General features: G+C 51.5%; 2 protein-coding genes across 2 annotated transcripts; one reads left to right on the top strand and one right to left on the bottom strand.

Moving 5' to 3' along the window:
* Positions 1-12,571: 12,571 nt before the first annotated feature.
* Positions 12,572-24,213, bottom strand: LOC123346664 (serine/threonine-protein phosphatase 1 regulatory subunit 10-like). The gene is made up of 16 exons (XM_044984138.1): positions 24,049-24,213; positions 21,304-21,394; positions 20,340-20,384; positions 20,079-20,135; positions 18,553-18,652; positions 17,978-18,087; positions 17,625-17,725; positions 17,231-17,378; positions 16,707-16,862; positions 16,188-16,434; positions 15,637-15,712; positions 15,098-15,295; positions 14,501-14,612; positions 13,982-14,083; positions 13,550-13,642; positions 12,572-13,026 (listed from the first exon to the last, which is right to left on the bottom strand). Exons 1-16 carry the CDS (start codon positions 24,211-24,213, stop codon positions 12,620-12,622), a joined length of 2,208 nt encoding a protein of 735 aa, XP_044840073.1. The 3' UTR covers positions 12,572-12,619.
* Positions 24,214-59,019: 34,806 nt separating this feature from the next.
* Positions 59,020-69,825, top strand: LOC123346110 (zinc finger protein RFP-like). The gene is made up of 7 exons (XM_044983331.1): positions 59,020-59,475; positions 63,445-63,540; positions 64,579-64,809; positions 65,123-65,145; positions 65,848-65,963; positions 67,993-68,052; positions 68,808-69,825. Exons 1-7 carry the CDS (start codon positions 59,059-59,061, stop codon positions 69,323-69,325), a joined length of 1,461 nt encoding a protein of 486 aa, XP_044839266.1. The 5' UTR covers positions 59,020-59,058; the 3' UTR covers positions 69,326-69,825.
* The last annotated feature ends 264 nt before the right edge of the window (positions 69,826-70,089 follow it).

Raw genomic sequence — 70,089 nt, 5'->3', positions numbered from 1 at the left:
TCTAGTTTTCAAGATATGCTATTGGGTCAGTATATACGACCCTTGACTTGGGAATGGCAGAGGATAAGTGAGTTATAAAGGGAAGGGATCTCAATTTAAACCAGAAATGACTAAAATACATCTTTGACTGGATCTATGAATAAATCTATGACTGGGTTTGGACAGTACTTGCTTTTTAGGCAAAACAATGAATGATGCAATCTGAAGCTGGTATTGCATCATGCATGATATGAATTGCATCATGTTATTCCTAGAAGTCATGGATGATGCAATCATAACGAAGCTTACATCACTCTGCTGAACAAATTGCCCTATATCAGCTCTAGAAATCATACAGTGTCGTGCTCTCTTATTTGTGAGTGTTTGATTTTGCAAAGGGACACATTTCTGTTTAGCCAAAGTGAGCAGAGATGCCTCGTACTTGTGTGAACAGTGCAGAGAACTTCTGCTATGTTTGTGGTGAAGTGACTTTTGCATCACAAAAGCACAGTATAACCACTATGGTTAAGAAAGCCTATCATCTTTATTTTGGCTGCAAAATTGGAGATCAGGACAAGAGGTGGGCCCCACACATATGCTGCAACACTTGTGCAACAAATCTTCGCCAGTGGTTGAACAGGAAAAGGAAATCTATGCCTTTTGCAGTGCCAATGATTTGGAGACAGCCAACAGATCATACCAGCAATTGTTACTTCTGCATGGTGCCTCCAGTTGGGAAAGGTGTGTCAAAGAAGAAAAAGTGGACTGTGCATTATCCAAACATTCCATCAGCTATACACCCAGTACCCCATGGAGAAGGACTGCCGGTTCCTGATGCACCAGAATCATTCTCACTTGAGTCAGACGAGGAAGAGGAAGAGGATGAAACTTCTGGTCCTGAACCATCAATGTCACAGGACCCACATTTTCTCCCATCCTCCTCCTCTGAACCACACCTCATAACACAAGATGAACTGAATGACCTTGTCAGGGATTTGGAACTACCCAAGAGTAAGGCAGAGCTGTTGGGCTCCAGACTACAGCAGTGGAATCTCCTGGCAGGTGATGTTAGGGTTTCCATGTTCCGTGACCGTCAAAAGGATCTTGTCCCATTCTTCTTCATGGAAGGTGATCTTGAAGCCTGCAACAACATCGATGGTGTGATGGCAGCCCTCAACATTGTTCACAATCCAGATGAGTGGAGACTGTTCATTGATTCATCAAAGACGAGTCTTAAAGCTGTTTTGCTGCATAATGGCAATGTTTTGCCATCAATTCCAGTTGGTCATGCAGTCCATATGAAGGAAACCTATGACAACATGAAACAACTTTTGAGGTGCATAAACTATGACCAACATCAGTGGCAGATTTGTGGCGATTTGAAGGTTGTTGCTCTCTTGCTTGGTCTGCAGACTGGATACACAAAGTACTGCTGTTTTCTCTGCAAATGGGATAGTCGTGCAAGAGATTCCCACAACATCAAGAAAGATTGGCCACTCCAACAGTCATTGGAGCCTGGGAGGAAAAGTGTTCAGCATCCACCACTTGTTGAATCAAGGAAGATTTTGTTACCACCCTTACACATCAAGCTGGGTCTGATGAAGAACTTTGTAAGGGCCATTAACAAAACACAAACAGCTTTCAAGTACCTCCGTGGAAAATTTCCAAGGTTAAGTGAAGCTAAGTGTTGGTCTTCAGATTCGTGAACTTCTTCGAGATGATGCATTTGACCATGCATTGCGAGGCAAGGAAAAGACGGCATGGAAAGCCTTCCAGTTAGTGGCAATAAATTTTCTCGGAAACAACAAGGCAGACAACTACAGGTTGTTGGTGGAAAACCTCCTCAAGGCATACAAAAGCCTTGGTTGCAACATGTCACTAAAGATACATTTTTTGCACTCTCATCTAGATTTTTTTACACCGAACTGCGGAGCAGTGAGCGACGAACACGGCGAGCGATTTCACCAGAACATTGAAACAATGGATAAACGCTATCAGGGCAAATGGAGCCCATCAATGCTTGCAGACTATTGCTGGACAGTGACAAGAGATGCTCCATTTAATGAATACAAGAGACAAGCCAAAAAGCGCCGAGTAGACACTGAATAGGACTAAACTGGACTAAACTATGTACATAATAGTTTTTTGCCTTTTGTTTCATAATAAATTTTAGTTAGATAACCCTTTTGCTGATTTTTTAAAGTGTTACATAAACAGGACAGGTGAAATATTATCATGTAAAGCAACCATAAACACATGAAAAGACCTAGGTTTACAATTTATGATTAAAACTCTACTAGCTACACAGTATACATAGACATAAAATGTAAAAACTTAAATATCTTAGAAACAGTAGCCAATCAGTTGTTTTAATTGTCATATTTGAATTCAGCACATCAAAATACATAATAAATAGCACATTTTATCTCTAAAGCAGACGCCTTCTTAAAAATTGTAGACCAGTGTATTTTGTGCCCTAGGCAAAACTTCCACCTTGCCCTCCCCTGCAAGTAAATCACATACATTATACATGTATACATTTAAATCATCCCAGGGCTCTCAGCTGTAGAGGTGGCTGGGAGCCCCCGGGGCTCATGGGCAAATTAAAGGGCCCGGGACAGCGGCCGCTGCGGAGCTCCGGGCCCTTTAAATCCCTACTGCAGTTCCAGCTGGGATTTAAAGGGCTCGAGCTGGGATTTAAAGGGCCTGCCCCAGCCCGGCCGCCAAAGCTGCGGGCAGTATTTAAAGGGCTCTGGGCTCCCCGCAGCGGCAGGGAGCTCCGAGCCCTTTAAATCCCGGCCCCAGCCCAGCCACTGAAGCTGCGGGCAGTATTTAAAGGGCTGGGATTTCACTGCAGCAAGCTGAGGCGGTCTCTGGGTCCCTCTTTGACCCACCCTGCTCAGGCCGTCTCTGTCCATTTGGCTGAGGGTGGGCCCGGGGTCCCAGAAGCCACCGGGGAAGGCTGCCAGACAGTAGCCAATTCCACTCCAGTTGCCAATTTTTCTTCCTTGAGTCTCTTTAAGAACCCTCACAAGGAATGTGGGGGGAGGGGGAGGCTAGCCCAGCCCCTTCATTTTGTACTCCCTTGGGCCTAGTTTCTGACACACTGTTATGGGGTATTGGAGCTCTGGCTTGATGCTGTTTCTAACCTGGCCTGAGCTTAGCCCAGGCCTCCTACTGGAATTCCAGGCCTGTGTGTTTGGGCTAAGCCAGGGGAGTTCTCACCCTTTCAGACCTTTTCCAGTCCACAGGGTTGGTATGGTGTCAACTAATGAACTTGTTACTCACAGGGGGCTCTGTCATAACTATAAAGGGAAGGGTAACAACCTTCCTGTATACAGTACAATAAAATCTCTCCTGGCCAGAGGCACAAAATCCTTTTACCTGGAAAGGGTTAAGAAGCTCAGGTAACTTGGCTGGCACCTGACCAAAAGGACCAATAAGGGGACAAGATACTTTCAAATCAGGGTGCAGGGGAGGCTTTGTTTTTGGTCTGTTCTCTCTGTGTTCTGTTTGCTTGCAGGAGACTGATCAAGAAAGCAAGCAATCCGACTGCATTAGAATTAGTAAGTACTAGCAAGGGAATGTGTTAGCTTACTTTTATTTTGGCTTGTGATTCTCTCTGTGCTGAGAGGGAGGTGTATTCCTGGTTTTCTTTTTGTAACTTTTAAGTTTTGCCCAGAGAGAAATCCTCTGTGTTTTGAATCTGATTGCCCTGTGAGATTATCTTCCATTCAAATTTCACAGAGGTGCTTCTTTTACCTTTTTTCTTTCTAATAAAGTTCTGGGTATTTTTTAAGTGTCCTAAAAAACCCCAAGGTTGGTCTGCGCTCATCTTGTTTATTCTCAAGGAAAGGGGGTGTAGGGCTTGGGGGGATATTAGGGAGGTGTAGGAACTCCAAGTGGTCCTTTCCCTGAGTTTTGTCTAATCACTTGGTGGTGGCAGCATTACCTAATCCAAGGTACAAGGGAGAATTTGTGCCTTGGGGAGTTTTTAACCAAAGCTGGTAGAAATAAGCTTAGGGGGTCTTTCATGCAGGTCCCCACATCTGTACCCCAGAGTTCAGAGTGGGGAGGGAACCCTGAGGGGCTTCAATTAGGGTAAAGTTGTAGGCCCAATTCTCACAACTGGCTGGAGCAGAGCCCAGTCCCCCAGCGTGGAAAGGCCCTTGTGTCTTGCCTCCTAAATCAGTGGCTCTCCCTTTCCAGGCCCCTGTACCCCTTGCAGGAGGCTGATTTGTTGTGTGTACCCCTAAGTTTCATCTCACTTAAAAATGACTTGCTCAAAAATCCGTCTCACAGCCCTAGTACTGAAAAATTGCTCTCTCATTTTTACCATATAATTATACACTGACTGGAATATAACTATTGTTCTTACATGTCCGTGTATAGAGCAGTCTAAACAAGTCATTGTATTAAATGTTAGTTTGTACTGACTTGGCTGGTGCATTTCGATGTAGCCTGTTGTAAAACGAGGCCAACGTCTCAATGAGTTGACGTACCCCCTGGAAGACGTGTGTGTACTCACAGGGGTGTGTCCCCCCTTGGTTGAGAACCACTGCCTTAAGTGAACCAGTCCCTAGGAGCTGAACCCAGGCTGGGCAAGTGTAGACACCCCCTTGTCCCCTATCTGCTTCCACCTGTCAGCACATTAGCCTGGTGCCCTCGGCGCTGTAGCCCCCATGTTCAGCTCTGCCAGGCCGATTCAGCCCTCCCTTGTTGCATCCTGCATCTGTTGGGAGCGTGTCTGTTCCTTCAGCCTCTCTCCTTTAGCACAGGCTGGGCTGTGGCCCTTGGCGGCTGTGGTGGGTACTTGATTCTAATACACCCCATTGAGCTGATGCTGCATGAGGTGGGGCTCATCATAGCTGTTAAATGCTTCATGGGTCAACAACGCCAACAGGGGTGGGAAAAAAACTGAGCTGAAGGTGACTGCAACAGTCCCTCTAGGTGCTAGATAAGGCAAGGGTGAGTCAAGGCTGGAAGTGACCTTGTATTTGGGTCTGTTTCCCCCCTGACACCATCCAGGCTGTGTCAATGAACATGATTCAGTATGAGGTAGTTAATGATGGCCAAGTCATTGTTGGTCAGTTTCAGACTCACCCCCCCACCCACCATGATGTAAACAAGGTGAGGAGATTGAGCTGTTCATCTTACCACTCCCTGCAGCCCAAGTCCTATTTACCAGTTGCACTGTCAACAGTAGGTTTCAGAGTTAATGGCTGGAAAGTTGACTGGCCAGTAGAGTACATTGGCTCATTGAGCACTGTGCAGCTGTCCTCCTTGGACCACCTGTGAATGCCCAACAGCCATCAGTAGGTTTCAAAGTTAACATATCACTGAGGTGATTGGAGAGGGGGACACCACAGTGTCAGGCTGTTGGCCATTGTACAAATTGTTGTGGGCCAAGGCACCTGGGGAAGCTTCTCTTCAGCCATAAAAGGGCTGGCAGGGGACAATCAGGGGCACTATTTCACCAGCATGGTGTGGTGCTGGTTCTGGTCACTTCATATCAGCCTCTCTACCCTGGCCTCTAAGTTGGTGCAGGGAAGGAGCCACAGAGAATCCTGCTGCCCAGGCAGGAGGGGATTAAACCTCAGACTCTGACACCTCCCTCCCCCATTTCTTAGAGCAACCAGTGCGGCAGGAGGTGCTCACCACCTGTCCCCTCAGACCAATTGCTGCACAGGGCCCCTTTTTAAAAAGCAAACTGAAAAAACAAATTCAATGCTGTGGCATCATACTAACACCCAGGAAGGTTGGAGCCTTTAGCTCCACCACCCAGCCCTCTGCCACTTGAACTTACCAGAGTAACTAATAGCAGTAGCTAGCAGGGCCAGGAGATGCGTTGCAGGTGGGTTTCAGAGCTAGTTGCTGATAGTATAGCAGGACTCAGGATCTTGGCTCCATTCCAGGCCTGGAGGGGAGTGTCTTAGCAGGCACAGACTCCTCTGCATATTCTCACCCTCCCCTCCCCCACCCCAAACCCTCAGCATGAAAAAACATGCAGTGTATATTGTAAAAAAGGAAAGTAAATACACAGTGCTACTTAATTAAACTCCTATTAGGCTCTAAGGGAATACAAGAGGTGGTGTTTTCCTTTTCAGATCACTGTGCGTTTTGAAAGCGGAAGTTAAAAGTAAAAGGCAATCAGAACTCTGGTAAAGGTTGTGTCCCTTTAAGTAAGAGTTTTAAGTTGTGAATGGCTTTGGATCCAAAAGCAAGCCAGAAACATTTGTGTTAATGCAAATTACTGAACTGATAAAGGTAAAAGCCACTAAAATCTGACCTGCCTATAAAACAAACAGAGGATATGGGGGTAATTCTTCTGTTGTGACTGCAATCAGCAAGAGTATTTGTATACAAAAAAGTTAAGCAATGACTGGTCGCCCCCAAAGGGGTAGACATATGTTCTTTTTGTCTTTAAAAAAATAATAAAAAAAAAAATCAGAGAAAGCTGATGCCAGAGCAATCTAACACACCATGAATTTACTGGCACAACAGAAATTATGTCTTGTGTTCTTTGTCTTGTGGCTAAAACTGTTGTGTTTAATTTTTCTACAGGACAGCCTAGTTCAAAATCAAATGAAAGGGTTAAACCAAAATGCAAATACTTGTTTTATCCAACTTGGAACAGTGTTTTGGATAGTATCAGGGAACATGACACACCAAAGTTCTAATACACTTGCTAAAGTAAAAAAAAAAGAAATTAACTGGCCAGACCTTTTAATTGAAAAAAAATGTTGTTAAAATTGCATCTCAACAGACTTTGGAAGCAACGACATAAAAAGTTAGCCCACTCCCCGTATTACACTTGGAATCCTTCTGGATACCCTGGATCAAGCCAGAGGGTTGGGAAGAAAGAAAAGCTATTAAAAACACCAGAGGTTGTACCGAGTGGACTCCTCAAAAGTGGGTGTGCTTGTCCTGGCTTGTTGCTCCAAAGTTCTGTAATAAAGACATTTCACTAGAAGGGTGTATGTGGTGTAAATTAAATAAGACTAAAGTACTGTATAATGGGCAATGTGTATGTGTTAATTCTTAAATTAAAAAAAAGTGTGTAAGTGAAAAGTGAAAGTTTCCTTTGTAGGTTACAAGAAGCCAAAAAAATCAGAATGAGTTAACTCAACACTGAAGCTAGCAAGCTCAGTCTGAAGATAAGACGCTCAAGGACACTGCTCACAGCCAAGGCTTGGCTAACAGGCAAGGAAGAGGGGGGCTTGAATGTGCCCGAACAGCCATAAAAAAAGAGAAATCCAGCTGCACAAGTCTGCAAAACAGCAAGGCCAGCAGAAAAAAACAAAACAAAAAGTTTAGGGGCTGCAAAAATACAAAACAGATAAAATAGTGAAAAGGGGAGCTGAGCTTCGTGTCCCTGAAACCGCATTGTTTTGGAAACCTTAAAAACACCACAGAAAGCTGGTTTAGACTGTCACAGAGGGGCCCCGGCAAAATACCTGGACAGGCAGTAATGGCGAGAGCCCAGGGACACACTGAACAGGAGCGGTGGGGCCGCTCTTGCTGCTTTAAGCCTGCAAAATCCTTCACTGTGATATAATAATTACTGCCAGCCATTAATACAATGGGTTAGGCCTCTTTAGTCACAGGTGAAAGAAGCACCATCCAAGGATCCAAAGCAACCCTGCCATTCGTTAAAACCAGGAGACTGGGTCTACATAAAGGTCCATCAGCGAAAGACTGCTCTGGCCCCAGGCTGGAAAGACCCTTACCAAGTCCTGCTGACTACCAACACCGCTGTGAAGTGCCAGGGAGTGACTGCCTGGACCCATGCTTCTCACTGCAAAAAGGCCCCTCCACCTCGAGATAATACCACTCTGACTACGGATCAGTCTCTCTTCTGCTGGTACTTTTCCTTCTTCTGGACAGCAGGAGACAAGAACAAGGTAAAGTGCTAGTAACCTCTCCCTTGTCCACTGACAAAACCACCATACATCCAACATCTGCTAAAAAACCCCAAAATACCACAGGACAAGGTGCTGGTAACCTCTCTCCTGCATGGTACTAAACCACAACTGCTCCAGGAAAGGAGGAATGCTCGTGCCACTGAAACCACCAAAATCCAGGGACTCCTGACTACAAAAGCAGCAAAGAGTCTAGTGGCACCTTATAGACTAACAGACGTTTGGGAGCATGAGCTTTCGTGGGTGAATACCCACTTCGTCGGATGCATGTAGTGGAAATTACACTACATGCATCCGACGAAGTGGGTATTCACCCACGAAAGCTCATGCTCCCAAACGTCTGTTAGTCTATAAGGTGCCACTAGACTCTTTGCTGCTTTTACAGATTCAGACTAACACGGCTACCCCTCTGATACCTGACTACAAAAGACATTAAAAACTGGCCCTGATGAAAAAACCAAAAAAATTATACACTAGCAGAGAGAAACTTGTGGGACCCATGCTTAGAAATGTGGTATTAATTGAACTTTGGGGTTTATTCCACAAGCTGCACCCTATGTTTTTGGCCAAGTACGTTCAGCATGTATTGCTCTCCCTAATTGGCTTTCAGATAACAAATACCAAAGGCGCCTTGCTGCCACTACCTCCACATTTTCTCCACTACCACTCCTGTAACATACCCAAATACAGACAATACCATATATTCTAATTAAACCCAATGGCCAAGGCCTTCACACCTTAGTAATCTATTTAAATATTGTTTGAAAAAATTATTTAAGGTTCAGAATATCCCATATGAGTGAACAATTAAGTGAAAAACAGATGAGTCAGTAAAGTATATAATATCACTTCATTGCCTTAAGAATCCAAAATTGAGATTAGTGGGTTTCATAGCAGGGTTATTATTCCCGATAAAAGGGGTCCTTATTGTTATTTGGTTACCCAATTACATGATAAAAACCTTGAGCAGCCAAAAAAAAGCCACAGGTCTTATTACTGGAGCCTAGTTAACATGTAATTTACCAATTTCAGCCTTCACCTGGGTTTATCTCCGCCCTTAGTTCGATGACCCAGGAACTGCTAACAGTGATATTCAATACCATCTGAGGCAGAAAAGAAACTGAAGTGGGATTAGGCCTGTTCAGAGATTCGGAATTTCCTAAATGACCAGTTCATGGCCATTCAGAGTAATCTTAAGCATCAGACTTGGCCCACTGCCCTTGCTAATGCTTCAGGAGTGCCATCTAATTTGTGGCCATGAAGACATACTTGGAGGTTTTCAGGGTAAAAGTGCAGACACTCACAGTGCTCCTTCCAAGCATACGGGCCACATGAAGGGGCGTGGGCTCCCACATACCAAATCCTGCCGGGTCCGAGAAAAAAATGCATGTGAAATTAAATAATTCACTGTAATATTTAAAAAATTAAACCACCTGGTATGCCTAGCCAATTTATACTCAGCGCTCCTAAAATAACACCCAATGTTTAAATAAAAATAAAAAACCAATAAACACTTTGGCCTTTAAAACCCCCACAGCTTCAGTGAGTATAAAAGCTAAAGCATGAAAAAGTTGTCACGGTCCATAACAATGTTTGTTGGAAGGGTATGGAACAAAAAACTACCCTAACAAAATACCTGCTCTTTCAAGCTAATAACAGCTGTGTAAATGTTCAGGCCACCACTTTGCAAGACATACATTTTAATCTCAACACTGCTGCGGAAAAATCATATTGTCTATTGGCCTGTGGATAGAGTCCTACAATTAGCTCTTAGGTTTCAAATACCTTTTAATTGAACCATCTTAATACCCGACCAATTCCAAAACCTACTTTTACTCCTACCAAAGGTTCAAAAATAATCTCTAAATTACAAGGTCAAATCCATGTGCTTCAAAATATATATCAAATTAAAAAACACGCTTTTCAAACAGCCTATAAAGATGACTTGCATCCGAAGAAGTGGGTATTCACCCACGAAAGCTCATGCTGCAAAACGTCTGTTAGTCTATAAGGTGCCACAGGATTCTTTGCTGCTTTTACAGAACCAGACTAACACAGCTACCCCTCTGATACTTGAGCCTATAAAGTATCTACCTTATGTACTAATTATAATGTACCGTATTGTTCCGAGTATAGGCCGCTCCTGATTATAAGCCGCACCCTTAAAGTTTGGTGCTATTTTAAAAAAAATAAATTTTTAATTTTTTTAACTTAAAGAAAATCTCAGCCGCGGCCGGGACTCAGAGGGCTCTGGGCTGTCTGCCGCGGCGGGGAGCCCAGAGCCCTTTAAATCCCAGCCGCGGCCGGGACTCAGAGGGCTCTAGGCTGCCCGCGGCGGCGGGGAGCCCAGAGCTCTTTAAATCCCAGCCGCGGTGGGGAATCAGAGCGCTCTGGGCTGCCCGCGGCGGCGGGGAGCCCAGAGCTCTTTAAATCCCAGCCGCGGCGGGGAATCAGAGCGCTCTGGGCTGCCCGCCACGGCGGGGAGCCCAGAGCCCTTTAAATCCCAGCCGCGGCCGGGACTCAGAGGGCTCTAGGCTGCCCGCTGCGGTGGGGAGCCCAGAGCTCTTTAAATCCCAGCCGCGGCTGGGATTGAAAGTATTTTTATTGGGTTTTTTTTAGCAAGATCCCGCTTATAGGCCACACCCCTAGTTTAAAAACTTAAATTAGGGGAAAAAAGTGCGGCCTATACTCGGGACAATACGGTATTGTGTTATGTAACTAAGGCTCCAAAACAACCCCATCATATTATTACAATAAAAATGTTAATACTTATTGCTTTTGGTTAGTTTAGAAATGTTGTTATTGCTGTAAAAAATGTAACAACAAAAATACCTTATTGCTTACAAACGCAGAGCAAGGGCTTGTTTTCTTCCACAGATCTGATACAAAGTTCTTATATCAAAGGACTTGAGACAAAGAGGTTATAAGTGGATAGGCTTAATACAAGGTTATATGAAGAGACGTAGTACAAAGTCATATGAAGATACTGAATGCAGAGATTTATCTACAACAACCCCATGAAGGGGGTGGAGTTAACAAGCACCCCCTTTGCTCAGTGGGTGGGGGGCAGTGGTTAAGGGACCCCTCTCCTCCCCAACTGAAGGATCGGGTATCCTGCTGCGGCCAGATGGAGGGAGAAGTCTCCTGACCACGTGCCCGGGGAGGGCAGTATTTCTGGGGGAGCCAGAGGTGAAAGTAAGCCGGTACGGGCCGGTACGGAGGACTGGTAAGAAAAGGAGACTGGCTGAGGGCGGGAGAAGCCTGCCCCCTGCATAAGAATAGTTTAAACTCAGCTGTTCTCTGAGTGGTTCAGCCCTGGGGGTTAGGAGTGGCTCCTGGCATCCTTGTTAATTTCACTCACAGTAGCTGGGGGGAGCAGGGAAGGGTGTGTTTGACCATGGCAGGGGCAGTCCTTATCTGCCCCGGGATGTGGGGATCTTGTCTCCAATACTAATATACACAACAAATACAAGCATTTGGCTCCACCGCTTAAATCCAGAGCTAATCAAAGCAGGTGGAAGGGGAAAACTCACTGTCACATTGGTTTCTCATCTCCTCCCTCCCCCTCCTCCAGCCAGGCTGCAGACAAGGCTCTGCATTCCTCCTGCCCCACCCCCAGCAGGGGTTCTCCTCTAGGCTCTAGCTTGCAGTAGGGAGACTGGCTGAGATGCCTGCTGCTGCTGCCTGCATAAGAACAGTGTGTGACCATGGCAGGGGCAGTTCTTTTCTGCTCCCGGGGATCTCCTATACACAAAAAACACAATCAAAATCAGGAACCATTTCCAAGTTCAAATCTATCCCATTCCCTCCCCAGCAGAGGATCATGGTTGTGATGTCCAAACTGCTTGCAGATCCTCTTTGAAATGTTACTGAAGCGCGCAGGGAACAGCAGAGTTTAAACTGTTCTTATGCAGGAGGCAGGCTTCTCCCTCCCTCAGCCAGTCTCCCTGCTCCCTGCTGCAAGCTAGAGGGAAGCCCCTGCAGCTGCTACTCAGTGCCAGGCAGGGAGAAAGCACGGAGCCTAGTGTCAGCAGCCTGGCTGGAGGAGGAGGGAAGACACGGAGAAAAATGTGACAGTGAGTTTTCACTTTTTCAGGCTTATTCCAATAGTAAAGTTTTATTACAGACAGTACTGGTAGTAGTATAGACAGAGAAAATAAAGCCACTATGTCACGCAATGGGAGGGATCCATGAAGTACATAGGAGAGGTGGGTTGCTTGTGATTGGACCATATGGGTCAGAAATGTAAATTACTTTCACCCCTGCCCAAACCCCAGGGCTCCCAGCCGCCTCTGCAACTGGTAGCTCCGAGGGTGATTTAAAGGGCCCAGCTCCTAGCTTTAGCTGAATCACTAAGCCCTTTAAATCCTGATTTAAAAGCCCTGGGATTTAAAGGCCCCACCTCTTTTGATAGAGGCCACGCCTCTTCTGGTTGAGGCCCCTCCCCCTCCGCAGGACTCTGGCGTACCCGCAAGTCCTTTAAGTTACTTTCACCCCTGGGGGGAGCCAAGCAGTGTGGCCAGCTGCTCCTCAGGGTCAAGTCTCCCCAGGCAAAATGTCTTCAGATTAGGTCTGCAGCAAGCGAACCTGTGGACAGATCACAGCCCGGAGCCGGGTAGGGCAGCCATGCAACACCCCCTTTTACACCTTTGCTAATTCCACAGAGATGTACACAGTGGTAACAACCCACAGGCGGCAGCTCTAGTGCTTACAAAAAGTCACTGGGGGGGTGCAAAGTCATGTCTCATCAGCGCCACCATCATGTTAAAATACAGGAGGGAGTTGAGTTGTGGGGGGAATTCCCCCCGCAGTGGTTCCTCAGTAGCAGCAGCCATCAGGGGGGGTTGCTTCTTCTTCTTCTTCTTCCTCTTCCGGGCATTACAAGGCCTCACAGAAGCCATAAGTGGTGGATGCAGCCCAAGTCTGACAGCGGGCACCCCAGAGTCCATGAAGCGGGGGCGGCTGTGTTGGGCGGTTTCACAGGGCGTCGGCAGACTGGGGGGAGGACCCTGGGCGCTGCAAAGGGGCGGCCCATTCACTCCGGGATGGTAGAAGGCACAGTTGTTCTCGTACCTGCAGCTGCCTTTCAACTTGAAGTGGCGACACACAGGGCGGTGCGACATGTCTGCGTGAGAGAAAACGGGGTGCAGGTCAGCCATGGCGGCAGGGCACGGCCAGAGGGTGGTGGCAGAGCAGGGCGGGGGAAAAGACTACAGCTCCCAGGATGCAATGCTGCAGCTGAAACTGTCTCCCTTGTTCTCACAGGCCTATAGGGGGCTCTCTGTCACTCTCGGCCCCGCCCCCAAAGGAACAGGGCCTGTAGGATCGAATGGGTGCAATGCATGCTGGGTCTCCCCCATCAGCCCTTGCCACCTGCTGGATAAAAATGGGGGAGGGGAGACTCACAGGCCCCTTCCACAAAGGGGCAAGGCCATTCCAAAGCCATGGCCCTCTGATCCCCCTAGAGGGTAAGCCAAGCCCCCTGCAATTACCTCTTCCATGGCCTCCACCATGATCCTGGAAGCGGGGCTCCCCACCTCGCCCTCGGTGGAAAGGGCCTGGTCCGGGCACTGGGCCGGGGCCACCCCCTTGCATACCCCCATGGAGGTTTCCTCGCATTTCACTGTCAGGGGGATCCCAGAACTTGCCTTGCTGGGGAGGGCGAGGGCCCATCATCCTGGGCCCACCAAGCATGCTGGTACCTGGGAGCATGTTAGGACCCCCAGGGCCACCATGGGGACCTAGGAACAGGGAAGAGAGGCACAAAGCTTAGAGACCCCCCTGTCTGAGTACCAAGGGCAAAAAGACACCTGCTGCCAAACCCCTACTCTACTCCATGCCACACAGCACCTCTTACTGAGCCCCGCATTAGCACCGCACTGGGGCATTGGTGCCAGCACTGACTGCCAGGGCAGTGTCCCCTACTGAGCCTCTACCCTGCTCCTTGCAGCACAACCCCCCTTAGCACCACACTGGGGTCAGCAGGCCCTACTGACTCTGGCACACCCCAGCTGAAGGTTGACAGTCCCGTCCCCCCCGCGTTTCCTCCCTCCCACAGAAGATAGTAGCTCCCTGCTTACCAGGCATGGGTCCTGGTCCCCCGGGAGGGAAATGCTGCACGTTCTTTGGTCCAGGTGGGAATCCATTGGCGAGAGGCCCTTGGCCCAGCAGCCCGTGGGGCACTGGAAGACGAGAGCAGAGGGGTCAAATACAGCCAATGGGGTTACACTTCCCATCCCTTCACAGCAACCTCCCATTCTAACCCAGGACATGTTTACATGGCCACCTCTCCCGGAACCCCCAGAGCAGGAAATCACACAGACATGCACTCGCACACCCATGATGTCATCAGGATGCTGGGTGCACCAGCTCTCCCCTGGCCCCAGCCACTCGAACGAGCAAGGTCACATCCTTCGGATTACCCACCTGCCAGAGCCCCTAGAACTGTAGGAACTGATGGGTTATAAGTCCCAGGCGCCCCATCGAGACAGACAGAAGGCAAAGAAACAGAAGCCAGAAGGCGACCGGCAGGACAGGATTTCCTCCTAGCAGCGGGAGGTGAGAACAGGGTCAGTGCCCCCTCCCTACAGGTCTCTTACCTCCTGAGGGCCCCGGGGGCTGTGTCTGGAGGTTGCCAAGCAAGTGTTTGATGTTGTCCGAGTAATCCGGCTGTTTCATTAGCTCCTCCGTCTTGTGGCTGTTGGGCCCGCCCTGTGCAGGGAAGGGAGACAGGAGGGGCAGGGTTAGACAGAGAGTCCCTCCTCCCCCCCGCCCCACACCACCCTCTGAGCTCTCTCTGACCTTTAACTCCAGGGCACTGTGCTAGTCCATTAACCCCTCTAGCTGGGGCCAGGGGCTGGCTTGACCCAACTGCTTTGGGAGAAGGGAGTGATAGGAAAGAGTCCCACCGCCCCACGCATCCCCCGACCCCAACGATTGTTCAGCTGGTGCATTGCCCGAGTTTCCCCTTCCCCCTAAGTGATGGACCTTCACCCAAGCTGGAGGCAGGGAGACCAGGCCAATGGTCCGCTCCAGCAGTGGTGAAGTAGCAGGGGGAAGCACTGGTCCGCTCTGGGGGAAGATGGGCCAGGGAGGCCCCACCCATAGAGCAGCGCAGAGTTTACCCTTTTGGTGCCAGACCCTCCCACTATGGGGAGCCTATAGGGTCAGTCAGGCTACGCAGCAGCTCCAATTACCGTGATGGAGGGGCGGATCTCCTGCACGTTCATGGAGGAGCTGGGGTTGGGGTCCAGAGGGCTCTTGGGGAACATGGGGCCTGGCATCAGGTTGGCCAGCACTGGAGGCAGCTTGGAGGCCCGGGATCCGCCAAGAGACTGTGAGGCGGCGGCTGAGTCAAGTCCATCCTGGTAGGCGGCCTCGTCCATGGTGCATTCCTGAGAGAGGGGACAGAGGAGACACTGGAGTCAGGATGGGCTGAGGGTGGGGAGGACGCCCCAGCCTCAGGGGCTGGGGGTCATGGCTGGGCGCTCGGGTTCCTGGGCCTTTGCCCTTCCCTAGCCCATCCCCGTTTATACAGGGAAGACAGAGACACAGAGTGAGGAAGGGCCCCCAGGGAGCAGGGAAATGAACCCCCTGCTCTAACCCCTAGACCCCTTCCACAGTGAGGAGCGAACCCAGGAGTCCTGACTACCAATCCCCCTGCTCTACCCCACAGGCCCCCTCCTTCTGGCCCCCAAAGCAGGGCAGAGAACCCGGGGCCCTGGGCCAGACGTACCTCGTCGAGTGGGATGAGTTTGGGCGGCAGGGGTTCGTATGACTCCGGGTCGGGTTCGTGGAGACTGTCTGGAACACTGTGGAGAGGAGAAATTCTGGTCAGATCTCAGCACCAAGAGATCTGGTGGTCATAGCCCCCCACTGTGGGGCTCTCGGCACAGCCTGATGCCCCCCCACCCCCATGCTACCAGCACAGCCTCACAGGCCAGGTCCACCCACCCGCCATAGGAAGCAAAGACAGCAGGGTCAGAGCTGGATCCTGGTGCCCAGCAACCTACAGAGGCCCCTGGTGGGTTCATCTGCTGGGACGTCTGGAGCTGAAATCAGGGTCTGTGGTCCCTGAGTCAAACCACCAAGTCGACAGGCTAAGAGGCAGCAGCCGGCTCATATGCCGCTAGAGAGGGACAGAGACACGCTGGATTCAGGTGGGTGGCCCTAAATTTGACATATTGGCCGTTAAAGAGCCTACATTGTGCAACTGGGAAATGGTGCCTCGGCCTCACCTCCAGTATCCTTCCAACTCCTCGCCCTGCCCGTCAGGGCCACACCCACCTCTCCTTAGAGAGGAAGATCTCCTGCAGGATGCCCTTCTCCCTTTCGGCCTGGGTGAACTTCTCGCGGCTGCCGCTGCCCGGCTGCACCAAGGGGCTAGGCAGGTCGATGAGCTTGGGGTAAACCCAGGGCACCTTCTTCCCCATGGCGTTGTGGCTGAGCCGGCGCGCCGTCTTGAAGGCGTGCTGGTCCTTCAGCATCTCCCGCTTGGCTGCCTCGCCAAAGTCCTTGATCTTGTTCACATTGACTGCCAGGGGAGGAGAAGAAACGGGGAGAGGTTTAGTCAGGGGACAGAAAGGCCTCTGCTGATGGGAAGGGTGACACTCTCCCTCCCCCCACTCCACAACAGGAGTTCAAAGGCCTTGTATCCCTTTGCCCACCTGCAGAAGCCAGGTAGTCCCCTGGTGCTGGCGCAGAGCTGGCACCACCTAGAGGGAAAGGCCTCCCATGTCCCATAACCCAACTGCTGGATGGGAGCTAGTGCCCCCTAGAGGGAAAGGCCCATGCCCCACTACTCACCTAGCTCAGTCTCATCCAGCTCGAAGTAGAAGTACTCCCGCAGCTTGCTCTCCTCAGGCCAAGTCACTGTCTTCTTCTTCTTGCCCTTCTTGGTAAGCCGCGTGGAGTCAGCGGCGCTCTCGGAGGGCTTGGCATCCGAGTTCTGCTCAGACGAGGCTGCGGGGATGGGACACAGAGCAGTTCAGTGATCAGACACAAACAATCACACACCCCCACGGAGCCTGGATCTAACAACCGGTGCCAATGCCTCCTGAGCCCAACCCAGGACCCCCAGGTGAAGACAGCCCTGCCAGCCCCACAGTTACGCTAACACAGGGGCTGCCCCCCCGCCAAGGCAGCTGTATCCCAGCTAGCATGGCCCACCCGGCCACATGCATTATGGGTTTTATGGCCTCCTGGGTGGCAACATCAGGTCTGATCCAACACCAGTTCTAGGAGATTGGTATATCTCCAATTATTACCTATTACCCGCCCAGGGTTAGCACAACAGAACCCATCGGCTCCAACGCCTTCCCCATCCTTACCGGTCTCCATCAGCTCTGGGACCTCTACTGCCAGCACAGGAGTGCCGGGCTGATCCACCTCCACGGGCTTGGATGCAGTACCAGGTTCTGGAGAGGATGGTTTAACAGCGCTCACTTCTGGGACTGGCTTCCCTTCAAACAGGCTCGCCTGGGACACAGAGAAGTGTGGGATCAGTGTAATGGAAAGTGAACCAGTGACTCTCAGTCCCTGCACCAGACCCCACTCCCCTCTCATTGCTGAAGTCAGAACCCAGGGGTCCTGCCTCCCAGCCCCCTGCTCTAACCCACCAGATCCCCCCCACTCCCCAAGCTGGGGACAGAACCAAGGGGTCCTGCCTCTCAGCCCTCCCTGCCCTATTCTAACCCACCAGCCCCCACCCAGAGGTGTTTGTACCTTGACTGCAGTAGGAGACAAGACTTTCTTTTTCTTTTTGATCTTGATCCCCGGGAAGGGGGCAGAGTTCTGGGCATCCAGGAAGCCCAAGCCCTCCATTGCTGCAGAGAGGGGGGGAAACGAAAGTGGTTATACAAACTGAAGCTCCACGCACTTGCAACTTCATGTGTTATCCCGCTCCTCCCCCATGCTACGCCCCAGTCACCTCCCAGAACCAGGGATAGAACCCAGGAGTCCTGACTCTCAGCCCCACCCCTGCAACTCCGTTACTCTCACCAACTAGATCCCACTCCCTGCCCAGTGCTGAGGACTGAACCCAGGCATCCTGACTACCGGGACCTCAATGTACTCACGTTGCGCAGGGATGATCTTAACTTTGATTTCCTTGGTGCTGTTGGGGGTGGTGTTCAGAGGCTTGCATTTCTTCTCTACTGGTGGGTTGTCTCCAGAGGAGGCGGACGTGCTGTGAGAGGGAAAAGCAGACATGGTACTGAGATGCTGAGGTCATGGCCCAGGAAAGGGATCAGACACTGCCCTGAGCAAGGAGCAGGCAAGCCCAGATCACGTGATGATCTAGCATGCAGAGCACAGGAAGCACACACAACCCTAGAGCTGCTTTGCAGGGGGCTGAAGGGGCAAGCAGGGGTGGCTTGGGGAAGGTTACCAATGCTGGGCCTGTACCACACACAGGGCCTCGGGCAAATCCCCTCAGCACTCAGTCCAGCCTCCCAGCCCGCACCGCTCTAACCACTAGACCCCACTCCCCTCCCAAGAGCCAGGGATAGAACCCAGGAGTCCTGCCTCCCAGTTCCACACAGAGTGATTCTCAGGAATGAGGGACAGAGTGTAAAGGTGAGGAAGACAGAGGAAGCCACAGGTGCAAGGTCGGGACGCTTTCCCCAGAGCAGGGCAGGATGCTCAGACCAACCTCTGTCTCTTCATCGGCATCAGGTTGTATTTTTCAGACACCACTACAACGTTGGGGTTCTTCTTTAGAGGAACCAGTGAGGGAGTCTCCAATTCCAACCCTACAGCAAAGCAGAGCTCAGGTTAGCAGAATACAGCAAGGGGATAAGCCCAACACATTTCCATAGTACCTCATCGGCAAGAATCCCGAAGGATTTTTATGTTGGGATTGGTCACCCAGTGGAGAAATGCAGCCACCAATTGGCCATGTGTTCTGTCCAGGTGGCAAGCCTCATGGGAAATAACTCATAGATTATCAGGGTTGGAAGGGACCTCAGGAAATCATCTAGTCCAACCCCCTGCTCAAAGCAGGACCAATCCCCAGACAGATTTTTGCCCCAGATCCCTAAATGGCCCCCTCAAGGATTGAACTCACAACGCTGGGTTTAGCAGGCCAATGCTCAAACCACTGAGCTCTCTCTCCCCGCAAGGTAACCCTTGTAAGCAAAAATGTTTTAAAAAAACAGAAGAGGTGGGGCCTAGTTAAATAGCCCACCCTCCTTGCTAAATTGGTAGTGGAACAAGGCTTGTGCCCATAAAAAGGAACAGTTCAGCAAAAAAACCCAAAACCCACACACAGAATTGGGTCCAGGCAAAAAGTCAGGCAGCCATAATAAAAAAAAATGGTTCAGCAAAAAGAAATAAACAAAATCGGGCCCAGGTAAGCAATCAAGCAACAAATAAAAAAAAATATGGCAAAAATAAAAAAAAGCAGCAGTTACAGGCATGGGACATTTACATCCCTAAAACAATAATGAAAATGGTAACATCTAAGTTAATTAAAATATTGTTCTAAAAAATAAGCACTTTAAAAAAAAAGTTAAAAATTAACTCTGCAAAGGCTAAAAAAATTTAGCAATTAAAATTTATAAAAATATTTTAAAAAAAATCTTGGTTTCTTTGCAGCAATTCTATCAACAAAAAAAAACCAAAACAAAACACCACTTATGGGGTCTCTCTCCTGTGTGGATGCCCTGATGTTTAACAAGATCGGACCTCCACATGAAAAACTTTTCCCACAGACGAAACACTTATGGGGTCTCTTGTGTGTGGAATCTCTGATGTGTAATTAGTTCTGACTTCCAAATGAAATGTTTCCCGCACTCGAGGCACTGAGAGGGTTTCTCTTCTGTGTGGCATCTCCCGTGGTTATCAAGGTCTAAGCTGTTATTGAAGCTTTCCCCATGGTTCAAGCATTGGGAGGATTTCTCTCCAGTATGGATTGTCTGATGTGTTACAAGCTGTGAGCTCAGAATGAATCTTTTCCCACATGCAGGCAGCGCCAGGGTGTCTCTTCCTTGTCTGCTGAGCTCTGGGATCCTGGTCTCCTCTCCCACCATTAATAGATTCAATCCACTTTCTGCCCTGGGTGGTTTCCCAGCAGCCTCTTTGACCTGTGCCAATTTCCCCAGGCTTCTCCCTCTTCCAAGCAGTGGGAAAAATTCCATGCAGCACTTCCCATAAAGGTCTCCTGTGATTCCACTTTACCAGGAACTTCTGCATTATGATTCTCCTCTTCATTCTCACTCACTCTCTCATGATGTGCTGGGAGAGAGACAATCCAGACAGGAGTAATTGTGCTGGGGAGAAAGAGGAATAGCACAGAGGGAAAACCCAACACAAAGACTGAGCAATTGGATTCTGCCTCCATTTCTCACCCAAAACACACTCACAGGGAAGGAAACCTGGAAAGGAAACTCCTGCAACTTTTTCCTTCATTCCCCAGATGGTTTCTGTGTCAGTCCTCACCTGTGTGGGTGCCTCTCAGGATCTCTCTTTCCTCGCAGGCCTGGAGATCGGGCACCCACGGCTCTTCCCCTCGTTCCAGCCGTGCGATCAGCTCAGGTTTGGGAATGGGAAATCCTACGCAGGAGTGAAATCAGACCAGATCAGGGTGTTACGGGGTGCTCCATACACTGAAAATATGCTTAATCAATATGAATATGACACAATTGGAACATTCTTTATGCAAAAGGTCCCATTTAAGGTATCATTAGAAAAGCTGTAAGCTACTGAATATGGTTTTCCTCTTTGCATGTATGTATCATTCTTAGATTTAAAATTAGGTGAGGAGACCCCTGTTTATCACCCAAGAGGTCTGCTGCAACTAACAGATACTGAACAGGGAAAAGGTTTGGGCCCAGATTAGAAAGAAGTCTAGTCTGTGAAAGAAGCTTATGTGAAGGTAAGAAACTATTATTTGTAACCAGTTTCTTAGTGTATTAAGCTTAGCCTTGTGTGTTTGTTTTATTTTGCTTAGTGACTTTCTTTGTTCTGTCTGTTATTACTTAAAACCACCACTTTTTATACTTAATACATTTTGCTTATTAATAAACCCAGTGCAAGTGTTACTGGTGGGGAGAGAGCAAACAGTTTGTGCATCTCTCTCGTAGTGATGAAGAGGGCGAACACTTAGGAAGTTCCCCTGTATAATGTGTATACAGAGTAAGACGGATTTATCTGGGGTTTAGATCCTATTGGGGATGGGTATCTCAGTGCTGGAGACAGGTATCTTGCTGTGCTGTTTTCAGTTAAGATGTGCAGCTTGGGGGCATGGGCCGGACCCTGAATCTTTGCTGCAGCAGGTTAGCGTGTCTGGTTCAACAAGAGAGGGTACTGGGGGCCCAAGCTGGCAGGGAAAACAGGCTCAGTGACTATTTCAGCACATCAGGTTACAATCCCAAGGGGGTCTCTGTGACTGAACTCTTCGCACAGGGCGCATGGAGCACTGGGGGAGTGTCTGTCACAAAGGGCGCTGTGTGAACGGAACCTGTCCCCGTGCTGTGCTGGTGGGAATATGGAAACTAAGAGGACAGGAACATGGTCACTGAGCCACTTTGGGGGAGGCAGGCGTCTGGGGAGGTGACGGGAATTTTTATACTCTCACTAGGAGTTCCCAGGATCTGTGCTCTCTGGGGGACTGGCTGACGCACACCCAGCTCTGGCGTTAAACCTCTGCCTATTTCTAAACCTGCAGAGCCCAGAGCCCTCCCCATGGCTGGAGCTATTTCCAGGAAGGGAGGTGAACAGGGATTCTGTATGTGACTAGGAATCAACACAGACAGGACAATGAACAAATTCTGTCCCTTTGAAACCTGGAGGGATGAGGATTTGCTAGCATGTCCATTAGCTTTTGACACCTGTATCCCACTCGAGAAGGCATGGAGATGCAAGTCTCTCTCACGGCAGCTGTGCATTATGGAACCCATTCACCTCTGATCTAACCAACCAGGGAAGAACCTGACCAGAGTCCGACACGCAGACCCCACGGCTTCTAGTATCTTAGGGGATGGGAATCCCTTACCGAGCGAGGTCACCGTCTCATAATTCTCCTGCATGACGTCCCTGTAGAGGGCTCTCTGAGCGGGGTCCAGCAGAGCCCCCTGCTCCTGGGTGAAATACACAGCCACCTCCTCGAAGGTCACCGGCATCTGAAACAACAAGAGTCCCCCACTCAGCACCTGCTGCCCCAGCCACAAACCCGCTAGTCACAGGGAAAGGAAATAAAAACTCGAAGCTCTGGGAGGGCCAGAGTAGCAAAATCTGACCCCTACTGTTCAGAGCAGCCAGGAGGCTTCAGGGGGTGGGAGAAGATGAGAGCTCCTTGTCCCCCCAGCACACGGAGCAGGGCAGGGTTGTCTCATTTCCCACACGCCTGCCAGCCACAGGCTGATCCGGGAAGCAGAGCTCTGAGCCGGGGACAGGAATCCTAACAGCTTCCCTTTGTATTTCACAGCAGCCTTTGGCCAGTGGGGTCAGGCTCCAGCCCTGTGCAGGGAGGGTTTGTCCTGTTTTTGAAATGGGCTGTCACAGGGTCCACACAGGTTTCCACCCTCTGGTGCCTGCACTCTGTGTTTGGCCTGGTGTAATGAAGAGTCCCCCGCGCCTTCTTTTGCTGGTTCACCCAAGTGTCTTTATTTACAGTGCTCGGGCAGTTCCCAGATCCCCCGACAGATAGTGACCCCCAGGCCCTCCTGGCCTTTGAGGCATCCTTGCTTGGTAAGGAGACAGCGAAAGTGCCCTCCTGTCTCCTCCCAGTCGAGCCTCCTGACTGAGCTTTGCCCAGGGCTTTTATAGCCCTCCTGGTGCCTCAGCCCCACTGTCAGCCCTCAGCTCAGCATGTCCCTCAGAGCCAGCCCTCCATTAGGGCTTGAAGCTGGGCTCCCTGCTGAATACCTGCGACTCTGCTCCTGGTCTCCTGGCCAGAAAGCAGGCCACAGCCAGCATTTTGGCAGGGCTCTAAAAGGGTTTACCCCACCCCTGCCTCACCCCTCCCCCTTTTAAGGAGCTGCCAGGCTCACCCTGTCCCTGCCCCTCCTCAGGCGGACAACTCCGCCCCTCAGTGGGAGTGCCAGTAACCCCCGCGGGCCCTCCTCGGGGTGTCCAGGCCCTCCTCCGCATCCACGGTAGGGACAGGCCTCCCTTGTATGCCCCCTGGCGCGGCAGAGACCACAGACCTGGTCTGGCGGCGCCTGCTGGCCCGGGTACCCCCCCACCCTCTGGTTTCAGTTCCCCGGCCCCCTGGTCTTTATCTCCCTCGGGCCCCTGAGAGCCACACTCCTGCCCGGAGGGTCCTTTGGTGCCACCTTGAGGTGCTCGGCTTCTTTTCTAGGAGTTTTCTTTCCCTTCTCCCCCCCCTTCCCCAAGCACCACAGGAGGGGGGGGTCCTTGCACTTGTTGGGGTTCAACCCTCTCTTCACCTCCCCTCTGCTCCCTCTATTGGGTGCCCCCTGCCTCCCTCCCCCAGTCCACCCACAAAAGTCCGCCAGCCCATGCTCCATTTGTGAACATTCCTGTTTCTTATGGCCCAGGTGTCCGCACTGCCAACAAGTCAGTTCTCGACTGCGGGTGGGCCCTGGGTCTGACCCCTTCTTGGGAGCAGTGTCCGGCAGGCTTCTTCCTGGTCCTGCCCCCTTACTGGGCTTCACCACCCGCCTGGGCCCCTCTGCTTCTAAATATTCTTCTGTTACTGGACAGCATCCGCCACCTGGGCCAGCTGATGTCTTCCAACCTGCACCAGGTCTGGGACCCCCAGGAGGAATTGTTCCAAGATTATTTGATCCATTACCTCCTCCCTGATTTGGGCTGTGGGCCTCAGCGAGCGGGTGGCCCAATCGGTCAATCTCTGGGCAAATGCCCTGGGCCGCAGGCCCTCCGTCTAGCGGGGCTCCCGGAACCACTGGCGATATCTCTCAGTTGAGAGTCCTACCCGATCCAGCATTGTGGCCTTTACCGCATCGTAGTCGCTAGCCTGGGTTTCGCCCAAGGCCATGAATGTAGCTTGGGCCTCTCCCCCCAGGTACGGCGCTAGCCACAGGGCCCAGGTTTCCCATTCCCAACCGGCCGCCGTAGCCACCCGTTCGAATGTCCCCAGGAAGGCATCGGGGTCATCCGTGGGGCCCATCTTGCAAAGCCCCTACCCTGGCGGCCTGGATCCATCCCCGGGTGCTGGACTCACCACCCTCTGTAGCATCTGCTGCTGGGCTGCCGACTGCTCCCTGATGAACTCCTGAAGGGCCCGTTGTTGGTCCGCCTGCCACGTCATCAGCGCCTGTCTGTCCGCCTGCTGGGCCTGCTGCATCTCCCGCACGGTGTGCACCAGCCACTTCAAGGTCTCTCCCATGGCAGCCACAAATAGCCGTGACTAGGAAGATCCCAGACATGTCCCCAGTGTCACAGGGTCCACGCAGGTTTCCACCCTCTGGTGCCCGCACCCTGTGTTTGGCCTGGTGTAATGAAGAGTCCTCCACGCCTTCTTTTGCTGGTTCACCCAAGTATCTTTATTTACAGTGCTCGGGCAGTTCCCAGATCCCCTGACAGATAATGACCCCCAGATCCCCCTGGCCTTTGAGGCGTCCTTACTTGGTAAGGAGACAGCGAAACTGCCCTCCTGTTGCCTCTCAGGCTAACCTCCTGATTGAGGTTTGCCCAGGGCATTAATAGCCCTCCTGGTACCTCAGCCCAGCTGTCAGCACTCAGCTCAGCATGTTCCTCTGAGTCAGCCCTCATTAGGGCTTGAAGCTGGGCTCCCTGCTGAATACCTGCGACTCTGCCCCTGGTCTCCTGGCCAGAAAGCAGGCCACAGCCAGCATTTTGGCAGAGTTCAAAAGGGGTTTACCCCTGCCCTGCCACACGGGTGAATGTCCCTCTCCCCCACTGCCAATGGTCCTACTCAGAAAATCAGCAGGTTTATCACACCCTGTCTCCTCCCTGCTTCTCTCTCCCCCTTCCCAGCAGCTCCCTGAAAATCCCTAACCTGAGCTGGATCCATCACAGTCATTTCCCTTCCCTTTCTCCTGGCAGACGGGACGATCTGGAGTGAAATGTGGACGTGATTCCTCAGCCTGTTGGGGCAAGAGGGGTGATGGGGGAGGTTACAGAAGGGACTTCAGTCCATATCACACCCCGATTCCCCCCAGGCTCTTCAGACCCTCCCAGTAACAGCATCTCTGAGCCAAATGCTAGAAAAAGAGCAGAATCAAAGGGGTCACTTTGGGGGATTGCCACCCATTGCAGTGTAAACTCCTCTCCCTTAGCAACAGCCGGAGCCTCTGGTGGCAACACCTGAAGAATGAACTGCCCTGGACTCTCCTGGCAACCTCCAGGGCCAGGCAGGCAGAGGCTGATCCCACTGGCCCATCCATACTCCCCGCCTGCCAAAACCAGCAGTGACTCTGGTGTGGCTGTGGTGTGGCTGTGGAGGTGATGCAGAGGCAGCCAGATGTCTGCAACCCAAATAAAAGTCAATAAGATCTTCGGATGGAGCCAATGGGGTACTCTGAAGAAGTCTCGAAGGGTAGAGAGATGGCTGCTGGCCAGCAGAGGTTTGGGGAATAGGCAATTTCTCTTTTGCCTCTCTTAATTGTATTTTAAGTTTCTCTTGAGAGTCCTTAAGACTCCTCATTTGAGATTCACGGCGCTGTTTTTCCTTACCAATCAAAATATGCCTTAAACTGGCCTTGCCCAACCTTATTGGCCAGAAGTGCGCCTCTGAGGTGCACAATCTTGTCAAGGCCAAAACTTCCCCCTGAGGGAAACTGTAATTTTGGGTCATCTCTGGTATATCAATTCCATTTCTCCAGAAACTTGCAAGTGAAAGGACTGTAATTCGTGTGCATGTAGTACACGGGTGTGCCTTTTGGCGGGAGGGGGATCATTTTGGACCCACCGCCTCCAATTTTCACTCACACAGGAAAGGCTTGTTGAGGACGTCCACGACCCTCCTACACCCCCTTCAGCAAAGAGCATCGGCTAGTCTCAGAGAGAACGGCACTGCTTACTCTGCTGCCTCAGGCGAGATGGTCAGACTAGTCAGTGGCTCATAGACCACCTTCAGGTTGGGAGGGGAAAGGGAGGAAAGAGGTTACGGAAAAGGAGGTCTCCCCCGATCTTGGTTCTGGAGTGGATAATGCGCCTTATTCCTGTCCAGAGGATCGAACAGAGTTCACGGACGGTCCGAGGATGGGGAAAAGGATAAGGTCCCACAACCCTAGAGCCAGGCAGGCCCCTCGCCGGTCAGGCCATGCAGAGCCAGCCTGCCTCGGGCAGGGCCCTTTTTTCAGCCCTACTAGTTGCAGTCACAGGGCTTGCTTGAGAGACATCTCCGGCCACGAGCTTATGGGCTTCGCAAAGAGCTCCTGTGAACCTCACTCAAACTGGCACATACAAAGAAACCAAGTCCTACCTAGCCATACCCATGGTTCTTCCCGGGGCAATACAGGAGGGCGTCAGGCGTGTCTGGCAGCAAAAGAGTCCAGATCCAGCGCGCAGCTCACCCAAACCCAGAGCCTGTGGCCAGTCCTCCACCGCAAACCCAAAATAGAGATTTAAACGGTCTCTCACCTTTCAGATGCTGCCCGGGTCTGGTGGGGAACGGTCTGCGGTCCTCCGGTTCGGCGGTATACCGTGGATCCTAGTCATGGCACAAGAAATTTTCATGGAAATTAACCACGCGTTGTGTTTAGACCAGAACAGCCTGAAGCTCCTTTATTATAATACAAGAATGAAAGGAGAGACAGCGGAGACGCAACATTCTGAGCTGTTCCACAAAGAAAAAAAGAACACAGATGCTTATATAGATCTATAGCAACATCCAGATGAGCACACTTGCTCATTAATGCTTCCTTGTCAGAAACACAGCAAAAATAAGTTTTTCTAGCCTAAAGAGGTGTGTTTTTATCCCCCCCGGTTAGCAGCTTCCTTCCGATTAGCTGTTGCAATTGTATTTCTCAGAGCTTCCTCATCACCCCTCCCGTCCTTTTATCACATACACAGTTATCTTGACAAGAGTTTAGGCCCACTTGACTTCGCTTTTATAAGCCGTGTTAGTCTGTATCAGCAAAAACAACCAGGAGTCCTTGCGGCACTTTAGAGACTAACAAACTTATTTCATGGGTTAGGACCACGAAAGCTTATCCCCAAATAAATGTGTTAGTCTCTAAGGTGCCACAAGGACTCCTCGTTGTTATTTCTCTTTTTTTAATAAATCCCACGTAAACTGGGAGCAGTGTGTGCTCAGGAAGGGAGGGCATGTGTGTGGATATTTGCCTTGTAACCACGCACTGCCAGAGAAATGTAACTTGGACAGACAGCATTGTCTGTTACCCATGTCGTACATGGGGATGGTCATATCGGTGAGTCTGTGACTGTCATGCTCATAAAGGTGTGATGCAGTCTGGCAGGTATAACAAAAAAATATCAAGCTCACTTCATTCGTGTGATGAGTTTTGAGACCAGCCCATGAAATCAGTCAGCACTGCCCTCACATTACAACATTGCAATAGAAACAGGAACTGTTACAGTGTCACCGTGAGATGTGACTGCTGAAACTACTCGCAACTATTCATATTTCCATGATGATTTGCCATTAAAAATAAGAATTCCATGGCAGAATGACGTCCCTCCATACAACACTAATGAAGTTGAAGATGAAGAGCTCAGAGCAATAAAAATAAAATTTTGATAAGGAACCGATGTAAAGGAGTGAAACTGCCCAGACTGGATTCCAAGAGGGGTGAAATTCAGGGGAACAGGATGAAGCGCTGGGTGGCTTTACAGACACAGGAACCGAGACCCAGATTCTTCTAAACCAGGGGTCAGCAACCTTTCAGAAGTGCTGTGCCGAGTCTTCATTTATTCACTCTGATTTAAGTATTCGCATGCCAGCAATACATGTTAATGTTTTTAGAAGGTCTTTCTATAAGTCTATAATATATAACTAAACTATTGTTGCATGTAAAGTAAATAAGGTTTTTAAAATGTTTAAGAAGCTTCATTTAAAATTAAATTAAAATGCAGAGCCCCCCGTATTGGTGGCCAGGACCCGGGCACTGTGAGTGTCACTGAAAATCAGCTCACATGCCGCCTTCGGCACCCGCGCCATAGGTTGCCTACCCCTGTTCTAAACACTTAAAGCGGGTGTGTGTGTGTGTGTGTGTAAAAATAGTTCACTGGATCAAGTCCTCTCTAGCAGCTCAGTAACATCTTATGGGGCGGGGCGGAGAGCGGCCCTGAGGGGCACTGCCATGCACTGGACGTTCAAGGACACGGCCCTGGGAAATAGGAGTTAGATCCTGGTGAACGGGGGAATAAAAGCCCCGCTCCCTCCCCTCCGCCTATTTTTTTTTTTTGGCAACCACTGCAGCTGGCTCAGCCCATCTGGAGGAACTTTTATCCCCTCTGCCCCTCCCTATTCCTGGGTTTCCCCCTCCGCTCTGCCTGGCGGGACCTGTACCCCGGTTCTCCCCCCTCTCTGCTCCCCACGTGTCTCTGTCCCGAGTTCCCCCCGCTCTGCACACACCGGGGCTGGCGGCAGCTTTCCCGGGCGGGAATCGCAGCCAGCTCCGCTGGGAGCAGCCTGGGGCCAAACCTCCCCCTGCAGCCCGGGGGTGCCGGGGGGGGCGGGTCTCTCTCACCTTCCCTCCGAGCGGGGCCCCCCGGGGCAGGGGCCGGGCCGGGCCGGGCTGGGGGCTCTGCCCTGGGAGAGGCTCCTGGGGGGGGGGGAGCAGCGGGAAGGGCCCTGCTGGAGATTCCCCTCTCCCGGGGCTCGGGGATCTCGCCAGGAGCCTGGGAGCCAGAGTCACCGCAGCTGCTGCGAGTCACTTCCTGCGGCCGGGCCGGAGCCCAGCGCTCGCTGCTCCTGGGTCCTAGCGCTGAAGGGATCGCGCTGCAGCATCTCTGAGTCCGGATCCTGTTCCACTCCCAGGCTCCCATCCCATCAGGGGTTTTCACAAACAAATTTTTGCGGCTGCTCAGAGCTCAGCACCATGAGGCCCTCGTCCTCCATAGACTGTAATGCGAAGAGACACACAGGCATTGTATAGATGGGGAAACTGAGGCAGGGAGCAGGCTGGTTCAATAGGCCTCCTATTCAGTGGCTGCAAGGGCCAGTGCAGACCTTAGCAGCAGCCAGGCAAGTGTTGAGCTCCAGCCAGAGCCGCATCCCTGGTTTAATGGTCCTAAGGGGCTTTGCCAAGGTGCAGAGTACAAGAGATGCAGCTTCACCCTGGCCACACCCCTCTATCCCTTTCCACCCCTCCCTCCTCCAGTCTGTCCCTGCCTCAACCCCACTGCCTCCCGCCCCTCCCAGGAGCACTCCCTGTGCCTGCAGCTGCTGGGGAGGAGGCACAAACAGCCGTGCTGGCCGGCCCAGGAGCAGAGCACAATCATGGGCTGGGTCCAAAGGTCAAGAATCTCTTTTGATTTAGGGTCCAAATTTGGGTACTGGCCTAAGTGCTGAGGGGCTGGTTCTCCAAGGGGCTGGGCACCCGCAGCACCCACTGACTCCGGCTGCAGCTGCGAATGCAGGTGGAACACGTGCCCTGAACTCCTGTATTTCGAGGAGATAAACCGAGACACCCACAATTAGGCCACTGCTGTAAATTTAGGCCTTACCGACCTGCCCATTAACAGCAGGATGTGGCTAAGTCTCATTGTAAGTCGCTGTTTATACTTGGTCATTGCTCATGATTGTAAGCAGCAGAGGTGCTGACCCCATGGGTGCTCTGGAGCTCAGCACCCACCAGCCACAGCTGTTCTGTGGGCTGCCAAGCAGCTGTTTGGTGGCTAGGGGAGGTGCCTGGGCGAGGGCAGAGAGCAGCGAGCTGCAGATTGGCTGTGGCTTCAGGGAGGGGTTGGCGCAGGGGCGGGAAGAGGTAGACAGAGGGCACGGCCTTGGGGGAGGAGGCAGAGTGTGGTTGGAAAAAGGTGGAGCGAGGGCAAGGCCTCAGGGGTGGGGCATAGTGGGGCGGGGCCTCAGGGGCAGAGCTGGGGTGGAGCCCTCTGGGGAAAAATAAAAGCCAGCGCCTATGGTAAGCAGAGACCGAGCAGCGAAAGGCCCATATTACATCCCCAGTGTCTACAGGCAGCCAGTCCCCGAGGGATGTAACAAGTTCATAATCTTTCCCACAGGAGGGGTAAATCCACCATTTTGTTCACAGGGCAAGAACCTCAGGGTTTACTTAAACAAAATGAAAGTAGCAGAAATGTGGGTCCTGTCCACACTGTGCTGAGGGGAGACGTGGCTTTCACCTGGTGTCCAACCCCTGCCCAGTCTCAAGGAGTGTGATGGGGAGTGAGTGTTGTAGGAGCAGCAGTGATCTGGATGCTCTGTATGACTATGCTATGCATAACCTGTATGCTCCAAAGGTCTGTTACACTTTCCCCCGTCCCTCCCTCCTGGAATGCTTGTGGGATAAATGGGCTGGTTGAGTAGCTGGAAGATCAGGAGAGCTCCCAGGTAGACAAGGTGTCTGGGACTCTAATTAGGCAGCACTCACACACCCAGTGCATGGACACTGCATGGACACTGCCTGAGGTGGAGTGTGACCAACCAGACACGGCCAAGTCATTTCTAGTCACAGGCCATGAGGAGCAGGTCCTTAAAAGGGGAAGGGACCACATGGTCAGCAGTGCACTCACAAGCTTGTACCTCCCGTAAAAGCTTTTCGCCCGGACCGCCTGGCCAGTGTTTCGCCGCGTTGCATTCCATCGTGCCTCGGGAAGACTTACCTTCATCACACCATCCATCGCTGCGCTGTAGGACGCTTACCTTAAAGGATCCTGACATCTCCAGCACCGTGCCTGTCCTGGGAGTGTGAGTATGTGAGTGTGACTCCACCCTTCTTTTGAGCTTAGCTGTCAGTATAATAAACGTGCTGCTTTCTGCCAAACTCTGGTGGGTCATTAGTCCTCCCTAAGCTTACTAGCTGGCCCAATTTCGGGTAACATTAATGGTGGAGCGTGCAGGATTTGACCAAGAGTAGGGGTCCCCTGGTGCCCACCCCCCGGTGCTCTCTTAAGCAGGTCTGGCTCGAGCCTGCATGAAAAAGTAGTAGGCTAGTGACCCACTGCAGGGAGAAAAGGACGCCGCTGCTAAGTATGCCACCATGGAGCAAGGGGAAGAAAAAGGTGAAGCAGCCGAGTGAGATTACGCCCCCCCCGCGGGTGTTGTTAGAATGGCTCCAAAAGAAAGGGGCAGACCCCTGGATGCAGACCCCTGTTCCACCTGGGAGTAAAATTCCTGAACTAAAGCTCATGTTGGATAAATATGTACTTATATATGCCCCCAACAAGGCGGGACTGGATCTTGCAGCCTCCTGGCTGCTGTGGCAAGCAGGCTGGCAATGGCAGGTGGCAAAGAGTCAGCTCCCCACTGAAATAGACTCACTCAAGGGCTGATGTAATGAGTTGGAGGAGGAACGGGATATGTGGAAGGTGCAGGCTCTGACTGCTAGCGCCCAGGTGTCTTCCCTCTCTGTAGCCACAGTACAGGTGGCGGCAGCAGAGGAGAAGCGGGAGCAGGTGGAAGTAGAGAAAACTGCTCTGAGCCAGGCAGTTACCTGCCTGAAGGATCTGGTCCGGGAGGGGTCCACCCAGGAGAACAGGGCCCGGGGGGCTTATTCAGTCCAGGTCACCGCCGTTGAGGTGAAAGCCCAGGGGGGTGCAGGACCATATGATGATTGGAACAGGAATATCTGGTGTGATCTGGATCCACTGGATCCGGAACCCGGATGGCCGGGCCCCAGACACCGTGTTGTGGTGGTCCGGAGGGTGGTCTGAAACTATGGGCCTGCGCCTGCAGGGGGCAGAGCAGCCCCAAGTACTGGTCACACTGTGGGAGAGACCGAGTTGACACCCACGCAAGCAATGGAATTAGGATTCGAGTGAACCACAAGGTCCAATACGAATCCACTCCAGGGGCATCCGAAGGGGCAGGCGCTTTGCTATCATGCACCGGAGCCAGCCATGAATGCCCGATACAATCCCCAGAGCAATTAATCAAACAGGTGGCCTCAGTGGCCGAGGCACAGGGGATCACCCATCCTGGGAACATCTGGTTTACGGATGGCTCTGTGTTGCCAGTAGAAGGACAGCTGCGTATTCAGAGTGTGTCTGAATCTGCTGGTTCGCAGTGTGGTTTGCAGCTGGTCCGCGGGTTCAGCTCAGCTAGCGGAGTTAAAAGCTACAGCTGAGTGCCTGAGCCTGTGGACTGAAAACCTGGGACCCCGAGTGGTGTTTAGTAACTCAAAATATGTAGTGGAGGGTACCAGGAACTGGATGTGGCAATGGGCTCGAGATCAATGGAAAAGTGCAGATGGGAAGCCATTAGCTCACGCGGAAGATTGGCAGACTGGGCACCAATGGGTGACTTCCCATCTGGGGCAATTGTATTTAACACATGTGGGGGGTATGAACAGGACCATGAAGGAGTCACTAGGTAAGGTTCTGGAACATCAAGGCAGGTCATGGGTGGAGAAATTAACTCTTGTATTGGCCACTGTCCGCAGTTGAGAATGCCTCAATTCCCACCTTACCCCATATCAGCTGTTATTCGGAACCCTCATGGTACTCCTTCGATCAGCCCAGGGGACATCCCCCTCCCCCACACACACAGGATCGGCCAGAAGACTGGATTCTCTGGCACAAAACCCTCACTGAAGAAATGCCAGCTCTGGCACGGCAATTGCAGGAAGCCATGAGTAAGGCCAAAGTCAACATGGACTGGGGCACTCAGCAGTGGAACCATGGAACATCGGGACTCAGGTAATGTATTGTAAATTCGCCGCTCATCCTCTGCAGGTGAAGTAGGAGGGACCCTATACTGTGGTGAACAGGGCAGGAGCAACAGTGTATCTGATAGATAAAACCCCGGAGGGAAAATGGGTACACCGCGGACAACTCAAACGAGCAGGTTCCGCCACCGTGGGAGCACTATGCTAATTTGTTTCTAAGCTTCTGTCTTTCAGCCTCTGAACCAGAACATCAGGAGAGCTGGTATCAGCTGAAGAGTTATAAAACACCATGGTTACAGTGTCGCAACAAAGTCTGTGTTGTGCCTGTCTCTGGTGGGTGTCCTGTGCTAGCACTGGATCCAGAGAGAGGAGATGCTACACTAGACAAGGTAAATGCCTTTTCCCCTCTCTCTACTTCCCCCATCTCCAACCAAACTATCAATCACATCCACCTCTATCCAAAAAACTTTGGTCCCCAAGTTTAATTTTTTGTTAGATTCTCTAAGGATCATTTTATTGTTGATTTTTGTGATTGATACATTTGTATTATTGATCCTTTTGTATTGTTAGTTAGATTTTTCTTGTATTGTTAATTCCACACTTTCCTCTATGCACCCTGGTTCTAATTCCCCAAGCTCTGAAGGGAAGCTCATGGGCCCCCATAACCTGTACAACTAAAGTTTAAGTATCAGCGATTTCACCAAGTTCTCTGTTCCTATGTATCTTCCAAATCAGTTTAACCTTGCTTCACAACTGTGATACTCCTACAGATCCTATTTGTTGTGTGGACATAAGGGCTACGGTTGACTTTTATTGTTTGATGATTCTTGCAGCATCAAACTTGGGCCTTGTTTTATTTCTCAATGTACCCAATTACTGTAATGGTGATGGTTTTATCGTATTTCTACTCTTGATTATGATTGTTTGCATTTATGTTTATGTTATATGTGGTGTTTAGTCCATTGTAACGGTTTTAGTTATAGTCACCTGGTGATGATTGTTTGGTTTGTTTGCAACAGATCACCTGTGCCCTACAAGGACAACTACTGTAATGATCATAGATCAAGGGGCAGAGAGTTGTAGGAGCAGCAGTGATCTGTGTGCTATGTATACCTGTATGCTCAAAAAGTCTGTTACATGACATCCCCCTGCCTTGCTTCCTCTCCCTCTTTGAATACCTGTGAAGTGGCTTTTGCCACACCCCTCCCTCCTGGAATGCTTGTGGGACGAATAGGCTGTTTAAACAGCTGGAAGATCAGAACAGCTCTCAGGTAGATAAGGTGTCTGGGACTCTAATTAGGCAGCGCTCACACACCCAATGCATGGACACTGTATGGACACTGCCTGAGGTGGAGTGTGACCAACCAGATGCATCTCTAGATGCAGACCATGAGGAGCAGGTCTTTAGAAGGGCTCAGGCTCTCTCACAAGCTTGTATCTCCCATAAAGGCCCTTCACCTGGACCGCCTGGCCAGTGGTTCTCCACATTGCACTCCATCGTGCCTCGGGAAGATTTACCTCCATCACACCATCCATCACTGAGCTGTGGTACAGTTATCCTGAAGGATCCTGATGTCTCCAGTGCTCTGCCTGTCCTGGAAGCGTGAGTGTGCGGATGTGAGTGTGACCCGACCGCCCCCCACTTTCCCTTCTCTTCTTTGGAACTGAGATATCAGTGTAATAAACGTGCTGCTTTCTGCCAATCTCTGGTCAGGGCCGTCCCTAGCTATTTTGGTGCCCTATGCAGCCCCCCATGGGGGAGGGCTGGCTGTGGGCAAGAGTGGGGGGGCTGGCTCCAGGTCTCTGTGGGGGGGCTGTGTGGGGCCCTACCCCAGGCCTGGACAGGAGGGGAGAGGAGCTGGCCACTTCCTGCAGGAAGTGGAGTGACCCAGCCCCAGCGTGCTCCATTGGCTCCCAGCCGTGCTGCTGGCGAGTGCTGGGGGGTGGTTCCCCCCTCCCCCCAAGCCTGGGAGCCAGGGGAGTGGAGCAGACTGGGGCTGGTTCACTCCACTTACCATGTAGTGAGTGCAGGGTTCGGAGCTGGCTGCAATCTTCAGGGGAGTGGGGGTGGGGCTAGGGTGGAGCCAGGGAGGGGGGGCCCTGGGGAGGAGCTGGAGCAAAGGCTGGAGCAGCACACAGCTACACAGGGCACCAGGAAATGTGGTGCCCCACATTTCCTGGTGCCCTACGCAGCTGCCTACTTTGCTTGTGGGTAAGGAAGGCCCTGCTCCGGTGGGTCATTAATCCTCCCTAAGCTTACTAGCTGGCCCAATTCTGGGTAACAGGTAGCATTTCCATATTGCTGAGATGCCAAGGTTGGGTGCAGGCAAGAAGGGAGCTGGGGATGTCAACACACCTGGGCAGCCTTGAAGCCAGGCCGATCCCCATCACTGAGACAGGAGGGAGATAAGGAATCTGACAGCCCAGCCAGTCTCTGCCTCCCCCTCACTGCATAGACCTAGGGCCGGTGCAACCATTAGGCAAACTAGGCGGCTGCCTAGGGCCCCAAGATTTGAGAGCGCCAAAAAGCGGTGCCCAAAATGTCCGGGATGCTCACCCGGTGCTGTGGCTTTGATCAGCTCCAGCTGGCCGGGAAGTGATGTCATTCCTCCTTCAGCCACCAGGGGCGCTGAGCTGCTCCCTGCTGCTCTGGCTCTGCCCCAGACCCTGCCCTGCCCTGCCCCCACGCCCGTGAGCTCTGCAGCAGGACTAGCCCTGGTGAGGGGAATTGCAGAGACCCGGCCCCAGCTGCGCCACTGGGGAATGGTTCCCCCTTGTCCCCCCAGCCAGCCCCCCGCAGAGGCCTGGGACTCCCCCGCTACCACCCCCCACAGAGTCCTGGGGCCCCCCTGCTCCCCCAGAGGCCTGGGGCACCACAACCCCTCCCCCTGCGGGGGGGCTGCATAGGGCCCCAGAATATCTAGGGACGGCCCTGCCCGCCACCCTGCCTGCAGGCAGCCCCTGCTCCACCCCCTGCCCTGCCCGCAGCCAGCCCCACACCCCCTGCCTCCAGCCAGCCCCATACCCCCTGCCCTGTCCGCAGCCAGCCCCACACGCCCTGCCTGCAGCCAGCCTCACATCCCCTGTCCTGCCCGCAGCCAGCCTCTGCTGCACCCCCTGCCCTGCGCGCAGCCAGCCCCACACCACTTGTCTCCAGCCAGCCCCGGCGCACCCCCCTGCCTGAAGCCAGCTAGCCCCACACCCCCTGTCTCCATCCAACTCCTGCTGCACCCCCCTACCCGAAGCCAGCCAGCCCCACACCCTGTCAGGTTATTCATTTATTTTCATTAAATATGTAGCTGAATGTGTATCAGTTCTAATGAACAATGCCACGTTATGCAGTATTCATTTTTGAAAGTTTATAATAAGCGATGCTGGGGGGATGGGGGGCACAAGGTGGAAGTTTCGCCTAGGGCGCAAAATATCCTTGCACCGGCCCTGTTGTCTGGTAAATCCCAGACATATGGTAACCCTATTCCTTACTGAAATATGGAACACCCACAGACTAGCTCCTCAGAGACGACAGAAGACTGGCCTGTCTGTGGGTGTTGGAAAACTCTTATCTGGCCGTCCACCAACAGGAAGAAAAGGGTAAACAAAGACATTTACAGTTCATCTGTAGGACGCTTTGGAGCTCACCTACACCATGGAGTTGCTTATGTCCCAGCAAAGATCTTTCCAGTATAAAGGGACAGACTACCCGCCGTATTGGTGGGTAGCAATCGATTTCTCGGGGATCAATATATCGCATCTCATCTAGATGCGATACATCGATCCCCGAACACGGTCCTGTTGACTCCGGAACTCCACCAATCCGAACGGCGGTAGCAGAGTCGACATGGGAAGCCGCCGACATCGATCCCGCGCCGTGAGGACAGTAGGTAATTCGATCTAAGATACTTCGACTTCAGCTACGTTATTCATAGTGTAGACCAGCCCAGAGTATAAGAAGCGGGAGGAAAGGCTTCTGGATATCTCCTCTCCCCCATCTCTACTGAGGGCAGCAAGATTTCTTGAAAGACAATAGGAGCATCATTGAGCTGGGGGGAGTGGTCCTAGCTGGAAGTCTTTCCAGTGAGCAGGGACTGCTGAAAGCTCTTGGGTGAGAGAAATCCCTTTGCTTGTAAGGGTACGTCCACACGCCAAGCCAAAGTCTACATATATTAGGTTGACTTACAGCCACCACAGTAATGACTGCAGTAGACGATGTGCACACTACCCTGCTTGGGTTGCTAGGGTGCGTCCTCACCAGGAGCACTTCCACCCAGAGCCGGTGCAAGGATATTTTGCGCCCTAGGCAAAACTTCCACCTTGTGTCTCCTGCCCCCACCCCTCCACCCAGTGGTGAGCTGCAGACGGTTCGCACCGGTTCGGGCGAACCAGTTGCTAAAATTAGATGCCGGACAGAGAACCGGATGTTAAAGAGCCAGGCAGGTAGGAGAACAACTCTGGTCTGCTGGCCGGATGTGGCCAGCAGGACGGCCCTGTCTCCCACCTGAGCAGCTCCCAGGATTCCCTGCCTCCTACCCCCCGCAGAGCCGCATGGTGGTCAGCCCGCCGCCAGCTCCGCTGAGCTCCAGCTTCATCCTGATGATTTGAGCGGCTGCCAAAAGGTAAGAGGGGACTGGGCGCTTCAGGGTCGCCTGGGGCTGGGGGCAAGTGGGGCAATTTGCCCCAGGCCCTGCAGGGGCCCCCCGCCCCACGAGGATGCCCCCTGCCCCCTCCCCCCGCAGAGCTGCAGTGACCAGCTGCAGCTTTGTCCTGCTGCTTTGAGCGGCTGCCAAGGTAAGGGGGGAGCTGGGAGCTCCAGGGCCACCTGGGGGCAAGTGGGGCAATTTGCCCCAGGCCCTGCAGGGGCCCCCTGTCCCACGAGGATGCCCCCCCAGCCCCTCCCCCCGCAGAGCCGCAGTGGCCAGCCGCAGGCAGGTGGGCAGCTCAGCGGAGCTCCAGCTTGTCCTGCTGCTTTGAGCGGCCACCAAAGTAAGTGGGGGCTGCGAGCTTCGGGGCCCACCTGGGGTGGGGAGAGTGAGTGGGTAAATTTGCCCCAGGCCCTATAGGGGCCCCCTGCCCCTTGAGGATGTCCTCCCCCTTGACTTCACCTTCCCCCATCCATCCCCTGGCTCAGAGCATTGTGCATTTTTTAAGTTAGGGGAGTGCTGTAGTGGGGACCACCTGTGTATAGTGTGTGTGCCAGACAGAGCTGTGTGTTGTAGGGCGGCTGGGTAGCAGGGGAGTTGTGCGGCTGGGAGAAGGTCTGCACAGTAGTGGGTGAGGGCTGGGGGTTGTGCACTGAGGAGGGATGTATAATACTTGAGGTCACTTATGGTGTGTATGGGAGGAGGAGGGCTGTGTACAGTGTGTTGTGTTGCTGGGGGTGAGGTGCTGTATGCTCTGCTGGGACTGCACAGGGTTCTTGCAGCACAACGGATTGTTTCTTGAGTGTGGTGTAGATGGGGGTTGTTGTGCAGTGGTTGTGTAGCTGGCGTACCTTGGGTTGGCTGCCTAGGGCTCCTGGCAGCCAGCAGCTTGTTTGCTGAGCTGTAATTTATAAACCTCCCAATGCAGCTCCTGAAGGAGCCTGTGTGATGAGGGAAGGAGGGAAGGATGGACCCAGGACAGGGTGTGTGTGTGTGGCGGGGGGGGCTCCTTTTATCCTCCAGGGGAGAGTCATCCCCCAGTTCTGCCTCTGGGTGGGTTCAGATCTCTCCTGCAGTAGCATTTGGTAAGGCGAGCGGTGGCTTGCAGGGCAGGGTCTGTGGTCCTGGGTTAGGGTGACCAGATGTCTCGATTTTTGGGTTTATTTTCTTATATAGGCTCCTATTACCCCCCCCCCCCACCCCCTGTCCCGATTTTTCACATTTGCCGTCTGGTCATCCTACCCCGGGTAAGCCAAATGGAGCAGCCTGTGCCTGGGTAGCACTTGGCAGTGCTGTGCCCGGCAGCCGTCTGGGGCTGGCTGGCAGCAACTCGCTGTGGAGTTTGCAGACAGTTGCTGCAGCCGTCCAAGTATCTGCACACACATTCTGTATACTTCAACATAAATATATTCCTTTTTTAATAACTTAAGTAGTTCACATGTAATATTTTAAAATACAAGAAAAGGCATTTCATTCTTTATTATTGATGGCTTACTCATACATCTTTATATTTTTTTTCTTTTCAAATGTATTTTAAATTCTATTGTAATAAACATATAAAAATGTTTTTTTATTCTTAAGTATGACTTCCAATGGTTCAATGCATTGCCATTTCTTATGGAGAAAGGTACAAAAATACATACTGTGGACGAACATCCCTTAAATCAGAACTTTTTATAGGGAACCGGTTGTTAACATTTTGGCAGCTCATCACTGCCTCCACCCAGACCACTGCTTATTATAAACTTTCAAAAATGAGTATTGCATAACGTGGCATTGTTCATTAGAATTAATACACATTCGGCTTGAAAATTTATTAATTTCATTATTTAGTCTACATATTTATTGAAAATAAATGAATAACCTGAGAGGGTGTGGGGCTGGCTGGCTTTGGGCAGAGGGGTGCAGCAGGGGCTGGCTGGAGACAGGGGGTGTGGGGCTGGCTGTGGGCAGGGCAGGGCGTGTGGGGTTGGCCTGCGGCGTGGCTGGGGCCAGGTCTCTGCACTTCTTCCCACCACCAGGCCCTGCTGCAGAGCTCAGGGGAGTGGGGGCGGGGCTGAGCAGGGACGGGGGCCTGGGGCAGAGCCAGAGCAGCAGGGAGCGGCGCAGCGCCCCTGGCGGCCAGAGGAGGAATAACATCACTTCCTGGCCACCTGGAGCTGATCAAAGCTGCCGTGCCCCCTCGCACAGCGGTGGGAAGAGGGTTACACGTTTAGCCGGCACCGGGTGAGCATCCCAGACATTTTGGGCACTGCTTTTTGGCGCCCTCAAATCTTGGCGCCGTAGGCAGCCGCCTAGTTTACTTAGTGGTTGCACCAGCCCTAGCTCAGGCCCAGCAGCAGGACGTGACTCACAGCCGCTGCGGTGACTCTGGCTCCCAGGCTCCTGGCGAGATCCCCGAGCCCCGGGGGGCGGCTGGTGCTGGGAGCCCGGAGCCCTGGCTGCAGCCGGGAGAGGGGAATCTCCAGCAGGGCCCTTCCCGCTGCTCCCCCCCCCCCCAGGAGCCTCTCCCAGGGCAGAGCCCCCAGCCCGGCCCGGCCCCTGCCCCGGGGGGCCCCGCTCGGAGGGAAGGTGAGAGAGACCCGCCCCCCCCCCGGCACCCCCGGGCTGCAGGGGGAGGTTTGGCCCCAGGCTGCTCCAGCGGATCTGGCTGCGATTCCCACCCAGGGCCTGGGAAAGCAGCCGCCAGCCCCGGAGGGTGTGGGGCAGGGGGAGCCAGCCCGGGCTGGGGTCTGGGACAGCGACATGTGGGGGGACAAAAGGAGGGGAGAGCTGGGGCACAGGCTCTCCCAGACAGGGCAGGAATAGGGAGGGGCAGGGGGAATAAACATTCCTCCAGATATAGATTTTTCTAGCGCATTGTTTATACTTTTAATTCCCTATTTGAGGTTCCCAGCCTTTGATGATGTTCCATTTCTGTTGTGATCCATTTCAGGGATGTTCTTCCTTCTGACACATGGACTGATTTCTAGGGCCCAAGTCAAATAATTTTTAAACTGAATTGTTCAGTTTTTCCTTTGCATTGGTCAGTCCAGGGACACCGTACTGACCTCACCCTTTCCTTTATGTTTTCGCAGTGGACTAGCTAATGCAGGTTAGTTACCCCGTGGGCAAAACACCCTTGTTTTCTATAGACACAGACTATGCTGCTGAGTCTGATGTTAAATGACCCATTATTGTTCATGGGCTGAAAACTCTGATACTGATTGTGTGGCGACTGCTGCTGCTCCTGTGCCAGGTGCTGCATTTGAATGTCTGCACCCGTTTGTGGGGGCGTCATGGAAAAGAAATTAAAAAATTTAAAACTAAAGGAATTAGCAGAGACCTCCCCCCCACAATCTATTTCCCATATTCCCGTCCCATTAGCATCAGTCCACGCAGATGAGCCCTGAAGAAATAAAGGTGTGAAGTTAATGCACATGAATTCTAGGGCTTTAAACCCTTGTGTGGCTGCTCTCCTTCAGAAGTAAGGTGGCCTTAATTTCGACAGTGGTGGTCAGGGCAATCACAGAAGACTGCAGGTGTCCTTCCCCCAACACTGTAAATCAATGGTCCCCAACGTGGTGCCTGTGGGGGCATCTATGTGCGCCCGCATACTGGCCGGCGGACAAGCATCAGCCGAAATGCCACCGAAAAGCAGCGTCATCAAGTGGCGTCGCCGCCAAAACGCTGATCCTCGGTGGCTTGTCGTCCGGCGTCTGCCACCCGGAAAAGGTAGGGGACCACTGCTGTAAACCATCAGGTCTTTGATCACTTCTTGAACATTTTTAAAGTTTTCTGTAGTCCAGGTGTAACCCACATGCAGTTTTGCAGGTCGAAAGAGAAGGATCGAAGCTGTGAGGCGCTCATCTCATCTTCCTTGAGTGTCCCCTTGTGTAGAAATGCCATTACGCTATTTCACAGCTTTGGCCTGACAGAATTTCATGAAAGGGATCTGAGGTTGAAATGTAAGGTGATCTCGCTCCTCCTCTCTCCTACAAAGGACAGGACATCCTTCATGAGCAGGAGAGCGAAGGCCAGATAGTTTCATGGCAGATCCTGCTGTGCTGTACAGGGATCCCCTTTCATAAGCAACACAGACCAAGTGAGGGCACTTTTGTCCCACGAGAATGAACCAATTGATCCATAGTTTTGGTGCTTTAAACTGGAGAAACTCATAGACTTTAAGGTCAGAAGGGACCATTATGATCATCTAGTCTGACCTCCTGCACAATGCAGGCTACAGAATCTCAGCCATCCACTTCTATAACAAACCCCTAACCTATGTCTGAGTTACTGAAGTCCTCAAATTGTGGTTTGAAGACCTCAAGCTGCAGAGAATCCTCCAGCAAGTGACCCGTGCCCCATGCTGCAGAGGAAGGCGAAAAACCTCCAGGGCCTCTGCCAATCTGCCCTGGAGGAAAATTCCTTCCCGACCCCAAATATGGCGATCAGTTAAACCCTGAGCATGTGGGCAAGACTTTGAACTCAGCCTCTCCTTGCTTGCTAACCACACAGTAGCCAAACTACACTGGACCGTCACTAGAACGCGGGATTTGGGATCCATGCCAAGTCCCGCGTTCTAGCAGGGACCGCATTACAATGAAAATTAATGACGGTTACTAAATTTGGGATCTGCGACTGCGTTCTATTGGAATTTGCGTTATATAGACGGGTGTTTGAGAGACGGTCCGGTGTATATCTCTTTCTAAGTAGGCACTGCCAGCCAGGAAAAGGTAACTTAGACAGACAGCAGTGTCTGTTACCCCTGTCGTACCTGGAGATGGTCATGTCAGTGAGTCTGACTGCCATGCTCACAAAGGTGTGAGAGCACAATCTGGCAGCTGTAACAGAAATATATTAAGCTTAGGGTTAGAGTCGGTGTCACTGTGAAATGTGTCCCCTACTGTTCTCTCTAGGACCAGGACTCCATCACTGTCGATATTGGGGACTCTCTGGAAGAACTGTGGGTCTCTAGAGAAATGCCCCTTCATCCCTCCCCAGGATCCCGATATCTCCTTTCTGTCTTTCCATTGACTTGTGGCTTTTATGGACGATGCCCCTATAGTGCTATGGCCGGGGGACGTGGAGGCTCTGAGGGGTGGGGTCTGGGGCAGGGAGGGAGGTTTCAGTGCAATGGGTTTTACTGGTCGGGCCCAGTGGGAGCAATCCGTGGAGTTCTTCATTCCCAGCAGCAGGAAGGGAATCGCACTCACTGCGGTAACTGATCACTGCGGTGCGGAATCCTGGTTCCCTGCAAAATCCCAAAGCCCTGGCTGTAGACAGGAGAGGTGTACAGTGTAAGGCCGTGTGACCAGCTGGGACTGTTCTTAATGTGGGCTTTGAATGCTGAGTGGGGAGTGTTGACCTGCTGGGAGGACGATCTGCATTAGGGGATGGGAGACTGGCCTTGAGGAAAGATACATGAGCATGTAACAGGAGAACCCAGAAAGGGGTTAGAGGCCAGGTGACACCTCTGCCCGGGAAGCTGAACAAAGGCTGGGAGAGGAGACGCTGGAGGGAGAGAGGGAGTTTTCCAGGAGGTGGCTGGGGAATGGACGGAAGCGCAGATGGGGCTCTGATTCCCCAATGGGGCTGTGGTGCCCCTGGGACCCCAAGATGGACCTAATTGGGGAAGATCCTGTTGTCCGTGCCTGCAAAAGACCTGTCTTGGACTGTGTTCCTGTCGTCTAAATAAACCTTCTCCTTTACTGGCTGGCTGGGAGTCACGGTGAATCGCAGGAAGCCGGGGGTGTAGGGCCTTGTGTCCCCTTTCTGTGTGGAATCCCGGTTCCCTGCAAAATCCCAAAGCCCTGGCTGTAGACAGGAGAGGTGTATAGTGTAAGGCAGTAACATTCTTGTTGTGCCTCAGGAGCCGCTCCCAGGGCAGAGCCCCCAGCCTGACCAGGGCCCCCCTCCCGCCCAGCCCCTGCCCATAGAGAGGGCACCGCTTGGAGGGAAGGTAAGAGAGACCTTTGTATTCCTCCCCAGGAGCGATGCCTCCCATCTACACCTGCAGGGGGAGATGGCTAAAGAGGTGCAGGGGGATGTGTGGGCAGGCAGGGGAACCAGGGATATGTTAGGTGGCCGGAAAAAGGTGATGAGGATGCAGGGGGCAGCGAGGATGGGGCGATGCAGGGGACTCGGGCTGCAGGAGGAGAATTATGGGGCTGAGGAGAGTGGAGGACACAGTGAGGGAAGGGGAGATGTGGGGAGAGGAGGCTGGATGGGGAAGGGAGAGAGAGGCAGGGAGAAGGCAGTGGGGTGGGGAGAGATACAAGGGCAGCTCTCTGACTCTGTGGGGTAGGAGAGAGTGAGGGGCTGCCCCTCCCAGCAACCAGTGGGAATTTTTTCCCCTGGAAGTGGTAAAACGAGCATAGGGGGTGGGCAGGGGTCTAACTGCTCAGGGGTCTGTCTCTTGAGTGTTCAGAGCTGCCCCAGGTCCTGGTCTGATTTCCCTGCAGCGTTTAGATCTCAGCCGCACCCAGTGTCAGACTAGAGTCACTGCTGGCTCTGGCAGGGGGTGAGTGCAGATAGGCTAATCAGATCAGCCTTTGCCTGCCTGTCCCTGGGGGCTGCCGGCGGCAGGGGGGAGTCCAGGGCAGCTCATTCTTCAGGCATTGCCACCAGAGGGCTCCGGCTGTTACTAAGGGGGAGGGGTTTACACTGCAGTGGGGGGCAATCCCCCAAGTGGCCCCTTTGATTCTGCTCTTTTTCTAGTGTTTGGCTCAGAGATGCTGTTACTGGGAGAGTCTGAAGAGCCTGGTGGGAATCAGGGTGTGACATGGACTGAAGCCCCTTCTGTAACCTCCCCTATTACTCCTCTCGCCCTGACAGGCTGAGGAATCACATCCACGTTTCGCTCCAGATCGTCCCGTCTTCCAGGAGACAGGGCAGGGAAATGGCTGTGATGGAGCCAGCTCAGGGAGGGGATTTTCAGGGAGCTGCTGGAAGGGGGGGGGAAGGAGAGGCAGGGAGGAGACAGGGTCTGATAAACCTGCTGATTTTCTGAGTAGGCCCATTAGCAGCAGGGAAGGAGGTGACATTCCCATATTTGTCAAACAGGACACAACCACCTGGGCAGGGCTGGGAACATTTTCAATGCTCCCAGTGCTGGAGTGAGACCCCTCTGGCCTGAGGCTGCTGTGAAATACGCAGGGAAGCTGTCGGGATTCCTGTCCCTGTCCCCGGCTCAGAGCTCTGCTTCCGTATCAGCCTGTGGCTGGCAGGCATATGGGAAATGAGAAGACCCTGCCCTGCTCCGTGTGCTGTGGGGACAAGGAGCTCTCACCTTCTCCCACCCCCTGAAGCCTCCTGGCTGCTCTGAGCAGGGTGGGGGCGGGATTCTGCAACTGCCCTGCCTGCAGCCAGCCCCACACCCCCTGCCCTGCAACTCTGGCCCTCCCAGAACTTCACTTTTTCCCCCTCCTTTCCTGTGACTAGTGGGATTGTGGCTGGGGCAGCAGGTGCTGAGTGGGGGACTCTTGTTCCAGATGCCGGTGACCTTCGAGGAGGTGGCTGTGTATTTCACCCAGGGGCAGGGGGCTCTGCTGGACCCCGCTCAGAGAGCCCTCTATAGGGACGTCATGCAGGAGAACTACGAGACCTCACTGGGTAAGGGATTCCCGTCCCCTCGATTATTAGAAAGTGTAGGGCCTGTATTGCTGATGCTGGTTATGTTCTTCCCTGGTCAGTTAGGTTTGAGGAGAATTTGTCTCATAGTCCATAGCTGCAGTATGAGGGAGACGTGCATCTCTGTACCCTCTCCAATGGGACCACACTGTCAAAACCTAATGGATATGCTAAACCATTCCCACCCACCACCACCGTTCAGTGGGGAAAAAGTTGTGCATTGTCCAGTATGCATTATTTCTCATTCATACACAGCATCACTGTTCACCACCCTCCCTGGGACTAGCTCCAGCCATGGGGAGGGCTCTGGGCTCCGCAGGTTTAGAAAGAGGCAGGGGTTTAATTCTACAGCTGTGTGTTTGTCAGCAAGGCCCCCAGAGTGCACAGATCCCGCAAACTCCTAGCGAGGGTGTAATAATTCCCCCCACCTCCCCAGACGTCTGCCTCCCCCAAGGGGGCTCAGTGACCCTGTTCCCGTCCTCTTGGATTCTGATTCCTCCAGCACAGCACCGGGGCATGGAATGTCCTTTCTGACAGATGCTCTCTCAATCTTCCATGCACCCTGATCTGGTCTGATTTCACCCCCTGTGCAGGATTCCCCCTTCCCAAACCTGAGCTGATCGCCCGGCTGGAACGAGGGGAAGAGCCATGGGTGCTCGATCTCCAGGTCTGCGAGGAAAGAGAGATCCCGAGAGGCGCCCACACAGGTGAGGACTGACACAGAAACCATTTTGCTAATGGAGGAGAAAGTTGAGAATCCCCAAAATATGGTGTGAGTGACGCCCTCAGTCCTTCCTCATCTCAGCCATATCGCTCACTGTTTTCCACCCACCCTGTTAGCTGCAGGAGTTTCCTTCCCAGTTTTCCTTCCCTGTGAGTGTTTGGGTGGGAAGTCGCGGCAGAATCCAATTGCTCACAGTGTTAACGTGTTGGGTTTTCCTTCTGTGCTATTCCTCTTTCTCCCCAGCACAATGACTCCAGTCTGGATTGAGGGAATGAGAATGAGGAGGGGAATCATAAGGAGGATGTTCCTGGTGAAGTGGATGAATGTATTATATGTGGGGGAGGACCCAATGACTCCACAGCCCAGCAGACAAATCCCAATGAAGAGAAACCCTATCAGTGCCCCCAGGGTTGGAAAGGATTAATTCTGAGATCACAGCTTGTGACACATCAGACAATCCATACTAGAGAGAAACTCCTTCAATGCTTGGACTGTGGCAAAAGCTTCAATAATCGCTCAGACCTGAAAAACCATGGGAGAAGCCACACAAGAGAGAAACCCTCTCAATGTCTCGAGTGCAAGAAATCTTTCTACTGTAAGTCAGCACTAATAACACATCAGAGAATTCACACAAGAGAGAGACCCCATAAGTGCTTGGGCTGTGGGAAAAGTTTCACACGGAGATCAGACCTCATTCAGCATGGGAGAATCCACACAGGAGAGAGACCCCATAAGTGCTTGGACTGTGAGAAAAGTTTCAGATACAGATCAGTCCTTCTTTCACATCTGAGAACCCACACAGGAGAGAAACCCCATAAGTGCTTGGGGTGTGGGAAAAGTTTCATGTGGAGATCCACCCTTGTTTTACATCAGAGAATCCACACAGGAGAGAGACCCCATAAGTGCTTGGAGTGTGGGAAAAGTTTCACACAGAGATCAGACCTCATTAAACATGGGAGAATCCACACAGAGGAGAGACCTCATAAGTGCTTGGACTGTGGGAAAAGTTTCACATGGAGAGCTGCCCTTGTTTCACATCAGACAATCCACACAGGAGAGAGATCACATAAGTGCTTGGACTGTGTGAATAGTTTCAGGTGGAAGTCAAACCTTATAAGACATCGAAGAATCCACACAGGAGAGAGACCCCATAAGTGCTTGGACTGTGGGAAAAGTTTCATATGGAGATCCGCCCTTGTTTTACATCAGAGAATCCACACAGGAGAGAGACCCTATAAGTGCTTAGACTGTGGGAAAAGTTTCACACAGAGATCAAACCTCATTAAACATGGGAGAATCCACACAGCATCTAAAATTCTGTGACCCATGGCCAGAAAGGGTGAAGCAACATGCAGGCTAATTGATCCAGTTTCAGCCTTTAGAGACATGCTTCGTAAGTGTGTAAATGGTATTTAGGTCCTTTCCATGTTCTACAGGCTTGAGCTTTGAAATGAAAACTTGTATTCCTAAGGAATTGGAAGAAGCTGGTAACTATAGTAGACTGTTTACCCGTGTCTTGTTGGAGGTTAACAATGTAACCAAATGGGTTCCTCTCTAGGGGTGTATTCTGTTAATTCGGAGATCAAAAGGAAATATTAACATTTAGCTAAAACTTGGGTGTAATACTGTCATTCTCTGCATGTCTCTTTAAAGTTTGTGGTAAACAGTCTATGAACTGCTTAATGGATAATTGCCTCATGTTAATCCATGTAGTTAATTGCCGGTGATGTTTACTAAATACAAGGTTACTTCAAAAGCCTATTGTTCACCATAGGACTTCATGCTGTTGAGAGGCTGCAGAAATCTGTATAAAAACTTTTGGGACTTGATCCTTTTCTCTCAGATTCTTAAGCTTTATTCGGGGGTAGTTTGCGTCGTAAGACAGAGATCTCCAGTCCCCTCTGGACTGCCCTGACATCGAACATTTGGACATTAGACTAGAACCTGATGAAATGATTCTGAAAGGGATTCTTCAATTCTAAAGCACCATCTCTGCAGTGAAACTGCCCTAAGGACTCTATTCATGTCAGTCTGTATAATGATCGATACTCTCTCTCTTTTCTTCTTTTAATACATTTTACTTTAGTTAATAAGACTTGGCTGTAAGCGTGTATTTGGGTAAGAACTGAAACATTCATTAATGACTTGGGATTGGTAGAACTTTTTAGATGATGAACAAGATGTTCAGTAATCCGCATTAACGGGGCTGTCTGGGAGGAAGCCCAAGGCTGGGTTGTTTTAAGGCAGGGGTAGTCAATAAGCAGTCTGTGAGCCAAATGTAGACAGCCAGATGCTTTTGACTGGACCTCTGAAATCTTTTTATCTATTGTTATCATTAGTGTTGTGGTTTTTTTAATTATTATTTTCTCTGGCGTGTGGACCTTGTCTATACGTTGACCAAGACATTTTGACCTTGACAAAAAAGAATTGACTAACTGTGGTCCTTTACTCCCTGTGTAAGGGATTCCCATTCCCTTGGTTATTAGAAGCCATGGGGTCTGTGTGTCTTAATCTGGTCAGGTTCTTCCCTGGTCAGTTAGATCAGAGGCGAATGGGTTCCATAATGCACAGCTGCCATGTGAGAAAGGCTTGCATCTTTGTACCCCCTTCAGTGGGATTCGGTGTCACAACCTAATGGACGTGCTAGTTCATCCCTCCAGCTTTTAGGAGGACAAAATTAATTCATTGTCCTGTCTGTGTTGTTTTTCAGTTGTAAATAGAATCCCTGCGCATCTTCCTTCTGGGCTCTGCAGGTTTAGAAATAGGCAGGGGTTGAACTCCAGAGCTATGTGTGTGTCAGCAAGGCCCCCAAAGAGCATGGATTCTGGGAACTCCTAGTGAGGGCATAACAATTCCCCGCACCTCCCCACACGTCTGCTTCTCCCAAGGGGGCTCAGTGACCATGTTTCCGACCTCTTGGGTTCCATGATCACCCAGAAGAGCACAGGGAGAAGTTCCACTCACATAATGTCCTTTGTGACAGACACTCTCTCAATAATCCAGGCACTCTGATCTGGTCTGGTTTTATCCCATGAGCAGGAGGTCCCATTCCCAAATCTGGTCTGATCACCTGGCTGGAATGAGGGGAAGAGTTGTGGGTGCCTGATCTCCAAGCCTGCGAGGAAAGAGAGATCTCAAGAGGCACACGTACAGGTGAGGACTGACACACAAACCATCTGGGAAGTGAAAGAAAAAGTTGAGAATCCCCAAATATGATGTGAGGAACCACCCTCAGTTCTTCCTCATCTCACCAAGGGCAGGGCTGTAGTCAGCAGATATTGCTCACGGCTTTCCACCCGTCCTGTTAGCTGCAGGAGTTTCCTTCCCAATTTTCCTTCCCTGTGAGTGTTTGGGTGGGATGTGGTGGCAGAATCCTATTGCTTGAGTCTTTGAAACTATGTTGTATTGGGTTTTCCCTCGGTGCTATTCCTCTTTCCCCCCAGCACAATGACTTCTGTCTGGATTGTCTCTCTCCCAGCAGGTGCTGAGAGAGACAGTGAGAACGAGGAGGGGAGTAATCATCAGGAAGCTCCTGGTGCAGTGGAACCACAGGGGACATTTGTGGGAAGAGCTGCAGGGAATTTTTTCCAGTGTATGGAACAGGGAGAAGCATGGGGAAATTGGCACAGGTCAGAGAGGCTGCTGGGAAACCACCCAAGGAAGAAAGTTGATGAATCCATTAAATGTGCAGGAGGAGACAAGAAGAGAAACCCGGCCACTGCCTGCAGTGTGGGAAAGGATTCATTCTGAGTGAACAGCTTGTTACACATCTGTCATAAATAAACAGATCAGGGTTAAGGTCTCTTTTACCTGGAAAGGGTTAACAAGCTCAGTAACCTGAGGAACACCTGACCAGAGGACCAATCAAGGGACAGGATAATTTCAAATCTCTGTGGAGGGAAGCCTTTGTCTGTGTTCTTTGTTTTAGTTTTCTGTTCTCTCTTTGGATCTAAGAGAGGCCAGACATGTCTCCAAGTTCTCCTGGAGTAGTTCCTACTATCCAATAGTAAGTATTAATTAGAAAGGCTGATTAGTCTTATAATTTGATTTCTACATTTGCAATTGTGTGTTTGCTGAAGGAAATTCTTTATTTCTGTTTGCTGTTACTCTGATTATTCTGAGGAGGAGGGAGGGGAAGTCTCTCCAGTTTTTATAAGTTAAACCCTGTATTTTTGCATCCTGGTAATACAGAGATAGTGTACTTTTTTTCTTTCTTTAATAAAATCTTTTCTTTTTAGAACTTGATTGATTTCTTCCCTTGTTTGGATTTTAAGGGAAGGGGAGGGGGGAAAGTGAATCCCTCTTTGTTTGATTCAAGGAGTTTGAATCAAACAATCTCTCTCTCCGGAGCAGGCTGGAAAGAGGGAAGGTGGGGGAGGGGAACTGGCTGTTTCTCTCTCTCTGGTGAGATTCAAGGAGATTGAATCTGTGTTTCCCAGGGAAAGTTTGGGGGAACAGGCAGTGTGTTACTCACTTAAAACGTAACTGGTGGCAGCGAGAACCAGATCTAAACTAGGATTTTAGTTTAGAGGAGTCCATGCAGGTCCCCATCTTGGAACCCAACAGCTCCAAGTGGGGAATAAACCTATGACAACATCAGACAATCCATATTGGAGAGAAACTCCTTCAATGCTTGGCCCCTGGGAAAATCTTCTCTAACCATGCTGACCTTAATAACTATCGGAGAAGCCACACAGAAGAAAAACATTATAGATGCCTCCAACTAAGCCACACAGGAGAGAGACCCCATAAGTGTTTAGACAGTGGAAAAAGTTTCATTTGGAAGTCAAACCTTCTTAAACATCAGGCAGTTCACACAGTAGAGAGACCCCTTAAGTGCTTGGACTGTGGGAAAAGTTTCATACACAGGTCAAACCTTGTTCAACATCAGGCAGTTCACACAGGAGACAGACGCCACAAGTGCCTGGATTGTGGAAAAAGTTTAATACGGAGGTCAGATATAGTTAGACATCAGGCAATCCACACAGCTAAGCGACTCCACAAGTGCTTGGATTGTGGGAAAAGTTTCACTCAGAGATCCGGCCTTGTTACCCATCAGGCAATCCACACAAGAGAGAGCACCCTGGGCGAAACTTCCACCTTGCCCCCCCCATCAGTTCATTGAGGGGCAAATCCCAATAAGCCTTTATAAACCCCAGGGGCCAGCCTGCCCAGGGCCCAGCCGTGCCCAGGGGCTGCTCCCCAGACCAGGTTCCCCCCTCCCCACCCCCTGAAGTCCCCTGGAGGGGGCACAGCCCCCCCATGAGCCCTCCCCACCCCGGTGGCCCCCACCCTGAGTCCACTCACTGGCTTTGCCGGGCTTGGGCTGCTGCAGCAGCTTGGCAGGGAGGAGCCACCATTTTGGGGGCTCCTGCAGCAGATGCATGTGGGCAAAGGCCCCTGCGCACCCCCACAGCTCTCCCCTCACCACACTCGGGCTCTGCTGCTCCCGGGAGTGTGAGCCGCTGCCCCTCCCGGAGCAGGCTCAGGGCCCCGCGCCTTTGCAGGGCTCCTGCCCTGTGCGCCGCGCCGGCTCCTCCGTGGCTGGGGCTCACTGCCCCCGCAAGCCGACGCTCTGGCTCTCCAGTGCCTCCAGAAGGCGGCTCCTCCCTGTCGAGCTAGGGCACTTTTTGGTGCCCCCAGGGCCGCCCTTAGGATTTATGGGGCCCTATGAGGTATTATTAAACTGGTGCCCCCATGTCCCACGGCAGCCCAAGCTCGCAGCCTGGCGGGGTGAGGGAGGCTCAAGGCAGCAAAGGATAATGAGATGCCCAGCCCGCCTCATGGTGACAGAGAGTCACAGTTCCCTGCAGAGACCCCTGTACCCTCTCCCTCATGCAGAATGGATGTGCAGAAGGTACCTAATTAAAAGCACTAAACTTGGGAATAAAAAATGTCAGTCACGGGTTTTTTTGATCTGCCCTGAAGTTTGTCAGATATTTATTTGCAAAAACTTTGTAGTAAGGGCGAGTCAGCTGGCTTGCTGAATACAGCATTAAATGGTATGGAATACATACAGGGGCGGCTCTAGGCACCAGCAAAACAAGCTGGTGCCTAGGGCGGCAAAATCTAGGGGGCGTCCCCTGCGGCCGGGGGGGGGCGGCAGGCTGGGCCGGCGGACCTGCCGCAGTCATGCCTGAGGGAGGTCCGCCGGAGCCCTGGGACGACTGGACCTGCCGCAGGCATGACTGCGGAGGGGGCGCTCGTCCCGCGGCTCGGCTGGACCTCCCGCAGGCATGCCTGCGGCAGCTCAAGCAGAGCCGCCGGACTCGCGAACCGTCCGCAGCCGCGGGAGGTCCAGCCGAGCCACGTGGGACCAGCGGTCCCTCTGCAGTCATGCCCGCGGGAGGTCCGCTGCTCCCGCGGCTCCGGGGCGCCTCCTGCGCATGACTGCTTGGGGCGGCCAAAAACGTAGAGCCGCCCCTGAATACATGATGCAGCTCTTCTCTGTTTTACATTTTCTTAATCAGTATTTCTAAGCTGATTTTATATTTTAAATGTACTCTTAAGCCTTCATAAAGTAATCATTCCAGATGACTACATATTTAGCTCACTGAAACAGACATTATTTTCAATTAATCAGTCACAGAGGTTTAGTGTGTTCATAAAATGTTCATTGCTTTTAGAAAAAGGGAACAGTAATTTACTGTGTGTGATCTCCATAACAATGCACATGTTTATGAAATTTCACCAACTTTAAAAAAAATGTTTCCAAAGATTTTAGGCATAACAAAGGATTTTATATCTCACTAAGGTACTGATTTTGCTTAAAAGTAGTTCATCAGATAGTCAGAAGTAAAGAAAGGGAAACTCTTTGTCCAGCTATCTGGAAGCAAAGGGCAGTTGCTTCCTTCAGTGGGTGGGGGGGGGGGAGGCGGAGGCAAGGGGGTGAAGGGAGAAATGGATGGACAGAAAGGACAGAAAGCCTTTGGAAGTAAGTTTTTTTTTTTTTTTTTTTTTTTACTATAATCATTAAAATGTGTATTTTAGCTAAGGGTGGTCTTTTGAAGAATTTATTTTAAAAATCATGTCTGAAGATCCAAGCATTTAAGGGTAAAGGTGATTGTGCATCTAAAAATCTATGCAAGGATTTTTTAGAGATGTGATTTTATAATCTTCACCAACTCACTAATGAAATATTTTTAAAGCAAATTTTAAACTAAGGTCCTGTAGACTGACATGTTCTGAGTAAATATTACAGTCATGCACAACTGTTTTTGTCAGTACATTCAGAAACCTACACTATATACCAGGGAGTTGGCAAATGCCTGTAAAATGGCTTCATTACCCCTTGAATGGCTGTTTAACAGTTTCAGTGTTGTGCTAATAGGTCTGGCAGGCTGGAGACTTTTTGTCTTTTAAGTACTAGATCCCCTTCCCAGGAAGACTCAGAGCCTGCAGGAAGGGTCAGAACAGGGATAGGAAAACTAGTTGGGTGGACACCAAGACCCAGTGCTGCCACAAATTTTCAGGTGCCCTACCCAGCTGCCTATGCCTAAGGACAGCCCTGAGAGCCCCCAACCACTTACTGCCCTAGGCCACTGCTTAGTTCGCCTAGTGGTTGCACCGGCCCTGTTCTGATCTCAGGCCTGGTCTAAACTTGGACTTTAAGTCGAATTTAGCAGCGTTATTTCGAACTAACCGCTCAACCGTCCACACCAGGAAGCCATTTAATTCGAACTAGAGGGCTCTTTAGTTCGAATTTGGTACTCCACCCCGACAGGTGGAGTAGCGCTAAATTCGACATGGCTAGCTCGAATTAGGCTTGGTGTGGATGCTAATCGAACTTAGTAGCTCTGGGAGCTATCCCACACTGCACCACTCTGTTGACGCTCTGGACAGCAGTCTGAGCTTGGATTCTCTGGCCAGCCACACAGGAAATGACCCGTGAAAATTTGAATTCATTTTCCTGTCTGGGCACTTTGAATCTGACGTCCTGGTTGGACATCGGGGCGAGCTCCGCAGCACCTGCAACGATGCAGAGCTCTCCAGCAGAGGAGTCCGGGCAATCCCAGAATAGAAAGAGGTCCCCAGCATGGACTGACCGGGAAGTCATGGATCTGATCGCTGTGTGGGGCGAGGAGTCTGTGCTCTCGGAGCTGCGCTCCAGCAAGCGGAATGCAAAGACCTTCGAGAAGGTCTCGAAAGCCATGAAAGACAAAGGATACAGCCGGGATGCAATGCAGTGCTGCGTGAAAGTCAAGGACCTAAGACAAGGGTATCAAAAAGTCAGAGCGGCAAACGGACGCTCCGGAGCCAAGCCCCAGACATGCCGCTTCTACGAGGCACTGCATGCCATTCTAGGTGGGTCTGCCACCACTGCCCCACCAGTGACGGTGGACTCCGAGGACGGAATAGTGTACCGGGACAGTTCCTCCTCGATGTTCGCCGATGGGGAAGATGAGGAAGGGTCTTTGGAGGACGGCGCAGGCGACAGCGAACCCACTCCCGCTTTCCCTGACAGCCAGGATCTCTTCATCACCCTCACAGAGATCCCCTACCAACCCTCCCCTGCCGTTAACCCGGACTCAGAATCAGGGGAAGGATCAGGCGGTAAGTGCTATAGACGTGTAAACATTTATTTTTTATAAAATATGTATAGAAAAAATATAAACACTATATAAAAAATTGTAAATATTAAACTATATGAACAGTAGGTCCACACAAAGAGGGATTGAAGAAAAATCCTCTAGCGACAATTCAACGAAGGTGTCATACAGTTCCTCGAAAAGCCTCCGCAGGAGGTTTCTTGGGAGAGGTGCCTTGTTGGGCGCTCCGTTGAAGCAAACTCTTCCTTGCCAGGACATCCGAATATACATAGGGATCATTACCTCAACGAGCATTGCTGCATATGGTCCTGGTCGGTGCAGCGCTTCCCTTAGCATCCTCTCTTTCTGGGCACGGGTGACCCGCCTCAGGGTGATCTCGTTCTGGAAATACTGCATCTAAGTAGGGCAATTAGTGTATTGTTACTATTGCTAATGGTTTAAAATTAGGTTGCATAACAATGACCCTCGCCTAACAGCCACGTGCTAGAGGCCACAGAGAACAAGCATACATTGATCTTTCCCGTGCACTGGCGGGAGGGGCTGCAAAAGGATCATCCTTTCTGCTTTCCACATTGCCTTTAGCAGGAGAGCACAGCTATCCACTAACTGATAAGCATTATGTACTGTAAGGCTTACCAGGACTGTCTGCGAGACGGATTCAGCTGTCTCTCCCCGCTTGTCCGCTCTCCTGTGCAATGGCGCCGCCAATGAGAGCGTACTCCGAAATCTCAAACTAGTTCTGAGATCTCGCGAGACTTGGTGCCCTGTATAGTCTTGCTCTCTTAAACTGACTTGACTGTGTTCACTGTCCGCAAACCTGTACTTGTTCAAGGAAATCACTTACTTTTTCGCATCACACAGCTTCGGCTCTTTCCCGGACTGCCCCGGCATCCCCCTTGCAGAGGCTGGCTCAGATTAGACGGCGAAAGAAAAAGACTAGGGACGAGATGTTCCAGGAACTGATGGCCTGCTCCAGAGCAGAGGCGTCAGACCAGAGACAGTGGAGGGAGACCCTGTGTCAGCAGCATCGCACACACATCGAACGGGAGGATAGGTGGCGGCAGGAAGACCAGCAGGCGACTCAAACGCTGCTTGGTGTAATGAGGGAGCAAACGGACACGCTCCGGCGCCTTGTAGATGTTCTGCAGGACCGCAGGCAGGAGGAGAGAGCCCCCCTGCACTGCATCTGCAACCGCCCTCCAACGCCAAGAAGTCCTGTCCCCCCCTCACCCAAAGTTACAAGAAGGAGGGGCGGTAGGGGCCGTGAGAACTGTCACTGCACCGCAGCAGAGCGCTAATGTACAAGACACCTCTCGCGCTCTAAATTTGTAGAAGTTCTTCCCTTACAGGATCACCCAGTCCCAAATACAAGTTTCAACCCCCCACTGTGTATAACATTATTAAAAGCGGTTTGCTGTTACTCACTGTTTCCGTCACGTTTCTCGTGTCAGAAGACTTTGTGTGTAGGGGGTGGGGGGATTTTTAATTGCAGTGCATAGCCCACATTACCAGGGTACAGACTTGGGGGCAGGGTCAACTGCAGGACACACACAGACTGCAGTCACTAGTCACCAGGGTCAGTCTGTGTGGTGTATGCTGCCCCGGGTGATTCGTTGATGTGTATGCTTGTCCAGGGTCCTGGCGCCTGCCATCCCCGAATGTAAAGGCAGGCTTCCCTTACGATGCACTTCGACCGTAGCCACGAGCCTCTCCGCTGCCCTGAGCCCCAAAAAGAGCCCTCATCCAGGGACAGATACTCACCCTTCCCCCACACCCCTCACCCCTTCCAACGCCCAAACCCACAGTCCACAGCCGTCATGCAAACCCCTATCCAAAGACGGCACCCCTCGCCCCTTCCTGCAAACCCACCCCTACATGCACAACCACTGTAAACCGTCCCCCACCCCACAGACCTATGTAGGAGCAGGAGGCTGTCCGTCCTGTATTGGACAAGCGGTCTGTACATCAGTGCACACCGAACCCAGCACAGTATGCTTCCATGTTTCAACCCATGAACAGAAATGCAAAGTCAACGAAAGATTTATTATTAATTACTGTTACATTTCATTAGTTTTAAAACGTGCTTTGGAAGTGGGGGAAAGTTGGAGAACCGGGTTTGTGAGCTCAGATCTAACTCGACACACACAGGCCCATGATCAGGCTCTCTTAAAATCAAGTGGACAGTCACAGGTTATCCTGCTCTGCGAGGAAACTAGCTTTCAAAGCCTCCCGGATGCACAGCGCTTCCCGCTGGGATATTCTCTCGGCACGGGTGTCTGGCTGATCGTAAACAGCAGCCAGGCGATTTGCCTCAACCTCCCATCCAGCAAAATAGGTCTCGCCCTTGCTCTCACAGAGATTGTGGAGCACACAGCAAGCAGCAATAACTACGGGGATATTCTTTTCGCTGATGTCCGAGCGAGTCAGTAAGCTCCGCCATCTCCCCTTGAGACGTCCGAAAGCACACTCCACGATCATTCTTCACTTGCTCAGCCGGTAGTTGAAGAGTTCCTTCTCACTGCCCAAGGCGCCTGTATAGGGCTTCATGAGCCAGGGCATTAGCGGGTAGGCCGGGTCCCCGAGGATCACTGTAGGCATCTGCACATCCCCAACCGTTATTTTGTGGTCCGGGAAGAAAGTACCTGCCTGGAGGCGTTTGAAGAGACGAGTGTTCCTGAACACACGCGCGTCATGAACCTTGCCCGCCCACCCGATGAAGATGTTGGTAAAACGTCCCCTATGGTCCACCAGTGCATGCAGCACCATTGAAAAGTAGCCCTTTCAGTTAATGTACTCGCTGGCCTGGTGGGCTGGTGCCAGGATAGGGATGTGAGTCCCATCTATAGCCCCACCGCAGTTTGGGAATCCCATCGCGGCGAAGCCATCTATGATGTCCTGGACGTTTCCGAGAGTCACTACCTTTGAGAGCAGTTGCTCAACGATTGCGTGGGCTACTTGAATCACAGCAACCCCCACGGTAGATTTGCCCACGCCAAAGTGGTTCGCTACTGACCGGTAGCTGTCTGGCGTTGCAAGTTTCCAGAGGGCTATGGCCACTCGCTTCTGCACACTCAGGGCTGCTCGCATCCGTGTGTCCTGGCGCTTCAGGGCAGGGGACAGCAAGTCACACAGTTCAAGGAAAGTGCCCTTACGCATCCTGAAGTTTCGCAGCCACTGTGATTCATCCCAGACCTGCAGCACTATGCGGTCCCACCAGTCCGTGCTTGTTTCCCGGGCCCAGAATCGCCGTTCCACACCATGAACTTGACCAATTGCCACCATGATCTCCACGGCGCGGCGTACCCTGCTTTGTGAGAGGCCTGCGCCACTCTCCTCACCGCGCTGCCGGAGCCTCCTCACCCGATTTCTCAGCAGCTGACTGTGGAAGAGGTGGACGATAAGGTGCGAGGAGTTGACAACGGCCATAAGTGCAGCGATGATCGCAGCGGGCTCCATGCTCGCAGTGCTGTGGCGTCCGCGCTGTAACCGACCAGAGAAGGGCGCGATCAGATTTCCCGCCGGCGCTTTCAGGGAGGGAGGGCGTGATTGACGGTTCAATGACGACAGTATCCCAAAACCGCCCTCGACACATTTTTTCCCCCAGCAGGCATTGCGAGCTCTACCCAGCATTGCAATGGGCAGCGGGGACTGCGGGAACTGTGGGATAACTTCCCACAGTGCACCACTTCGAAAGTCGACGCCGGCCCCGTTAATGTGGACTCAGAAGTTCGAATTAGTGTATTTAGTGTGGATACACAAATTCGACTTCATAAGGTCGAATCCACAAATTCGACTTCAGTAGATTCGAAATAGTCTTGTAGTGTAGACAAGGCCTCAGATCCACTCTGCCACAATAGAGTCCTGGCTGCAGTGCCCAGCCACAGGAAGCAGCAGCAGAACGAAGGCATGTGACTGATGGCTCCTGATCTCCAGCGATTCATTCTCGAGCAAAACAAGGAGCAGTGTCAGCCTTCCCCTGTAAGAAAATAATTTCAGCTCACAGCATCCAGCTGCAGGAATGTAGGAATTCCCAAGTGCACTGCATTAAAGAGTCTTCAAAATTGTATCCCACTGCATGACAGCCCTTGTAACCAGCCACATCCCTGGAAGCTCTCCCTTCTCACCACAGCTGGATTTCCATTTCTGCTCCCAGGTGGCTGCCACCCCAGACTCTCCCAGGCCCCCTCTGTCTGTCCCCAGATCCCCTCCTGCAGCCAGGCTGAACAAGTGGCCTGAGAGCCTTGGGGACAGGAGATCTCTGGTTAGCCCATCCCCTGTACAGCGCAGGAGCCCCAGCGCCAGCTCCCCTCACACCCGCTGCCATCTGCAGAGAGCCAGGAGTCCCCGAGAGCTGGGGAGACTGTGCAGGGAAACAGAAGCAGGAGCCGCCAGGCTAAGAACAGGGGTGATGGCTGCTCTCTTGGCCAGCGCACCCAGCACTGAACCAGGGACCCCTAGAGCTAAAAGCACAGGCTGCCCCAGTTTATGCTAAATATTCAACCCTTTGTAACTGTACCAGCTCCACACACACCCCAGTGGGTTACACAAGCACCAGAGAGAGATGGGTCCTAAGGAGGCTGAAGGCCAGGTAGGGAACAGGCAGTAGGAGTCGGCAGCTGGGATTCTCACCCTCCTTGCCAGGCTGCCCCATCAGATCCTCATGTCAGGCAGTGAAACCCCCAGTTGCTCATTACCCCTTTTTGAGCCAAGGGACTAGTCCAAAGTTTGGGGCCTGGCAGACATTTTGGAGGAGCTGGTGACAATTTAGACTCATCACACTTCATTCAAGGGCTCTTTACAGTCCACAAAAAAGAAATCACATGACACCACACCGAGAAAGGAAACGCCTAATGGTACAAAGTTCAATCAGTCCATTTCTGAGAAAAAGAAAGTGAAACTAAACTCCTCTCTTGTCGCTTTCCTGCACTAGAGGTCATGGCTGCTGCGAATCCAGCAAAAACGCTCCAGGATGAACTGACTTGTTCCATCTGTCTGGAGTATTTTAAAGATCCGGTGTCTCTAGATTGTGATCACAATTTCTGCAGAGCCTGCATCACCCCGTTCTGGGAGGGATTGGCTACCAACGTCTCCTGCCCTCAGTGCAGAGTGACTTTTCCCCAGAAGAACCTCAGGCTGAACAGGCAGCTCAGGAATGTTGTGGAAGCAGCCAGAGAACTCAGGTTGTCCTCAGGGAGGGAACCAGAAACAGAGGGACTGTGTGAGAAACACAAGGAGCCTCTAAAACTGTTCTGCAAAGAGGACGAAATCCCCATCTGCCTGGTGTGTGACAGATCCAAGGAGCACAGAGCTCACACCGTCATTCCTGCAGAGGAAGCTGCCGAAGAATTCAAGGTAGGAAAATAACCTATTGTTATTTTTATAACCAGAGCCTTGGGGAACTCACCTTCCCCCAGTATTAGAAGAAGTGAGGTTTTTACCCACAAAAGCTTATATGCCCAAATAAATCTGTTAGTCTTTAAGGTGCCACCAGACTCCTTGTTTTTGTAGATACAGACTAACACGGCTACCCCCGATACCCAGCATTAGAGTTTCCTTTAGCCTCAGACAGCCACTCAGTGAGCTCCATTGGAGAGGAACGAGGGGTTTCAGGCCTAGGGAGGTTTCCCAGCAACTGGGAATCCTCGCAAGGCTCATGCAGGTGGAGAAGTGTGGCTCTCCATAAACATCCTAAGGCTGACACGTTGGAGTGAAGGGGACTGATGAACCTGCATGCCACCCTCCTGCTCCCCATACACAAAGTCCTGAGCACTGAAGGACCCCACCCTTCTCTGTCTGCTCTTCCCCACTTCCACCACCTCCCAAAGCTATAAACACCATGTCCGTGCCCCCCCTCTTCTGGGGGCTGAGGGAGCAGTAGGATGTAGCTGGGGCTGTCCTGTTGGCACTCATCCTCTTCAACCTTTTCCTGCAGAGCTCCTCACACAGACAGGAAGGGAGTCCCACCCTCATGAAACTTTGGGGGGGCACAGGAATGGAGCCCCCATCCTGCAACCATAGGCGCCGACTCCGTGGGTGTTCCGGGACTACAGCACCCATGAGGAAAAATTGGTGAGTGCTCTGCACCCACCTCACCTCCACTCCGCCTCCACCTCCTCCCCCGAGCGTGTCGCGGCTCCACTTCCCTCCCCACCTTCCCAGTGCTTATTGCCATGAAACAGCTGATTCATGGTGGCAGGCACTGGGAGGGATGGGGGAGGAGGGGGAACACAACACATTCGGGGAAGAAAGAATCCACACAGGCTTTTCTGTGGCCAGTAACACCCCTGCTCTCCCAGCAGTGACTCCCAGGTCTTCTAATCTGGAGGTCGGCCTTATCACCCTGAAGAAAATCCAAGGCCTTGTCCCTATGGCCCTCCATAGGCCTCTGTTTTACCTATCTCAGGCCTGGTTGGATTACATGAAACCCCCCTTTCTCCCAATCATTGCTCCTCATTGTCCTCGCCTGGGGAGGAGAACTGGTTTATCACAGGTGGGGCTGAGACCCCTCTCTCTTTATAGGGCCAGACACCCTATGACCGGCATTGTTCCTCTTCGACGTCTCCTGAGGCCACAGGGAGAGAGTCCTAGGCCTGCAGATTTCAATTTGGAGATTTTGGCCATAGATTTCAGTGTGGAAACCATATGCCCATAAAGATTTCCATCTTGACATTAATAATGACAATAATAATTTGTAATCAATAGAATGTTCTGATTTCTATTGCAGTGGAATCTCTGGGCCCCAGTGAGAGATTAGGGCCCTGTGTTGTGCCAGGCACTGTACAGAGATAGAATCATAGAATGTCAGGGTTGGAAGGGACCTCAGGGGATCATCTAGTCCAACCCCCTGCTCAAAGCAGGACCTAATCCACTAGCCGTCCTGCTGTCTGCTCCGCTCTCCCGCGCCTCTCCGCTAGCCGTCCTGCTAGCCACTCACCAACTTGACTTCAGCTTCCCCAACTTAACACAGCTCTCAGTGATCTCAACTCTTAGTAACTTCAGTGCTCAGTGAGTTTAGCTGGTAGCAGGGGAGCCTCAGTGCTGGTGCACCACTAGCCCAAGGTAGGTCTAATGTTTAGATCCAGGTATCAGAGATTTCAGCTCTGCAGCCTGTAACAAGACTCCTAGTGGAGTCAAAGTTAGTTCTGTTATTGCACAGTGGAGAGAGGAGGGGTCAAAGTGGTGTTAAGTGCCCTCAGAAGGGGCCCACACTACCAGGTACACATATGTCCCCAGTTCCAAGTCAGGCAAAGAGCCCACAGTCACAGTCTAATGAAGACAACATTCAGCAGGTGGATAAAGAAAGAACCGGGGGTGGGAGTAGGGGACACATAAAGAGGGTGGTGTTTGTATACACTGGCAATCGCAATATGTCATCATGGGTGGTCACGATTCCATATTTCAAAGCTGTCCATTTTCCATGGTGCAGACATAGGTGCCTGTACTTTTCTATGGGGAATGTTTTAGGTGATGGAGTGGTAGCAGGCATGAGTGGGAGTCCACGGCCCAGTCTCCCTCCTGTGGGCTTTGGAAGAAACTTCAGAATCAGGGTTAGGGAGTTGAGACCCCCTTGGGTGCTATTTCCCAAATGGTGGCTTGTGACCCGCCAATAAGTTGTGGGAAGTTGTAGATGGGTTGTGGGCTTGGTGCGGAGGGGCAGCCATGTGGGGACAGGAGTGGTAGCTCCTGTCCCACAGGGCTGAGTCCAGCTCTCCACAGAGGGAGCCTGTGGAAAAATTCCAGCATGAACCTACTTGTCCTACCTGTCTGGAGTATTTCAGAGAACCTGTCACTCTGGAGAGTGGGAATGTTTTCTGCCAAACCTGCATCACCCAGAACTGGGAGTAATCAGCTATAGCCGTGTCCTGACTGAGCAATAATTAAGAAAGGCCATTAGGAGGGAAAGACGCCTTGATAAAGGTCCCAGGCCCTGCAGGACGATGACGTTTCCCACTGGGATTCTGAACTCCTGTGCTGCTCCACGAGGGGTTAAACTCAGATGCTGCCGGTCTGCACTAGAGGAGATCACTGGGCTAAACATAGTGTGGGACCCCGAACACCTTTAGTCCGCACACAAAAGGGCTCCAGACAGCGCAGGTCCATGCCAAATACCATGGGGATTAGACTGGGTTGCAGCAAAACTAAGAACCAGCCTAAGTGGTTCCACTAATCGTTACGCTGCTCTCCCACTGTGCGGCATTTTGAAATCTTTAGAACTCGCTGCTTCTGGGAGCTGAGCTGGGGAAGAGGCACCCAGGCAGCCCTGCCTCTGTAAGGGCCCAGGACAGAACTAGGGCAAACCCCGACTGTTCTTGACAACAATGAACACATCTAAAGTGGTTTGCCATAGTGCCCAGGCCAATTCTATCCACCCAGTCCAGTCCCCAGGGATTCAGGGCTGAAGTTCAGTGGAAATCAGGCTCCTTTGAGAATCCTGGGCCATATTTCAAGCCCTGGAGGTTTCTGGGATTTGTATCACTTTGTTTGTTTAGCCTCCTCAAAAACAGAATATTTCACACAGTGAAAGAAAAATCCAAGGATGTGACGCCAGTGTCATGTTGGCATAAATCAGTGGAGGGAAAAGGTCAAACACTCCCAGCATCCTGTGATACAGCATGGCCAGAGGGCAGCAGGAGAGGGTTAGAAGGGAGCCTTACTCCCTGTAAGGGGAAGAAAGTTTGCTATAGATTAACTAGAGCACCTGAAGCCAATTAGAGCACCTGCAGTCAGTCACATGATAAAAAAACCCCTGCTTCAATCAGACAGTGTGGGAGTTGGAGCAGAAAGGATTGGTGTTGGAATAGAGAACAGTTTGAAGGGAAGCAGAGGAAAGTTTGGAGGAGTGCTGTGGTGGGCTAAGAAGTCCACCTGGCTTGTGCAGAGGGAGGACAGGAAGCCCCCCCACAAGCTGAAAGGCAGGAGAGGGAAGTAGCCGAGAGGAAGGAACCACCAATTCAAGTGGTTCACCACTATCCTGAGGGCCCCTGGGTGGGGACCTGGAGTAGAGGGCAGGCCCAGGTCCCTCCCTCTCCACTCCCCTCCTCAAGGACACTAGTGGGGCAATTAATATTCCAATTCAGGGGCAAGAAATGGTGCCCTGAACACCCCCCCCAAAAGAGAAAGTGCGAGACCCATCATAATAGTGCCAGCAATTTGCCACAGTCCATTAATTTGATTTCAATTCCTTGGTATCGCTGATATCATAAAGCTACTGAGTTTTCCACTCATCAGTAGAGTGTTTGTTTGTGTTGGAAAAGCTCCCACCCACACTCTCACTCCTGACAATAACAATAACACCACTCAACTCAGTTTCTGTTTCTTCAGGAAAATATTCAGGCCCATTTGAAGACGCTGAGGGAAGAGAGAGAAAAGCTCCTGGGATTTAAAGTGAGTGGAGAGAAGAGAAGCCAGGAATATCTGGTAGGTGCCTGTTATTAACCTGCGTTTGTAATAAGCCGGATGGAGGGGCATTCTGAATCAGAGCAATAACGAGAGGCAGGGGCAATCTAGAGGCCCAATTATGTTTTATCTCAATCAGTTGGGGCTGGTAAAGCTGAAATCCATTAAGTGGGAAATAATCACAAGTAAATCAAAATTAAATGTTTTAGCAGGAATTAGCACTTAGGCCTACACTATAAACCAGTGGGTTTCAACCTTTTTGCATTTGATAATTTTGAACTAGGGGTGCAGAGACCACTTTGGAAATCTATTGTTTGTACAGACTACGGGTTGAAACCCACTGCCATAAACTACTGTAACTATTATTCTTATCTATTGTATATTAACTACTGTTAGCTTAAACTCTTCATAGGAAACAATTTACATTAATGAAATAACAGAATTTTGAATTAGAAAATCCAGTGCGCTAAAACAAATCCCCGCTGTTACACATTCACACCTCAGTTTCACAGTTTTCATTGTCTGTTAGCTCAGAGTTTGGGGGCTGTTCAGTTATATCTTGAGGAATCCTCTTTGTTTACTGTTTTAAGTTCCAGCTTAAATAGAGACATGTGTCCTTGGCTGTGAAGCCTTGATTTCATGACCAAACAATTATCCCTCTGCTCATTTCTGGCTTGCAGTCCCGTTGTGCTCTGACAATCTTTCCATTCCTGTCATTCACCTTTTATGCCTGAGGGTGTTGTCCAGATGTGTTGTTTTACAGTCCTTAGTATTTTCTTATTTTCACCACCCACTGCTTTGGATCTCCATCTCCAAGGCCATCGATAACGCACTATCCACACCATGTCAGACATGGGAACGTCTCGTTATGAGATTCTGGGGCCAAATGGACAGGTGTGAGATAATTCTCTCTCTAGTAATGACAGGATACTGTTCAGAGTCAGATGACTTAGAATTTGGAAAAAAAAAATTCTCCCTCCTACACACTCAGCGCTCTATGAAAGGACCCCAGGCTCCATCCATGTCCCTGACGAGGCCTTTCCCTATTTTCCTTCACAGAGAAATACACAAACCGAGAGGCAGAAGATTGTGTTAGAATTTCAGCAACTGCGGCAGTTCCTGGAGGAACAAGAGCAACTCCTGCTGGCTCAGCTGGAGAAGCTGGACAAGGAGATTGTGAAGATACAGAATGAAAATGTCAGTAAAGTATCTGAGGAAATTTTCCATCTCAGTAACCTGATCAGTGAGATGGAGGGGAAGTGTCAGAAGCCAGTGACTGAATTGTTACAGGTGAGACTGAGTTAGAAATACTCCAGACCCCAACATAGGGACAAGACTGCTCCTAAAACATGGGTATGGGAGTCCAGCAGTCAGAGATCACCGTGTAACTCACTGTGTATTGCAGCGATGTGAATGACTATTATTTTTTAAAAGGTACAGAAACTGTGATGTAAAAAGTGGAAAAGCCTCATTAGCTCTGCAAATGCATGGCCCTGGGGCCAGATCACAGCCTCTTTTCCCCATAGTTGCTAAATCCCTTCTTCTGGAATTCTGTGTGTGTCAGGTGGGACTGAAATTCCCTCTCTCTATTTATCTCCTCTAGGACATCAGAAGCTCCTTGAGCAGGTACGTGGCTCTCTCACTCCCCCTCACACTTCGCAATGCTGGGAAAGAGCTTGGTGGTGATGTTAGCACTGCCTCTCCCCAGGGCTCTACAGCCTGTGTGGGGAAGGTCACATTCTAGATACAAATCTCTCTGATCAACTTCATCCTGAGGTTCTCACCCTTGTATAGGAGACTCTGGAATTCTCCATTCAGTGACCTCAAGTATTTCCAAGAGATGTCATATCCCTCGGGGACGAGCTGCCTCAGGATTTTGGGGATGGAATATGGGCCTGTCACTGCTGGGGCACTGGTCACCATTCAGCCCAGGGCAGCAATGGTCAAGAGTCTTCCCCACCTGAAGGCTGTTTAGAGACTTGTGTGGAATGAGCTGGGAAGGGGGAGTTGGTGCCTCAGTCTAGTTCCTAGAGGACTGATTTTTACAGCACTTCACCTGGGACCTTCCTGACCCTCAGAGCATGGAGGCCAAGGAGTGAATTGGCCATAGAGATGCAATTCCCCTTTTGTCCCCGGAGCTAGACTCTCCAGGCCAGTGCTGAATAATAATAATGAGACTTTTTGGGAGGAAGGTTTCACTGCCACGGCCTTGCTCTGAGGCTGCGAGAAGTAGAGGAATTCCAGACCCATTAGAACAGTAATTATCTAGCAAGAATTTATAATGAGTCAATAAATGAAATATAACCATGCAGAATTATTTCTCTCTAGGTCTGTGAAGGGGAAGTTCCAGCAGCCAGAGGAGATTTCTCCTAAATTAGAATTAAGACTCAGTGATTTCTCCCAGAAAACTGTTGCTCTAATGGAGACTCTCAGGAAGTTCAAAGGTACTGAGAAGGGACCTAGGAGGGGAAATTGGGATGAGCTGCTGGGAATAGAATGGGTCTGGCCAACTGGTTGATAATTAGATGATGAATCTATTTAATTGTTGGGAGAGAGTGCCACGTACTTGGGGTCCAAGACACTCCAGTTGATTAATCTAAACCTTTATTTGTACCACAAGCATGCCTTGCCATTGCAATTACTATTAAAGTAAGAAATTACAGACATACTGAAAGAAGTAGTGGCCAGTTACCTTCTTCTGAGGCATAGGTGTATCACAGGGAATTTCCTGTGAAGTTCAGATTCCTCTTTATAGATCCAAATTATATATTTTAGTTATTTCAATAATCTTGGACTGTTACAAATATTAAGTATCTTGTATAACTCATACAATAAACATGCATGAACTTTTTAATAGGCAGGGCTTTTGCTATACAAGCATTTTCATGTTTTTGGTCTCTTCTGATTGGTTTATTGCCACGGATTATGTATAGGTCACTTTGACCCTGTTCTCTGCATAGGGATTTTGGACTTTGGTAACTGCTCCTGGGCAGCACATTGTCGGTATCTGTCTTTAAGCACATGCGTGGTCAAAACATCCCTTTGTCCCACAGGGGAACTTATGAACACATCATTTAATAACAAGGTCCTTAAGGGAAATGTTGCCTTAAGGACCTTGTTATGTCCAGGAAACTGCTCACCAGGCCAAAGCCAAGTCAGTCAGTGCAAACACACAATCTCCGTCTGTCCAAATTACTTCATATGAAATGACCATTGTACCAATTCTCAATACTTAACTTAATAACTAGTGGAAAGCAGATAAATGGAGCAGATGTAGCAGGGGCCCTGGCATCAGGACATCTCACCTGAATTCATGATTTACCAAAGGTCACAACATTCAGTCCCAAATTCCCCAAAATGGCCTAATTTGGGGCACCTGGGTTTCTCTCTCCCAGCTCGAGAACTGCAGGGCAGGTGCTCCAGAGCTGTGCAGCCTCCACAAGTGGAATAAGTGGGAGCTGCAGGTGCCCAACCCCTCCCAGAGGCCCCAGGTGCCAAAATCTAGACCCTAAATTAAAGGCCATTTATTAGAGCTGGACCCAGCCCATCACTGTGCTCTGGTCCTGTGTGGCAGCTAGTCTGGGCCAAATGGGCTGTGGGGAAGGAGAAAGCCCCTCCCCCATGGTGAGGGATCCCTCCAGCACAGGGGCCTCTTGCTTTTGTGCATCCTCCTCAGCAGCTGCAGGCACAAGGCGTGTTCCTGAGAGGGCTGGGAATGGGGTGGGTGGTGAGGGCGGGTGGAAGAGGGAGGGGGGTGGATGAGGGACAGAGGGACGTGAGCAGTGTAAAGCTGGTCCTCTGACACTGCACGCTGGGCAAGACCCATGGAGGCCATTGTCATAGGGATGTAGCTCTGGCTGGCTTCAGAACTTCCTCAGCCTGTGCCAAGGTCTGCACCGGCCCCTGCAGCCACTGAACAGCAGAGTCACCCCTCAATTTCCACATTTATAAAATGGTTTTACTATTATTTCTATTTCTGCCTATGGAGGACTTGGCCCCATTGTGCTGCTCTCTGTAGAGATGCTGAGTAACAGCCCCAACAGCTCACAATTAGAGCCAGAATTTCACAAACTCTGAACATCCCGTTAGTGTCAAAGGGACCAAAGTGGGTAAAGTTACTTTTATGCCAAAGTCTTTGCAGGCTCTGGGCCTAGGTTATGACAAAAGGCCGTAAGTGAATGAGACAAACCAACTGGGGTGTGAAGGATGGGAGGGGGTGAGGAGGGGAAAAGTAAATCTCACTGACAGATTGTCTGTCCTGGGATAGTTGTGAGGCTGCAAGGATGTTGGTCCCATTGCTGGAAGATGCCTGAATCTGAATGAGAGAGGAAAGAGACAGTTTCAGATCTTTTCATATTAAATTTCTTGGTGTGTTTCTCTGTCATAATTAAAAGACAGTTCTAGGAGTTGAGATTTCAGGCTTTCATAACAGCATCCCCACTCTCATCTCCTTTCTCTTCCCTCCCCGTCCAGACACTCTGCCATCTGCACTAGAGACAAAAAGAGGAGGATCCCTAGGAACATTCAGACAGGGTGAGATTGCAGCTGGAGAGTCTTTAAATTATCAGAAAATTCCTTTGAAAATGTCCTCATGAGATTGTAGCTAAAGTTGTCAGCCAAACCAACATCGACCATGACACACGGCCCTAAAAACAACACACTGAACCGTGAGGAGCTCCCATGCTGAAGTTACACAAACACTCCTGACACCAACCTTAGTGCTGAGTTTATGCCCAGGAACTGCAGTGACATCTCTGCTCAGTCTCAGGTGCCCAGGGCAGAGGCAGCTCCCTGGGATCCAGGCCTGTTGCAGACAGGACGGGGCTGCTGGGGAATGTGAGAAATGGTCCCAGCCTCCCCCAGGGCTGAGCTCCAGTAGCTTAGCTGGGGGGGGGGGTGCAGGGGAAGCAGCCACTTCCCCTCAGCACATTTCCAAAACCAGCACCTTAGTTAAGGGTTACCATGGCGCCAGCAGGGAGGCCCCATGCTGCGCTCTGAAGCTTGGCCTGTTGGGCCAGCGCTGGGCTCCTGCAGGCAAGGGGGGGGGGCAGCACAGCCAGAGGAGCCATGTAGGAGGGGCCGCGGGGGCACCACAGCACGGCCGGAGGAGCCATGGTGGGGGGGCACACGGCATGGCGCAGCCCAGCCTGCCAAAGGGGGGGTTGCGGAGTGGCCAGAGGAGGAGCCAAGGGGGGGGGCTCCTTTTTAATGTTTGCTCCCCCTGCTCTTAGAACCTGGCTACACCACTGCTGAGCTCTGCCCCTAACGCTCTGATTCTCTCTCTCCAGTGAATGTGACTCTGGATCCAGACACGGCTCATCCCGAACTCATCCTGTCTGAGGATTGGAAACGTGTGAGATGGGGAGACATGCAGCAGCGACTGCCCAACACCCCTGAGAGATTTGACACTGAGACCTGTGTGCTGGGCTGTGAGGGATTCACCTCGGGGAGACATTGCTGGGAGGTGGAGGTGGGAGCTGGGCTACTCTGGGCTGTGGGGGTGGCCAGAGAGTCTGTGGGGAGGAAGGGATGGATCAGCTTTAGCCCTGAGGGGGGGATCTGGGCTGTGCAGCGATGGGGGGGTCAGTTCCAGGCTCTCAGCTCCCCTGTGGCCCCCCTGCCCCTGAGCCGGGTCCCCAGCAGGATCCGGGTTTGTCTGGACTGTGACCGGGGGCAGGTGACATTTATCGATGCTGGTGACGAGGCCCCGATCTTCACTTTCCCGCCGGGCTCCGTCCCTGGGGGGAGAATCCGACCCTGGCTCTGGGTGTGGGACAGAGACACCCGGCTCCGACTGTGTCCCTGAGACACACAGCAGAGGGGGGAACTGGAAATCAGCCTCTCTAGCCTCATGAAGCCCAGTCTTTCTGACCGTGGAGGACTCCCATCTACCCAGCTCCTGGTGCCTCATCTCTATGGCTGCTGGAAGCTCCTCCCGCTCCCTCTCTGCAGCCCCAGGAATGGGAGGGTGAAGAATCTCTGGGGCTGCTGAAAGAGCAGAGAGGTCTTGACGGCTGATGTGGGCGGCTGGGCAGGGGGCTGAACTAACAGCCGGGCTGGGCACAGAGAGAGATGGGGGTGACAGGGATATAGAATGAATCAATCAGGATTTGGGGGTTGGGGAGAAGCAGCAGCAGGGAGCGGTTTGTACAGATCTGTGGGATTAGATCTCACTGGGGCCTCCCAGCCAGAGCTCCTGCTACGGGGGCCCAAGTCACCTTCCCCTATAGATGCAGGGTTGGCACCACTGTGTTTGTCACACCCATGGGGCATGGAGAGGGAGAGTTAAAAAAATCACAAGATAAACTAGGCTACATTATATAATTTTTTTTGTATATAAACCTCACGTTTTGGGGAGTCAATTTCAGTTCTGCACCATGACTTTTAGCTTCTGGGGTTAGCAACACTGTGAGAGGCGGGAGGGGGCCAGACTGGGCTGAGCCAGAAGGAACCGAGAAAACACAAGGAAAAGATAAAGTAAAACAAAATAAACAGAGCCCTGGAGAAAGGGTGAAAATTAAATATAAAATAAATGAAAGGAAAACACTTTGGAGAGGGGAAAGGACCAGA

This window comes from Mauremys mutica, chromosome 12 (genome assembly GCF_020497125.1).
Source record: "Mauremys mutica isolate MM-2020 ecotype Southern chromosome 12, ASM2049712v1, whole genome shotgun sequence".
NCBI classification, from domain to species: Eukaryota; Metazoa; Chordata; order Testudines; family Geoemydidae; genus Mauremys; species Mauremys mutica.
Note: the sequence above shows the minus strand (reverse complement) of the source record. Positions and strands in the feature narration are given on the sequence as shown.

What these genes read in the sequence shown, in the direction of transcription:
- LOC123346664 (XM_044984138.1), bottom strand. Translation starts at nt 24,213, where the DNA reads ATGGGAGAGACCTTGAAGTGGCTGGTGCACACCGTGCGGGAGATGCAG. An exon ending in ATGCCGATGAAGAGACAGAG is followed by an intron (nt 18,088 to 18,552) that starts GTTGGTCTGAGC and finishes TCCCTCTCACAG; the next exon opens with CACGTCCGCCTCCTCTGGAG. An exon ending in CCCAGAGCTGATGGAGACCG is followed by an intron (nt 16,863 to 17,230) that starts GTAAGGATGGGG and finishes CCATCCCCGCAG; the next exon opens with CCTCGTCTGAGCAGAACTCG.
- LOC123346110 (XM_044983331.1), top strand. Translation starts at nt 59,059, where the DNA reads ATGGCTGCTGCGAATCCAGCAAAAACGCTCCAGGATGAACTGACTTGT. An exon ending in ATCAGAAGCTCCTTGAGCAG is followed by an intron (nt 65,146 to 65,847) that starts GTACGTGGCTCT and finishes ATTTCTCTCTAG; the next exon opens with GTCTGTGAAGGGGAAGTTCC. An exon ending in GACTCTCAGGAAGTTCAAAG is followed by an intron (nt 65,964 to 67,992) that starts GTACTGAGAAGG and finishes CTCCCCGTCCAG; the next exon opens with ACACTCTGCCATCTGCACTA.